Genomic DNA, 72,089 nt, shown 5'->3' with positions numbered 1-72,089 from the left:
AACCACTCTTCTTGACTCCTCTAAAACATGCCTGTTGGTATGTACTGGAGGTATAATCCCTTTTATTCAATCAGGCAAATCCAGAAAAAAGAAAACACCACCATAAGGTTATGAAGGATAAACAGCCACTGCACCTACAGTGTCAGGACTGCTGACATCTTAGGCAAACGATGTCAAAATGAAATCACGTCACACCATGACCATCCCCCTAGATGAAAAGCAAAGGAGAAAAACCAGTTCCCTGGTGGTGGCACCAAGAGAAAACCATTGTCAGAATCATCAGCAAGGATTTTAAAGGCAGGATTCAAGTGTCGTCAATGAGAAACTTCCAAATCAAAAGTATACACATCATCTTGTGAGGTAATAGAAGAAACAATAAAAAATCGAATAGGAACTCACTGAATTAAAGCAAACACTATGAGTAGGAATTAAAGACAAGTCTGGGCAGGATGAACAATGAAGTGGATTGTAGAGCAGGCAGAAGGGGCTGGGGAGATGGCTCACTGCTCAGGAACACTGGTTGCTCTTGCAGAGGACCATGGTTCAGAGGATCTGATGGACTCCTTGGTCAAAACACACACACACATACACACACACAGACACACACACCACACACACACCATAGAGATAAATTTTAAAAAAAAAATTAAAAAAAAGAAGGAGCGAGGTATGCCCCTTTAATCCCAGCACTCAGAAGCAAGCTGATCTCTCTGAGTTCAATGCCGACCTGGTTTATACAGTGAGTTTCAGGCCAGCCCTACATACATTATGAAACCCAGTGTCAAGATAAAACAGAGAAGAGTGTTATATTTATTTCTGATAATGTAGGCAACAGAGAAACTATTTCTACAGAGAAAGAACTTATTGTTGAGAGAATCAGTGGATTAGAAGGAGACCCCAATTCTTTGTGTCACTACTCCATCACAGCCTCAGCAGGAAGCAAGAATGGGTACAGCTAAAAGGAAGCAGGGCGATTATGAGTAAAGTTTTGGACACGGATCAGCCCATCAGCAACAGAAGCAGGCGGAAAACCAGCTTGGATGAGATGGCGTCACCAGCCAATGTCTCTGACTGACAGTCCCTAGTAGCTCCAGGATGTTCTTTTCCTTCAAGTACCCTGGACTTTTCAGACACTCAGAAACCACAGAACAAAGTGTGGCAAATGCCTAAGAAAGGATGTCTTGTGGGACATATTTGTTTATACAGGTTTCATGTAGCCCAGGCTGGCCTCAAACACACTATGCACCCGAGGATGATTTTGAACTCCTGGTTCTCCTCCTGGTAATGGGACTCTGGGCATGGACCACCACACCAGGCTGATGAGGTTCTGTAGGTGGAGCCCAGAGCTGTGTGAGAGTCAAGAGAGCACTCTGTCCACTGAGCTGCATCTCCATCCCCACGCGATGTGTTCTGCTAATACAACAAAACTAAAATAGACGTCTTCAATGAGAGACAACAGGAGTCTCCCAGTCCAGAAACATTAAATCACACATTCACAAGTAATACAGATGTCAAGAAATCATGAAACTATGTAACAGTAAGAAAAAAAGAAGAAGATAGGAAACATACTATCAAAATGTGTGAGATATAACTATGACGGTGCTAAGTGGAAACTTAATTTACAACACTAATTCTTAGATTAGAAACAAAGACCAGCAACCTAAATTTTTATCTACACTGGAAAATATGAACATAATTAATTCAATGAAAAAATAATTGATAAAATGAACCCCAAAACACAAAACACTAAAAATAAGAAATTAACAAAAAAAGCCAAAGAAACACAATTAAGAATTTTATTTTTACGTCTCGATTAGACCTAGATAGAAAAATATAAGATCCAATCCATTATGCGATTTAAAAAAAAAAGGAAATTGCCGTGTTTTAGACTTATGCAGAACACTGAACCTGGTACCACAGACAAAAAATTAAAAAAAAAATTATTCATCGTTTAAACCCTTTTTAATGACAGTGTTTATACTCAAATTGTCTCTCCTATAATCTGTTTAATATCAGACAAGATTTCCAGGGTTGCCATATGGAGATTTTGCAGTGTTGAAATGGAAGCACAGCATTGTATTCCCAACACAGACTCTAGTTGAGAACATCATTGTTTTTATCACGAGGAAACTAACACAAGATCCAAGCCCAGTCTCCCGAGGTGTTGTCCCATCTTAGATCCATTTCCTCAGACAGCACTTCCCATGTGTCATATTTTTCTTCAAAAATCGAAACAGACTTGTTTGCTTCACTGTTTGGTTTGCCGTGCTGCTTGGGAAATCCTGGACCATCAGACATGATGAAACTTCTCGCCCACACCCCCAAACTACAGCACTGGTATCAGTGTAGAGGAAATAGGAGAGACAGAAACCAAAAAGGAAAAAAAAAACTTGTTGTTGTTTGGAGAAGAGTCATGTAAGTAGGCCAAGCGGACCTTGGACTTTCTAGGTAGCCCAGGTTGGCCTTTTACTATGTAGCCCAGGCTGGCCATGGACTTACTCTGTAGCCCAGGCTGGCCTTGATTTACGATGTAGCCCAGGCTGTCTTTGGACTTACTATGTAGCCCAGGCTGGATTTGAACTTGTGATCTTCGCGAGTATAGAGAATATAGGTATGCACTACCACACTGAGCTTTGTATCTGTTATTATAAGTGACTCAGCTGTGTCCCATCATTTGCCAGCCTCCCTCAACATCAGCAACAGAATCCACAATCACCCACTAGGATAATCCCATCCTTTAACTCATCTGTTAAGGTAAGACTTTACAGAACAGAGAGTCAGCAGGGTCCTCCTCCTTATTAGAACACATTTGTGTGGAGGGATTTGAGTGATTGTTTGAGTGAGCCAGTCATACCTTAACCTGGTTCTGATATTATGACCAAGACGAAAAAAAAAAAAAAAAGAAGAAAACAAAAGTAAAGGAGACGGGTCCAACACCAGGACTTGAACCTTAGCAGGTGAGGAGATGGCGCAGAGGTCTCAGATAAATGATGGGTCGGCTTTGTGGCCCACATAGAATCCCAGTCCAGGGAGGTAGAGATGGGGCAGATCAGCAGGGCAAGATAGCTGTCTAGACTAGTCATATTGGTGAACTCTGGGTTTGACTGAGAAATGCTGCTTCAATGAATAAGTTAGAAGAGAAAATGGATTAGTCCCGACATTATACACTGCACATGCACGTATGTACACACACACACACACACACACACACACACACACACACACACACAGAGGAACAAAACAAAAAACCTTGGACTTAAGGCATTGCCTCCACTGTAGTAGCACATAGTAGGAGGTGGCGAGCTAAATAAGTGTTCCTTTCCACCCCCACAAAGACCAACACACTTATGAACCCTCAGCCCTGGATCTGTACAATCTGCTGAGTTCTCCCAGATGTTTAGTTTAGTCTCCTCGCTCTCTAACATATTCTGGTGTTCTGTTTCAGGAATCCTGAGCTGGGGCTCGGCTGACTTGAGTCTTACTCCCAGTCTTGCATCCAAGACAACTTTCAGCTGCCATGTACTGATCCTTGGAATTCCCTGCCAAGGTACCCTGACTTGCATTTCTCACGAGGCCACGCCATGAAGCCAGAGAAAGTACGGCTGTCTTACTCTGCCATTTATTAGCTTAGAGTATTGGGAAATTGGCTCGACCTTTAAACCTCACTTCCCTCATGTATAAATGAGCAGGCGAACAATTCCAGTTCATCAGATCTACATTAGGTGTGAGTTAGAAAAACACATCAAAATGATTAGTGCCAATGTGTTTTATGAATGATAAGCAGTATTATTTATATGATTTATAACATTGGAAATTATTGTACCTGGAACATAACGGTTTTCATTATCTTTGCTCAGATGATGCGAGGAAAGCATCTAGGATGCAGAAATGCTTCCTTTTTTGCTTTATTTACAAGAAACATTTCCTTCTACTCCAGTTATTTTCTTAAAGCTTACTTTCCACTCCATCTCCCCTTAGGTGATTAGGTTAGAACAGGGTTTGGTGAGAGGGGTTATAAAATGTTGTGTTACAGAATATATCTACAAGATCAACTGTTGAGTTCAAATGGAGGCACCCTCCATGGATAAGCCATGCTCCCCCTGAAGCTATTGATTTCTTTTCTTTTTTTATTTTCATTGATTTCTTGTGATGGCTAGTCTTGGAGGAGAGAACCTCCCTCGGGGAGCCTCCTCCATCAGATTGGCCTTGACTATGTCCAGGTGGCATTTCCTTGACTGTTCACTGTTGTTGGAGAGCCTGGTCTACTGTGGGCAGCACCGCCCTATGCGGGTGGGTCTGGACTCTGTAAAGGTAGTTGAATGTGAGCTTAGAAGCAAGTCAGTGGGCAGTCTCTGTAGTTCCTGTTTCACAATCCTGTCTTGGTTTTCCTTGATGATGGGCTGGAACAGATAAGATGAAATAAAGTTTTCCATTCAAAAGCTGGCTTTGGTGAGTGTATTTATCAGAGCAACAGAAAACCAAAAGTAAGCAAAAATCACAGCGCCAGATGTGGGAAATCTTCCTGAAAGTTGCTGACCAGCGAGATCACAAAAGCCCTCACAACTTTACAGGTTGTTGCCATTGTTTTCTGTAGCCCTGAAGAACATGATGGTAACACCCTATTGCTGAAGACACTGAATTCTCTTAGTCGTAGGTCACAGAATGGTCAATCTGAAGTTGACGTGGAAGCATCCTCTAAAATGGCTAGCCTTCATGGTTCAAGAAAGTGTTATGTAGGCTTCCAGGTGAGAAAATCATCTACAACCTTACTAGGGGGTGAACCATTCAAGCTAAAATGTCAGGCAAGATGTGCCCCTAATGTTTTAGTGCCATCACATTCATGGGTGTAACCAGTGGCTTTCCAATCGGATACAAGGCATATTCCACAGGAGGGAATACACACCAGGTTCTGTAACCTGGTCAAGAACCTATTTTTAGAGTGATATTGCCCATATGGAAGAGCCTAATGCTAAATACATTGTCAAACTTCCTTCCAAACATCCATATTTGTATCTATAGATCAGGGTTGCACTCAGCTCGCATCAGAAAAAAAGCCTCTGACTACCATGGGCAGAGACGTACAGCTGGACAAAGTGCTGGGAATCATTGGTGTTGAACTGTTCAGGTGGAAATAGGACAGCTAAGTCTTCTCCTCCACAGCTCAGAGAGCATCATGAAAGAGTGGGTAGAAAGAATATAAGAACCAGAAGATGGGGAAGTGGACAGCAAAAGGATACCTTTTAGATTGGATCTAGTCATTGAACTCTTAAATTGATGGTGGCTATGGTCATAGGCCCAAGACTGGGCCTATCAACACTTGATTACAGATGGGAGAGGCAATAAAGACCCTCCCCTCCCTTGGCAATCAACATTTATTGGAGGAGGGGTTATATCCTGCAAGCTTAGATTTTTCAAGACCTACTTTAGTAAGAGTTCTTAAACCCTTTAGCCTTCCTCTAGCCCACCACCCACCAGAGGTAGTGGAAAGGAAAGGATAATATGCCAATCAAAGGATGATGTGGACCTTCTTACAAATAGTACTCTCGGGCAATTTCGATCTTCATCATCAGGATATCAGTTCAGTTGACATGAATCAGCAGAGGTAGGTCGATCTACTTGCAAACACCATTCACGAATCACCAAGTACAGTTCAACCCAGAAGAAATTGCTGAGCTCTTCCAATTGGCGTGGGTTCGAGGAGGCAACAAGAAGCCACCGCATTGTCTCCACAAGAAGTTCTCTGGTGCTTTTCTCTCTACAAAGTCATGACAAACAACGGTCAGTGAGGAAGGAAAGGTGAACCAAGGCCACAGCATGATCCATGAAGACCAGCGTCATCAAAGTCCATTGAGCATCAGCGAAGAGTGTCAAGGCAAGCCAATGCCGTGGTGTTGCCCACTGTTGTCCAGGGTTATACTCGTACCCTTTCTAAACATCACATGCCCTTTTCACAGGCAGCGACCAGAAACACCATGTGTTTGTTCTCAGCAAAACATCCTCTCCTAAGACAGTTTCCAGAACAACATCCATGACACAGTTGAGTCTCCAAAGAAACCAAAATTTCTGCTTCATTCCCTTCTTCATTCCTATACCCATAGATAAGCTGTTCTGTTGAATTCCTCTGTCCTCATGTAATTAATTAAACTTAGGGAATACACACAGAAAAGAGACATGAAATAGGAGGGGGGACTCATTCAGAATATCGGTGCCAATTGGAGAGGGAGTGGCGTGAGAGAAGGGGTTGCCCGAGGGGATGACAGAGAAGGATTTGGGAGGAAGCAAGGGGGAACTGAAGGATGTGATGGGAGAATGAGGGAGGGGGATGAGTGAGGGGAACTGGGAAGGGAAATACAGAAAGGAAAGGTCTAAAACTCATTATATAAGTATAAGAAATTGTTAAACAAAAACATCAAAATCATCATTTTCTTTAAAAAAAGTTTAATGTTTCTCTTTATAGAGGGTCAATCGTTACAACTTAGGGCTTATTTTCTTGGATCAATTTTGTCTTTAAGGTTTTTTTAGTTCCTTGGAGCAAATTGTCAGATGTGAAGTTTTAGTTCGACTCAGTGCCGTCCAGGGTTCTGTGTAACTGAAAAATCAATTCAATAAACACTTTGTATTTATCGTCAAAATCCCAGTGAGGTCTCTCCAGTAATTTTGCTTTTATCACACTCCACCCACAGCCCTTCTCAAAATGCTGGCTGAATTAAGTACCTGCCACTGAATGGGACACAAGTTCAAACCAGTGGAAGTGGGAAAAAGCAACTAAAAGCAAACAAAGTAACAAACAGCAAAACTTCTTTCCTCTGCATCTGGGATTCCATTTTATGGTTTTGGAGAGTCTACTACACTGAACAAAATGAAAGAGTAGAGTCTGTGGTGGTGTTTAACTTAGTGAAGAAAGGCAGGCATAGCTGCAAATGGGGGGGAGGCCAGGGTAGGCTGACAGGGCAGTTCCTCTCTTGATGATGTATGTAAACACCAAAGCTTAGAATGAAGAGAACCTTCAAGTGAAAACGGCGATGCCAAAATTTATGAACACAAGAGCGTTTGTATCACCCTGACTTAACATTCACACAAATAAATCACACTGCACCTCTAGTATGCGTGTTTACACATATCAAGTGGTGCTGTGTTTGGGGGGCTGTATAAACAATGATTGTGTGTGACTGGAGAGGTGTCTTGGTAGTTGAGAACCGTTACTGCTCTTGCAGAGGACCTGAGTTCCGACCCTGGCACCAACATGGTGGCTCACAAGCATTGATTACTCTTGTTCAGTTCTGTGTCCTGCTCCTGTCTCCTGTCTTGATACATACACATGTGGTCTTGATGGAAACAGACTTGAGCCCTGTGGCCTCCCATGTCTCACTGACAGCTATACCTGCTTTCCTTCCCTGAGTTTCTTGTGGCTTCTGTATATGTATCTATTATACAGATACATAAAAGCAAGGGAAACACCCATATATGGAATTTAAAACAAGGAAACAAAGAAAGAATGAAAGAAAGAAAGAAACAAAGAAAGAGAGAAAGAAAGAAACAAAGAAAGAGACAAAGAAACAAAAAAACAAAGAAACAAACAAAGAAAGAAAGCTGAACACCCTCCAGGTCTGCAATGTGACCATCACACTCCAGTTGTTATGCTTTCCCCATCAGGATGGATGGTACCAGCTCAAACAATGTGTCAAAATAAACACTTCCTGTCTTTTTTTATTGAAATTTTATGTATTTAAATTTCAAATATTATCCCCTTTCCTGGATCCCCTCTCTCCCATTCTCTCTCCCCCTGCTTCAGTGATAATGCTTTTCTTCCCACCCACTCCCATCTCAACACCCTGGCATCCCCCACTTTGGGGAAATGAGCCTTCAGAGGACCAAGGGCTTATCCTCCTATTGATGACAGACAATGCCATCCTCTGCTATATATGTGGCTGGAGCCGTGGGACCCTACATGTGTACGCTTTGGTTGGTGGTTTAGTCTCTGGGAGCTCTCGGGCATCTGGTTGGTAGATATTGTTGCTCTTCCTATGGGGTTGCAACCCCCTTCAGCTCCTCCAGTCTATTCTTTAACTCCTCCTCCATTGGGGTCCGGGTGCTCAGTGGAATGATTAGCTGTAAGCATCCTCATCTGTATCCGTCAGGCTCTGGCGGAGCCTCTCAGGAGACGTCCATATCAGACTCCTTTCAACAAGCACTCCTGTCTTCGTTAAGTTTTTGCTTTTTATTTTGTCACAACAATAACAAGAAGAAACAATATGCGCCCTCTTCATGTCAGGGCCATGTGAGTTAGAGTCAATGCTTCACTGAGCCCTGTAGGGTTCTCTTGGCTCCATCCACAGAGCCTGGAGAGGGTGTGGACCCTCACACGGACCTGGTGTGGCCATGGACAGCATAGACGCTTGATGATCTATTCTCTTTGTGAGAAACAAAACTTCATGTCATTGATAAATACAATCAAGGAGAGTATCACATGCAGCTATCCTAGAGTCTATTTTTGCGTACTTATTCTTAGCAGCCCTCCTTGGGAGTCAGGTACACTGCGAGGCGCCGAGAACATCTCAGTTCTATGGACCACCTTCTGCATTCCGTGACATCATAGACCTCGGCCCTGGAATGCAAATTCTTAGCTCAAATATCTAGCTCTTCGTTCCAGGTGTAGCTGTGTCTTGGGTCTATGACTTCTAACACGAATCAAAACCTATAGGTTTGGGAGAAAAGTGGTCTCATGTTAACGGGAAATGTATCTGACATGCATGCCTTCGATATAGTTATCCAAGTGAAAGTTATGGAAGGAAAGGTGTGATCAGACACCCAAAAGACAGCCTAAATCCTAAATTCAAATTCTTTGAGTGTTTGTCCTAATGCAACTGTGTGTGTGTGTGTGTGTGTGTCTACACATATTTCTGTGTATGTGCATGAGCAGAACAGAAGGAGACCCTGCACATCTCCTCATTCATCTTCTTCTTCTTTAGTTTTTCAGACAAAATCTCTTATTGAACCCAAAACTCACTGTCCCTGGCTATCATAGGCATCCCACACATGTTATCCCTTTTCCTGGATCCCCTCTCTCCCATTCTCTCTCTCCCTGCTACAGTGATGAGGCTCTTCCTCCCACCCACTCCCACCTCAACACCCTGGCCTCCCCCAACTGGGGAACTGACCCAAGGGCTTCTCCTCATATTGATGCAGACAATGCCATCCTCTGCTCTATATGTGGCTGGAGCCATGGGACCCTCCATGTGTCCTGTCATCATCCCTCCAATCATGGGTTATGGGCTGTCATGCAGGTGCTGGTAATTTCACACCAGGCACTGCTTCCCACAAAACTATCTCCCCAGCTTGCATTTTATCCATGTTTCTGGCATGCTGGAGATCCTGTATTTTGTTTATTTGGCCCATAGCTAGACACTCTTCCTTGGACTATAAGTCAGTGATCTACCTTCCTAATGCTGCCACCTTTAAGACCGTTCCTATGTTGTTACGATCCTTGATGACAAAATTATTCCTGTTGCTATTTCATAGTTTTAATTTCGCTATGGTTATGAATCGTAGTAGGTAATCATTTTGGAGATTGAAGTTTGTCAAAGGGATCATGACCCACACACAGATTGTGAACCGCAGCTATCACTGATTGGTGGCAAGATATATTTGAAGGACAAACTGAGGAAGACAACTACCAGCCCTGGGTCCTAAGGCCATCGTTTTATGGACTTAGCTCACCTCTTTCCCTCCTTAAATATGGAGTCTTGGGAGGAGAGTTTGTCACTTTGAATAAAACAAACCTTAACAGAGACACAGGATGGATCGTTGTTGCTACCATTTTGTAATTTCCTACCCCCAAACCCCAGATTTTTAACATCATCAAAACCCAAGAAAATGGGCATAAAGATCTGTCTGTGTGAGGTACTGCCCACAATTTATTTCGTTCACCTGGGCCTCAACTTTAGAAGACTGCAAGCATTATCCATTTGAGAAATCCACTTCCTGCTCATGTTTTGTTAAAAAAATCAAGCTAAATAGAACAATAGAGATGGAGTGTACAGGACAGGTTGTGTGTTTAGAGCTCTTATGGAAAGCTCGTACAAAGTGAGATATGTCAACACACCTCAGCTGACTCAGAAGCAAACAGGTGAGGACCATAGGAAGCCTTGGGCATGAGTAACAGGGATGAAGGTGTCTTTCCAAGGCAGCGAGACAGAGCAGAGCATCCTTCCTTGGGCTAGTTGAAGTGAGGATGCTAGTGATTCTCCACCTAAGTCATCGCACGCTGAGCCGACTCGTGAAGTTCTGGACCCGCCATTCTCCAGTGCCTGAGGATGAAATGCAGCCGTCCCCCCCAACCCCCATAGGAACAAGCACTTGTTCCAAGGAGAGGTGCTTGGAGACTCCATTCTTTGAAGCCATCTTCTCTGAAGGGCAGGTCTCCAATTCCTTAGCAAGAAAGGCATCACGTCTTCAACCTTTTCGTCTTTCCAAATCTGTCATCTCTGTGAAGACCCATCTCGAAGGCCTTGGCCAGGGCATCTGGCTTCCTGAACTGATGTCTCCAACAGGTTTCCTCAAGTCTCAGCTTAGCAGTTTTCGATGGATTACCTGTGCCTTATCTAGAGTGGAAACAGGGAATGAATTCTGGCTTATCTGAGTCCCTGGAGGTAGTAGGTGCTTATAGTGAGCAGGTGAAGGAATTATAGACATGAAAGAGCTAATCCATTCTTCGGGTGCGAACTTCTCTAATTTTTTATACATTTTTAATCATTTAATAAAGTAAGTCAGTATCCCAGACAGGGTGAGTGTCTGGCTTGTGCACCAGCCTCTCTTTTCATCCTAACTCCTGGCTGCTCAGGCTGTGATATCGATTGGAAGTAGAGTCATTGCAGATGTAAGTGGTTATAATGAAGGCCACCCTGGAGTATGCTGTGCCCCTAACCCAATATGATCATCGACCCTATCAGAATAGAAGCGTTAGTGGGCTGAATGGCAGGCAGGATGGATGGGACCCGATGTCAGGCTGTGGTGGACTGGGAGCTGGTTTTATTGCCCAACCAGGAGTTTGGGCTTTAGCCTGAGGTTCTAGTAAGCACTGGAGAATTTTTATCAGGGATTTCCCTTCAGGGATCCCTCAGGATGATCCCCTGGGGATGTACAGAGGAGGACCTAGAGGAGGCTGCAAGAGCTGTCAGCTCAGGCAACACAGAAAGCTGTTGTCTTCGCAGGAGGCACATGCTGCAGAGTGCAGGCCAGCAGAGACAGTGACTGAGCAGTTAGTGCAATGTCCCTCTATGCATCAGAGCACACCCCACCACGCTATCCTTCTGCCATGACGGACTTACATGTTCAAACAGACCGTCAAAACCCAGCCTGAGTGAAGGGACACCATTGCACTAAGGAACGAACACTGCATAGTACAAGACACAATGGATGGTAAGATGTTTCACAAATGATGGGAAACTGAAATAATCTCAGTTAAGATGGTTTGCATTCCTCTCAGAGGACCCGGGTTCAGTTCCCAGCAACTATATCAGATGGTCCCCAACTCTAGGGAGTCTGATGCCCTCTACTGACCTCCGTGGGTCACTGCACATGGGTGTACATACATACATACATACATACATACATACATACATACATACGTACTACATATATACACATATATTACACACATACATACTATACACATACTACATACATACGAAATTTATATTATGCAAGTGGGTTACTCAGTGATCTGCTATCCTTGGTCAGTGGATTACTCATGCCCTCAGGAACCCTCAGAGGAAGTGGAACTGTCCATTTCTTCTTCTCTGACAGTTCCCTTCCGGGGTCTAGAGCCCTCTTACTGACTGAAGCCTTTATATGATCTTTGAGGTTCTGCAGCATTTCTGTAACACGAGCATCAGGTTTTTTGAATATCTGGTCTTCATAGGGTTTTGGGCATCTGAACTTGTGCCGAGTCCGTCTAAGTAGTCCCGGAGGTGGAAAGTCGCTTGGGTCTCTGCTGTTCAAGTGCTTCCCCCGTTGGGGTAGGATGTTATAATCCAGTTGGGGGACACTGAAGGCGGTCTCAGGGGGCGGAGGCTCGGAAGCCTTCAAGTGCTTCCCCCATTGGAGTCCGGTGTTATAATCCGCTTGGGGGACACTGAATGGGCTTACAGGCTGTGGAGGCTGGGAATCCTTCCACTGATTCCCCTGCTGCACTCCGGGGTTATAATCATCTTGGGGGACTCTGAATGGGTTCCCAGGCCGTGGAGGCTGTGAAATCGCTGGTGCATTGTCAGAGGGTAAAGTCCGGGATGAGGCTCTCTGTCCTCTCTAAACACTACCCCGTGAAGGGGCAGTGAAAGGACTCGGCAGTGGTGAGTCATGGTGAGCATCAGTCGAATTGTATCCTTTTAGTATTTCTCTCTCTCCCGAGAACTGTGGACAAGTCCGGAAGGCAAAGCAGGGAAATCTCGAGTGACCATTGATCTCAGGAAACAACCAAAGCTCGAGAGGGGCTGTCCTCGAGTTTGCACGAGGCAGTAGCGAGGTCTGCACGGGGCAGTCACGAGGTCTGCACGGGGCAGTCGCCAGGTCTGAATGGGGCAGTCCTGAGGTCTGCACGGCCCAGACAGGAGATGCCTCTCTTGTCAGTTCTGCTCGTAGTAGCGGGCAATCATCCAAGCTTTCTGAAAGAGGAGGAACCATGTCGACTCTCTTCCTTTGAGTCCGGAGTGCTACCTATTTTGTGCACACTGTCAGGGGTCATGACAAGTGACTCCTTAAGTAGCAACATGAATGGAAAGGGCAAAGGGTGCTTCGGAGACTGTGCTGTCAAGCGCCTCTTACACCAGCATTAGTGCAGTGATGTGTCTTGGAACCTCATAACCGAATTGGAAAGGCTGATCCAGAACTTGCTACTCACAGACTGCAGGGACTAGAAAATCACTGGTGGACTGTGTTTGGGAATAAACATGTGATTTTAATAGAGCATATAATGCATGGGATTGATATTAGAATTCCATGTGTGTTTCAGGTGTTACGGTGACGCTTCAGCCTTGATGCCTCACTCACTATTTTTTCTTGTCCTAAATTTTTTAATATTCATTCCGTGATGATATTTTTGAAATATTGAGTATGATAAACAATGGAAAGTATTTTCTCTAGTCACATATATTGAAATTCTAAATATCACTTGACATCGTATGCAGTTGCCTGGCCAGAAGTCTTGGGATGCTTTCAATACTGGTAAGTTGATTGAACACAAACTGTTTGCGTTACAAGCTTTGCTTGTAAATAATTCTTTTGGTGACCCCCAATTAGATTGTACAAATGCCTACTGCCATTTACACACATATCTACAATCACCCTTGCTTGGAGAAAGGAGTTAAGTGTTATGCCTTCTTTGAATGAAGAGGAAGATCTAGGTCTACACTCCTCAGAGAAACAAGAAATAATGAACTGTAGGAAGAAATATGCATCTAGGCAACAATAAATGTTCCAAGCTAACCTGTGCAGTAAAGAAATGTATGAAAAATACCACTTCTTTATTATTAGTATTATTAAGCATTGTATGTGTTTATATTTCAAATATTACCCCCTTTCTATAAACCCCACCTTCACATATTCCTCCTCTTTGTCTCTAAGAGGGTGACTCAGTAAGCCCCGTTCATTCTTTCCTCACCCTCTAGAATCACTCTTCTCTGAATCGCTCTTCTCTGGGACATCAAGCATCCAAAGGACCAAGTGCTTCCCCTTCCACTGATGTGAGATGAGGCCGTCCTCTGCTACATATGTAGGGTACCAGACCATGTATATTCTATGGTTGGTGGTTAGGTCCATGGGAGCCCTGAGGGGTCTGGTTAATGGATATTGTTGTTAATTACAGTCTCCTTCAGCTCCCTCAGCCCTTCCCCTACATCGTCCATTGGGATCTCTAGGCTCAGTTCAATGGTTGGCTGTGAATATCTGCATCTGTGTTAGTCAGGTGCTGGCAGAGCCTCTCAGAGGACAGCCACACCAGACTCCTGTTTGCAAGCACATCTCAGCATCAGCAACAGTGTCCGGTTTGGTGTCTGCAGATCTCCTGATGGCCTTTCCTTCAGCCTCTGCTCCATATTTACCCTGCATTTCAATAGACAGGGATAACTCTGATTTAATGAGAGATGGGTGAGTGTCGCATCCTTACCCTGTGGTCATGTCTATCTACTGCAGGGGGTGTCTTCAGGTTGAATCTCACTGTTGTTGTGTATGTTGGCCAATGTCATCAGTGTTGCGTCCAGGGAACCTGTCGCATCACTAGTATCTGGGACATTCTAGAGGTTACACAGTCCTCCACTGTTCCTTCTTTCTATACTCATTCTCCTGGTCCTCTGTGCTTCTCTCCTGTCTCTTCCCACATCTTATCCTGTTCTCCTGTTTTTCCATTTCACTCCCCTCTCCCACACAGGGTCCTTCCTCCATCTGCCTCCCGTGATAATTTTCTTCCCCCTTCTAATTGGGATTGAAGCCGTTCCTCTTTGTCCTTTCTTGTTGAGCTGCAGAGTGTATATGAGTTTATGGTGTATATTCTGAGCTCTTGGGCTAATTTCCACTTACCAGTGAGTGCATGCAATGTATGTGCGTTTATTTGTGTTTGTGTTATTTCACTCAAGATGATATTTTCTAGTTTGATCCATTTGCCTATGAATTTCATGAAGTCATTCTATTTAATGGCTGAGTCCCACACCATTGTGTAAATGAACCCAATTATATGAATCTGTGTCTCTTTTGAGGGACATCTGGGTTCTTTCCAGCTTCTGTCTGTTATAAATAAGGCTGCTATGAACATAGTGGAGCACGTGTCCTTGTTGTAGGTTGCAGCAAGATTTGGGTATATGCCATCGAATGGTACAGCCGGGTCCTCAGGAAGTAAATGCTATGTTCAGTTCTCTGAGGATCCTCCAGCCTGGTTTGCAGAGTGGTTTTAAGAGCTTACAATTTCAACAAAACAGACTGTTCCTTTCTCTCCACACCCTTGCCAGAGTCTGTTGTCACATGACTTTTTATCTTAGCCATTCTGACAGGTATGAGGTAGGATCTCAGGATGGTTTTGATTGGCTTTTCCCCAACTACTAAGGATGTTAAACATTTCTTTAGGTGCTTCTCAGCCATTCAGTATTCATCAGCTGAGAATGTTTGTGTAGAACTGTAGCCCACTATTAAATAGTGTTATTTGAATCTCTGGAGGAGAGCTTATGGAGTTTTTTGTATATATTGGATATTAGCGCTCCATCGGATATAGGATTGGTAAAGATCTTTTCCCAATCTCTTAGTTGCTGTATGGAAGCAATGACAGTGTCCTTTGCCTTACAGACACTTTGAAATTTTGTGAAGTTTCATTTTTCAATTTTTGATCTTAGAACAAAAGCCTTTGGTGTTCTATTCAAGAAATTTTCCCGAGTACCAATGTGTTCGAGGCTTTTCCCTGCTTTTTCATCAGTTAGTTTCAGTGTATCTGGTTTTATTTGGAGGTCTTTTTTAAATTTTTTTTATTTAATTGATTATTTCTTATTTACATTTCGAGTGTTATTCCCTTTCCTGGTTTCCGGGCAAATATCCCCTCCCCCTCCTCTTCTTTATGGTGATCTCTACACTTAGATTTTTATAACTTTTGCATAAATGGGTGCAGATCTAATCTAATAGATCGAATAAGCTAGTATACCTGACTATGTCGTCTACCCCCATGAGAAAACTTTGTATTGTTTTGCTTTTTTGTTGTTGTTTGGGGAGCTGTGTTTTTCATTATCCCCAATAGAAAATTAATCTAGTGATCAATTAGTGAATAGAAACAAAAATTATGTGTGTGATGAGAAACTCCCCAAAATAGAGTTTACAAAAAGGTAAATCTAAAATGTTTGTGTGTAGACATGCACACATGCTCATGTCCCATGTAGCTGACAAGCTTCAACAGCAGATCAACTTAAGTGATTTGGGAAATTAACTTAATTCAAACAGAAGAAAACTCATACGGAATACATTTTTTTCTTAGCTGCATTTAAAAGTGACCAAATGGTGAAAAAGGATGTAAAGAAATACTGTTACCCTGCATTGTTGTTTATACTAACATTTTAATTTATGTACAATCTCCATGTCGTCTTTCTCTATTGTGTTTCTCTGTGTCTGTGTTTCTGCATGAATATATAGGTACACATGTGTATGTGGCATACATGTGAGAGTGTGTGAACGTGTGTGTTATGTGTGTGTGTGTGTGTGTGTGTGTGTGTGTGTGTGTGTGTGTGTGGGTGTGTTTCTTATATGGTATTTATGAACATAGGGAACATGTTTATTTATCTATAATTTGGAAACACTGAAACCCACATTTGATTTGTGGATCAACCATGTGCTGATCTACTCACATACGTCTGACATTTCATTATATCAGGTGAATAGAGAGAGAGCCTAATAGGCTGGTGATATCTCCTTCTCTACTCTTGTCAGGAAAAAGTGGTGTATCTTTTGGCAAGAAAACCCAAACTTCAGCAAAGACATATACACTCCACAAAACAGGATACGACATCTCATTTAAAGGGAAAAGTTATCAGACTGGGAGAAAAATGAGTTTGCCACGTTCCAATATTTGAGGGACATGAGACTGAACTTCAGAAGATATAATGGGAAGGGACAGGCAGAATCCCCAAGGATCCAAAGTAAGCTAAACCCTGGATCTTCTCATTACAGGAGAGCCCAGATATTGGTGAGGATGGTGAACATAATGATAAGAACTTTGCAGTCCATACTCAGTCTCCATATAAGGCTACAATGTGAACAAGATGAGAAGGAGTCAGCACCACAGAGCTAACAGCTACTTTAGCAGTCACAGTGTGAAAAACAGAGTGTAACTATAGACAGAAGAGAAGGATGATATCTGAAAACAGACAAGGCTGTGCTGGACCTGAACAGTTTTCCATGTAAGTAACCAAGCAAGCACACAGCAGGTGCCATATGCAAAAGTGAGCAAAGAGGAATGAACTGTGTAGATACTATGTGTACAGAAATACAGGTAGTTTGGTGGAATTCTAAGATGTTGAGATGAGAGGATAGGAAGGAATTTCTATCAAGCCAGACGCCATGTCTTGTTCTTAGAATACTCACATTCGAGAAACTGAGGGAGAGAAATTAGGAATTTCAGGTTAGCCTGGACTACATATCCAGACAATACATCTTTTATTCTTGTTTTCTTTATTTAAATCAATAGTCCGATTGATAGAATATCATGAACAATATTAAGAAAACAGACATTTAATGCCTACACAGTAATACTCCTGCTAAGAAAACATGTTCTGTAAAGAGACAGTAATTATTAAGTTACAAATGCCAGCTGTCATATTGAAGGTTGTGGCATGAAGGGGTCTGGTGTTGTTTGGTTGATCCTTCTTCACTTTCATGGCTCACTGTACACATCTTAAAAAGCTTCTCTGACGACCTCGTTACTGTGCAGTCATCGAGATGTGCCTTGCCTTAATTCTATGTATTAAAACCAGTAATCATTTATTTATCAAATGATTATTTGATTTTACTTTATCTTCAAAAATAATGAGTCTTGAGGAAATGATACCTTTATTGTGTGGGTTTGAATATTCATAATAGCAATCAGAGGATAGTCGGGGCCCAACACACACACAGGGTGGTTGGCGAGACTATACCTGTGGCAACGAGAAAGCATAGAAATGAGTGGGTTGACCAGTTTTTCTGTATAACATTGATAACTAGTTAATGATAGGAATGGGTAAAAAATTGAGATACAGTCAAGGTTCTCTTTTCCTTCGTTTGAATGATTGCTTATACAGCATGTGAAACTGAACTTAAACCCAAGGTAAACCTTCTGCCTGAGCTTCATTAGTGCCAGGACTACAAGTTTCCACCTTCTATTGTAAGTATTTGGACAGTTGGCTCAATGCTTAGCACACTTTGAAAAATCCCCTGGTGTTAAGAGAGAAAGTATTAGCTATGAAATTATGTGAGAAAAAATCTTTTCTAAGCTTTGATTTTTGTGACTGCAGACAAAGACTTTGACTCTGATGTAACTGAGCCTCTAAAATACTAAAAAATTAATATCTCTCATCTGCAAGAATCCTACTAATGGCTTACTGCTCTGTGTTTCTGGAGATGAGTGTCAAGTGTGTCAATTGCTCTTTGTGGCAGGAAAAGGGCTTGTCTGTCAAATGCTTTGCAATTGCCAAGAACTGTGAGGTCCCTGGAGAATGCTTCCTCTGTTCACCCTCACTCTGCTCTCATAGCCTTTGCTATCTGCACCTGTCCATCTCTAAACACCCCCATGCACTTCTTTCTGGGGAACTTATGTATCTTGGAAATTGGTCACACTGGCTCTGTCATACCCAAGATATGGAGAGCCGTGTGAGTGAGATTTGAGGAGTCTCTCAGGAGGGATGTGCCCCACAGATGTTGTTCTTCACACTTTTTGGTATAACTGAGTGTTTCCTATTGGCAGTCATGGCCTTTGGCCACCGTATGGCCCTGCTTCACTTTGCAACCCAAATGATTCGTGGGGTATGTGCCCATTTGGCAATTGTTTCATGGGGAATAGGTTGCCTTGTAGGGTTGGGACAAAACTACTTGAGGCCCAAATCTAACCACCCACATGGAGTTGATAAATTCATTGTCATCTTCCATACCACAGTGACATCATGCTGAACCCCATCATCTATAGCTTAAGGAACCAAGAAGTCACGGCAGCACTGAGAACAACTCTGGGTCAGAAGAAAGTTCTGATAATAAATAGGTAATTAAGGATCCCAAAGCGCTCTTTCAAAAAGGTGCAAAGTCTGTGAAAGAACGAAAACAAAACCACTGTGCTCCTTCTTGCTGTCTTGAAACAAACTTTAAGAAACATAACTTTGTTTTAGAGTGTTCTCTTCATTCCCCACCATGCTTAATTGCAAACAATTGCAAAGTTTGCTTGCTACTAAATTACTTTAGTAGATCAGTCCAGTACTTAAACGTTTTCATCTGGGCAGAGTTTAAACCACATGCTAATGTCTCAGGGGCCCTGAAAATTCTCTGTGTCCATTCTTATCCAATCCAGAAATTGTTTGTAAATGATCTCAGCTCGTTATGCTACAATTCCATATCCCTCAGTACATGTAAATTCATTGCTTTGGACTGGAACTCTAAGTAGTTCTCAGGACAGTGAATTTTTAGCCTCTGCTTTCTCTACCATTTGGTCAGTTCTGGGCACCCAGGGCCTATGATTTTGGAAGAGGAGTAGTCTTTACTCCACTTTTTGATTTCTAATAGCGCTGTTTATACAAATTTCAGCCAGGTGATTCTCAACATCAATATTATAGTTTCAGATAAACACACACACACACACACACACACGCACAAACACACACACAAGAACACACACACACAAGCACACACACACATGCAAACACACACACATACACACACACACACACACACACACACACACACATACACATGCATGAATGCACACATTATACAGGAATTGAAGTGGGTTTACCAGTGACAGAATACAAATATAAAAGTCAGCTAGTGTCGGATAATTAGATTCAGGTTGTTATTCAATAAGAAAATAAAATAACATAAAATTAGAATCTTGAGTCTTTATGAGTATAATGAAACAAAATAAAATTCTGTTTAAGTGTGCTGAAAATATGGAAGACATTAAGAAAATTACCATGACACTAAAGCTACAGTAATGTTTTAGGCATGAGTCATCTAAACAGAAAGACAATAATTATATTCTCCTCGGACTCATGGTTCTGAGTCTACTTACATGCAGTAAGGACCATTCAGGTCAAAATGTTGGAAAAAAAATGACCGAGATGCTGAAAACAAATACTAAAGTTTTGAAGAGACACACAGTCTTTCCTTAGGTTTTAAGTAATTCTCCTATAACTTCTATTACTTTAAAAGAAAATACAAAAGAAAAATACATTAAAATATTTTAACTTAGAATGGAAAATAATTTAAAATAACTTCATTGCTCCGTAATTGGGTGTTGTTAAGATGACAGGCGTCCTCCTAATGCCTAATTGCGATAAGCAAAGCAAGAAACACTTTTTGGTATCTGTGTCAAGTACGTATAATCTCAACCTAAAAGAGAAAAACCACTGTGCAAATCCAAATTCAGAGACATTCTACCAAAGTAATTATTTATCTTCAAAGGTGTGATCACAGAAGATAAAAATTGTAATGAATTATCACAGAATAGAATGAAGTAAGACATGCAATAACTAAATGTCAACTGGATTCCTGGATTGGATACGGGCATAGAAAGTGTACAGTTCTAGAAACATTGTTGTTATGATTTGGTCAACCTACTATGTAACATTTTTGTAACTTTTTTTCAAATTTCTGATTTTTGAGAATTAGTCATTAGATTGATTAAAGTATATAAAATTCAGGAATTAGTTTAAGATATAAAACCATACTGTTTCCTATCAATTAAATCTGATTTTCTTGTATAGTTTGAATTCTGCTTTATTTTTTGTATTTATTTATTTTGCTAATTTATCTATGTCTCAAATGCTGTCCTCCTTCCTGTTTTCCCCCACAGAGTCCCTTACCCCAAACACCATCCCTTTCTGATTTCTTCTTTCAAAAAGACAAAACAAAAGTATTTATAAGGCATAATAGTAGCTATAATTGATAATAGCTGTTCATTTGGCCGTGCATTTGAAAGTCTACAACATTGATAGTGCAGACATCAGGAAATAGCTTCAAAAATGATCTTCAAAATTAAATATTCTCCAGTTATCAGCTATCAGCTATCAGCTTGACAAAACTGCAATAATCCAAGAACAAAATTATCCTTGAAATGTACATAGAGAAAATTGATCAGACAAGAAGGAAAACAGATAGCAACCTTCCTGGATTCAACACAGGAGGGCCTAAGTTCCTGTAGTGTATTCTGCATGAGTTTATAGAGATTATGGGCTAATACCTGGAAATGAACTCCTACAAAAACCAACAACAAACTAACCACAAACTGCAAGATTTATAAAAGCCAAACAAATATGTAGAAAGTATTATTTTCAGCTCTATATGAGAATATTAATGTTTACTAATTTGTATATTAATAAAATTTTAATTTCATTACAGCAAATTTTTATTGCATTTTTTAAATAATATATTTTATGTGACTCATGTGATCATTAACATTTAGTGGCTTTGATTGCATTATAGATCAATAAAGTGTTTATTTGACTTTGATCATCACTATGAATATTCACGAAAATCAAATTATGTCAACCAGGAACTGCTCTTCTGTTTTTTACTTTTTATTGTACATATGTAAGAGTTTCACCTCCTTGTTCACGTGTGCCCCACATATATGCCTAGTGTCCAGGAGGTTGAAGAGGGTGTGAGATTCCGTGATGCTGAAATTACAGCCACTTGTGAGCTGTCACTCGGGAGCTGGGTTCTCTGGAAGAACAGATAATGCTATTAAATACCGAATCATTTCTTCATATTCAGCAAACGCCATTTTTTGTAAATATAGTGCCTAAGCTGTCCTGTCTTCTGCATAGACCGCTGTTTTCTCAAATGTGATAATTTAATATTAAACACACACCAACCAGCTTCTTAACTTCATATATATATATATATATATATATATATATATATATATATATATATATAGAGAGAGAGAGAGAGAGAGAGAGAGAGACATACACACACACAGACACATGCATAACTGCTCTTACCTTCAAGTTTACTTACACACACACACACCTGCTTCTTACCTTCAAGTAGACTTAGTTATTTTCATAGTTATTTGTTTATTTATGCACTTTACATGCTGCATACTGCCCCCCTCCAGTTCACCCTCTCACAATCCTTTCCCCAGCCCTTTCTCCTCTGAGCAGGAGGGGACCCCACGGTTATCTCCTCACCTTGCATATCCAGTCTCTGTGATCACATTCTCTGCTACTGAGACCAGACACAGCAGCCTGGATGGATGGGGTGGGGAGGTAGAGGTCATATCCAGAAAGAGGCAGAGAGCTGGGGTAAGAGATGCCATGAATCATGGGTGTTTCCTTAGCTGAGACTCACAGCCTCAGTGATATGGACCTGAAGAAGTCATCTCCTGGAGCCAGAGAGCAACCCAAATGGAGAGATAGAGACACCAACTTTAGACCCAAAATTTATTCTGACCACAGGAAATGAAGGGGGCCATGCATAAGCAGAGAGTGAGGAATGATCAACCAATGGTTAGTGCAGATTGAGACCGACCCCATGGATGAGCACCGATCCCTGACACTGTTAATGACGCTCTGTTATGCTTGAAGACAGGAGTCCATCATGGCTTCCCTCTGAGAGACTCCACTAAGCCGCTCACTCAGACAGAAGCAGAAACCCACCATCCAAACCACGGGTGGAGCTTGGGGACTCTGATGGAAGAACAGAATGAAAGGGATTATGGCCTCTAAGGGCATAGGCACTCCACAGGCTTTGTCTTCATGCGGGTACCAAACAACTAGAATTGGGCTTTCCCAAAACATGTTGTCTATAGATGGGACATCTGTGTCTTTAAAATTCATTTATTTATTTACTCACTTTACATCCCAAAATCGGTCTCCATCTTCAAGGTACGCCAACACCCGTTGTCGGGGGAACCCATAAAAAGACAAAGCTACACATTTCCTTCCTATGTCCTGGGGGCTCAGGTTCAGTCCACGTTCACTCTATGGTTGGTGTTTCAGTCTTTGGCAAACCCCGAGTGTCCCCGTGAGTTGACTCTCTTCGTCTCCCTGTGGAGTCCCTCATATCATCTGGGCCTCGATTCTTCACCTGTTTGTTTTTTTAAAGTCTCTCTAAGCTCCAGCTAATGTTTGGTGGTGAATCTTTTCACTTGTTTCTCTCAGCTGTTGGGTGGAGTCACTCAGAGGACAGTTATGCTAGGAATCTGTCTGCAAGCACGATAGAGAATCTTTAATAGTGTCAGGGATCAGTGCTTGCCCTCAGGGTAGGTCTCCATCTGTGCTAACCATTGGTTGGACATTCCTTCCATGTCTGCTCTATCTATCTCTGTCTCTGAAGGTCTTGTAGGCTGTGTTCACTTTGGATTGAAGGTTTTGTGGGTGGGTTTTGTCCTTGTCACATCACTGGGAGTCATGCCTGGCTACAGAAGTGGACAATTAAGGATCTGTATCCCGACTGCTAGAGTCACCCCAATAGACACCCTGGGGATTCGCCTTTCCCAGGTCTCTGGCACTTCCTAGAGATGTGCACCCCACACTTGTGATTTCCATTCCCTTTTCCCTTCTTTCACTCTACCTAATTCCTCCAAATCCACTCCCTTCCCTACCTTCCCTCCCATTCAGTTTCCTCCCTCACTCCATCCTCCTCAATATCTATTCTGCTAAATGCATTTTAAAGTCAATATTTAGGAAAAAACACTGAGTAAGTATAGGAAGTATCCCATAAGTAATTGTGGTGGATGTTTAGGCAAGATATGCACATATTAAATTTTATAGAGGCCAGAATTACTACATATATTGTTAGAAGAGACACTGTCTTCATTACATTCAACATGAAGGAAAACCATTTATATATTCTTTTAAGTTATACAAGAGAATCTATTAAATGAGTTACACACATCACACAACTTTATTACTTTGAAAGCTCTCTTTATTGCAAATATTTACACAATGAAAAGTACAAAGGTTTAAACTCATGTGAGTGTACTTTGTTGTAAAGTTAAATTTATATATACAGGTTGATGACAACAGTCACCTCAGATTCACAGGTATAAATACATCAGGGAGTCATCTATTACCTTATCTGTCTTATTTCCTTTATTCCTGATGAAGACTCATCTCATTTGTAGCCCTGCGGTGAGGGATGGATCAGAAAATGCCTGAGAGTCTACAACCCAGAATCCATCGATAGAAAAGATAAAAGACAACATGTCCAAATAGTATACACAATAGAAACTTTCTTGTAGATCTTGAAACAAAATGCAAAGAACAAACCCACATCCTAGGATATTACCACATATAGGAAACGGTAGCTGTAGGAAGCATTCTCAGGGGATTTTAAACATCTGCACCTAAGACCGAAACTGCCTCCATGAAGTTGAAGTTTTATTTCTTTGGCAAGAAAGTCAGTCTGTCTCTTGACAGTCGCGTCTTCTGTCCTTCACTAGAGCGATGGCCATGCTTTATGAATGTGAACAGATAATCGCATACCGGTTTTCACGTCTTAAAAGAATTTCAAGAAGAACCGGAAAGAGAATATATAATGTTTTAGAGATGAAATACGGGAATTTAAATTAGCCAGCATACACATGTTGTATAAATTTTCTGCCTACTATTATTTAATAATTTTGACTTTTCCTGCTATGAATGAAAAGATGGTTATGTAATGTCTACCAATCCCCAAAGCCTGAAACATTGTGGAAAACTGTCTTATTTCTCCCTAACTTGGGTCTTTGGTCACCAACCTTTTCATTGCTCATCTAAATTCTGTTTCTCAAATAGATCAGAGGATTACGTGAGGGTGTCCCTCTCATGTAGAAGACCAAGGAACTTTCTGTACTTGCATGTATTTGCTCTTGGGAACATGTAAATAAAACTTTCCATTTCAAGAACCAAAACATGGCCGTCCAATGGGACCCACATGAAGCAAAATCTTCCTGCCATCAGTGAACATTAGCACACTGGTAACAGCACAGACAATAATATAATGGAATAATCCTGGAATAATTATAATAATATATAATAAAGATGTTGATGATGATGATGATGATATATAATGATGATGATGATCATAATAATAATAATAATAATAATAATAATAATAATAATAATAATAATAATAATAATGATGATGGAATAATCCCCTCAAGGGATCACGGACTAAGGAAAGTAAATGTTGAGATGTGTTTTTCAAGGTTTATTGTATCCATAAAAGCAATTTTCACAAGGACAGACTCCTCATACATGAAAATCACTCAACCTGTCATGGCTTCACAGAGAGAGTTGAGAACCAGGGTGGTCTTTTCTTAGGACAAGAGAAAGATTTGCCAACCTTCCAAAAGAAAAGCAATCCAGACACTCTGTGTGTGAGGATGGTTAGCTTATGCGTGATTAACACACATACATACACACACACACACACACACACACACACACACACAAACACACATACACACACACACGCACACACACACACGCACACACACACAGAAACACTCATACAAACACAAACACACAAACACACACATACATAGACACACAAACACACATACATGAACACAAAAACACACACAAACATACACTTAGACACACTCAAACACACAAATACAGAGTGAGACAGAGACAGAGACAGAGAGAGACATGGTGAGAGACAGAGAGCCCATGAGGAAACATATAATATCATCTTTCTAAGAACAATAAACAGAGACAACTTTCAAGAAAGAGAAGAACAAGTAGGCAACAAGAAGAACAATCTCGTCATAGCCGTCAACTTGAGGAGGAAAGAGTTTGTCTCACTCTATCTTCTAGGTTCCCGTCTGTTACTGAGCGACGTTGGGGCAGGAACTCAGGCTGGACTCTAGAGGCAGGAAAGGAAGCAGAGACAACTTAGAAATGCTGGGTACTGGATTGCTATCCATGACCTTCTCAGCTTTCTCTCCTTCTCATACAACCCAGGGCCACCTTCATAGGGGATGACACGACCTAAAGTGGGGTAGACCCTTCCACATCAACCATCAAAAAAAAAATTCCTTAACAGATGTGGCCAAAGGCCAATCTGATGGAGGCAATTATTCAGCTGAGGCTCCTTCTTCCCATGTTGAGTCAAACTGATAATAAAAGCTAACCAGGACCCTGCACATCCATTCGGATTGCCACACTGTGTGCAATAGACAAGCCATTGGAATAAACTTAGCTGTTGATCACTGGATGGATGGCTAAAAAATGTATATAAATAGATGTTATTTTCATCTATGTGTAAGAGCAAAGGGTTTTGTTATCAGAAAAACAGATGGAGTGTAAAATACAATATGTTAAGTGAAACAAGCCAGACTCAAAAGATGGCTGCGAAATTTAGATTTTAATAAGGGATATTATGTGAAAGGGGCATTTAGGAAGAGGAAGGGTAGTAGCAGGGTGTGTGTGTGTGTGTGTGTGTGTGTGTGTGTGTGTGTGTGTGTACGTGGAAATGGAGGTGAGTTGTGGGGATGAAGATGGCTAATGTACAGTATAAACCTGTACAAGGAGTCACCAGCAAGCCCACTGACTTCTACATTTAAAGAACATCGATATAAGAGAACTGAGTCTAAAAAAATGTTTTGATTAAATTGGGGGTTTATAGTTTAGAGATACCGTAAAGGTTATTCATATTTTACTTCCCACAGGTGGCTTTTGCTGTTTTGAGCTTGATACTGGTGACAGGATATGGTAATGAGCTTTGGTGTCTGTACCTCATTAATCACCCCGAATTCACATCATTCAGTGAGGCTACCGTGGGGAAGGAGGTAGTTAGAGAACTTAAGGGTACACGACGTGGGAAGAATAATGCCCACCCCCACTATAGATATCCAAATATTCACCGTCATCTCTGGTTTGAATTTGTTCGCCCAAAAGTAATTTTCTGAAGATTAATCCCTAGTGGGAATGTAGTTGTGAAGAATTGATTAGGTGAAGAGAGATGCAACCTACAAATAAAGATCCATTAATGATGCTATTGTGGAAAAAGATTATATTATGAAGGGAGTTTGGCTCCCTCTCCTGTCTTCCTAGCCCATTGGATCCCTTCTGTGGTGACAACATCCCACAAGAACTCCTTCCTCTGCAGATGGTCTCTTCATCTTGGATTTACAGGCTTCTGAATCAGAATCATACAGAATCTGCGTCATTATAGACGAGCCAAACGGTGACATTCTGTTTGTCCATACAAGCGTGAACATGTATCAGAATTTTGAGCAACCGGGTCATATGGGAAAGCGAAGCTGGCAGAGAGTAATAGGTTGTTAGGGCTGACTGAAGACAAGATGGGTTCAGGGTTAGCGTGTGTGCTCTTCGTGAAAGAAACAGGACAGAGGAAGAGTGTAGGTTGGAAAGGTGCATCTTGGGAGGCACTCGGACATCTACTGTTGGCCTTGTGGGGACAAGGAGCCATTAGGGAAGAGGAAAGATCGCTAGGGATAGCTTCAGCCACTGCTTTTGGCTAGCAGAACCCTTTTTATAATCCTCATTTTCAAGGATGTAAAAGAAAACTGCCTGGAGTCAGTTGATCCATCAGTAACCATCAAGAGTGTGTCCACTATTCCAGAGGGACCGAGGAAAAAGCCTGATCTTGGAAGATCCTTTGCCTTCCAGAGATGGAGACGTCTCCCCGGCAACACTGGGCAAACCATCTATGTCGGTAAGGGCCTCCCACTAAGTCCAGATCAGTGGTCCTTAACCCTTGGATTGAGACCCCTTTGGGAGCTCAAATGGCCCTTGCACAGGAGTCACATATCATATATCCTGTACATCAGACATTTACATTACAATTCATAATTATAACAAAATTATAGTTATGAAGTAGCAATGAAATAATTTTACACTTGGTGGAGCTGTATTAAAAGGTTAGGTTAGGAAGGTTGAGAACCACTCCTCCTGACCCCTCTAAAATATGCCTGTCGGTATATACTGGAGGTATAATCTCTTTTATTCAATCAGGCAAATCCAGAAAAACCAAAACACCTCCAAAAGTTCATGAAGGATAAACAGCCACTGCACCCACAGTGTCAGGACTGCTGACATCTTAGACAAATGAGGTCAAAATGGAAATCACGTCACACCGTGACCATCCCCCTAAATGAAAAGCAGAGGAGAAAAACCAGTTCCCTGGTGGTGGCAACAAGAGAAAACCCTTGTCAGAATTGTCAGAAACGATTTTAAAGCCAGGATTCAAGCGTCGTCAATGAGAAACTTCCAAAACAAAAGGATACACAAAATCTTGGTGAGGTAATAGAAGAAACAAGAGAAAATCGAATAAAAACTCACTGAATTAAAAAGAACACTAAGAGTAGGAATTAAAGACAAGTCTGGGCAAGATGAACAATGAAGTGGAGATTAGAGCAGCAGAAGGGGCTGGGGTGACAGCTCACTGCTTAGGAACTCTGGATGCTCTTGCAGAGGATCGGGGTTCAGAGGATCTGATGGACTCTTTGATCAAAACTCACACACACACACACTCACATACACACACAAACAAAAACACACACACTCACATACACACACGTACACACACAAACACAAACACACACACCCACTCACATAAACACACACACATACACACACAAACACATACACACACATACACATACGCACACACAAACACAAACACAGACACACACACCCACTCACATAAACACACACACAAACACACACACACACACACACACACACACACACACACACACACCCCATAGATATAAATTTAAAACAATTTAAAAAAAGAAGGAGCCAGGCATGCCCCTTTAATCCCGGACTCAGAAGCAAGCTGATCTCTGTGAGTTCAATGCCGACCTGGTTTATACAGTGAGTTTCAGGCCAGCCCTACCTACAAAATGAAACCCCATGTCAAAATAAAACAGAAAAGAGTGTTCTATTTATTTCTGATAATGTAGGCAACAGAGAAACTATTTCTACAGAGAAAAAACTTATTGTTGAGAGAATCATTGTCTGGAAGGAGACCCCAATTCTTTGTGTCAATGACTCCATCACAGCCTCAGCAGGAAGTTGAATGGGTACAGCTAAAAGGAAGCAGGACGATCATGAGTAAAGCTGTGGACACGCATCAGCCCATCAGCAACAGAAGCAGGCAGAAAACCAGCTGGGATGAGATGGCGTCACCAGCCAATGTCTCTGACTGACAGTCCCTAGTAGCACCAGGTTGTTCTTTTCCTTCAAGTACCCTGGACTTTTCAGACACTCAGAAACCACAGAACAAAGTGTGGCAAATGCCTAAGAAAGGATGTCCTGTGGGACATATTTTTTATACAGGTTTCATGTAGCCCAGGCTGGCCTCAAACACACTATGCACTCGAGGATGATTTTGAACTCCTGGTTCTCCTCTTGGTAATGGGACTCTGGGCATGGACCACCACACCAGGCTGATGAGGTACTGTAGGTGGATCCCAGAGTTGTGTGAGAGCCAAGAGAGCACTCTGTCCACTGAGCTGCATCTCCAGCCCCTCGGGATGTGTTCTGCTAATACAACAAAACTAAAATAGACGTCTTCAATGAGAGACAACAGTAGTCTCCCAGTCCAGAAACATTAAATCACACATTCACAAGTAATACAGATGTCAAGAAATAATGAAACTGTGTAACAGTAAGAAAAAAAGAAGAAGATAGGAAACATACTATCAAAATGTGTGAGACATAAATATGAAGGTGCTAAGTGGAAACTTTATTTACAACACTAATTCATAGATTAGAAACAAAGAACAGCAACCTAAATTTTTATCTACACTAGAAAGTAAGAATATAATTAATTCAATGAAAACATAATTGTTAAACTGAACCCCAAAACACTAAAAATAAGAAATTAACAAAAAAAGCCAAAGAAACACAATTAGTTTTCTTTTTTAAAGCAAAGAATGGTATTTTGTCGTCTCGATTAGACCTAGATAGAAAAATATAAGGATATAAGGTCCATTCTGTTTGGCGATTAAAAAAAAAAGAAAGAAAGAAATTGCCGTGTTTTAGAGTTTATGCAGAACACTGAACCTGGTTCCACAGACAAAAATTTAGAAAAAAAATTCCTCGTTTAAACCCTTTTTAATGACAGTGTTTATACTTAACTTGTCTCTCCTATAATCTGTTAAATATCAGACAAGATTTCCAGGGATGCCATATGTAGATATGCAGTATTGAAATGGAAGCACAGTGTTGTATTCCCAAAACAGACTCTGGTTGAGAACATCATTGTTTTTATCACGAGGAAACTAGCAAATATCCATGCCCAGTCTCCCGAGGCGTTGTCCCATCTTAGAGCCATTTCTTCAGACAGCACTTCCCATGTGTCATATTTTTCTGCAAAAATCGAAACAGACTTGTTTGCTGCCTCTTTGGTTTGCAGTGCTGCTTGGGAGATCCTGAACCATCAGAGATGACAAAAGTTTTCCTCCACCACCCCAAACTACAGCACTGGTATCAATGTAGAGGAAATAGAGAGACAGAAACCAAAAAGGAAAAAAAACCTGTTGTTGTTTGTAGAAGAGTCATGTAAGTAGGCCAAGCTGACCTTGGACTTTCTATGTAGCCCAGGTTGGCCTTGGACTTACTATGTAGCTCAGGCTGGCCATGGACTTACTCTGTAGCCCAGGCTGGCCTTGATTTACGATGTAGCCCAGGCTGTCTTTGGACTTACTATGTAGCCCAAGCTGGATTTGAACTTGTGATCTTTGTGAGTATTGAGAATATGGTATACACTACCACACTCAGCTTTGTATCTGTTATTATGAGTGACTCAGCTGTGGCCCCTCATTTGCCAGCCTCCCTCAACATCAACAACAGCATCGACAATCACCCACTAGGATAATCCCATCCTTTAACTCATCTGTTAAGGTCAGACTTTACAGGACACAGAGTCAGCAGGGTCCGCCTCCTTATTAGAACACATTTGTGTGGAAGGATTTGAGTGATTGTTTGAGTGATCCAGTCATACCTTAACCTGGTTCTGATATTATGACCAAGATGGGAAAAAAAAGAATAAGAAAACAAAAGTAAAGAAGATGGGTCCAACACCGGGACTTGAACCTTAGCAATTGAGGAGATGGCGCAGAGGTCTCAGGTAAATGATGGGTAGGCTTTGTGGCCCACATAGAATCCCAGTTCAGGGAGGTAGAGATAGGGCAGATCCCCAGGGCAAGATAGCTGTCAAGACTAGTCATATAGGTGAACTCTGGGTTTGACTGAGAAATGCTGCTTCAAAGAATAAGGTAGAAGAGAAATGGATTAGTCCCTACATTATACACTGCACATGCACGTATGTACACACACACACACACACACACACACACACAGGAACACAACAAAAACCTTGGACTTAAGGCATTGCCTCTACTGTAGTAGCACATAGTAGGAGGTGGGGATCTAAATAAGTGTTCCTTTCCACCCCCACAAAGACCAACATACTTATGAACCCTCAGCCCTGGATCTGTACAATCTGCTGAGGACTCCCAGATGTTTAGTTTAGTCTCCTCGTTCTCTAACATATTCTGGTGTTCTGTTTCAGGAATCCTGAGCTGGCGCTCGGCTGACTTGAGCCTCACTCCCAGTCTTGCATCCAAGACAACTTTCAGCTGCCATGCACTGATCCTTGGAATTCCCTGCCAAGGTACCCTGACTTGAATTTCTCACGAGGCCGTGCCATGAAGCCAGAGAAAGTGCGGCTGTCTTACTCTGCCATTTATTAGCTTAGAGTATAGGGAAATTTGCTCGACGTTTAAACCTCACTTCCCTCATGTATAAATGAGCAGGCGAACAATTCCAGTTCATCAGATCTACATTAGGAGTGAGTTAGAGAAACACATCAAAGCGATTAGTGCCAATGTGTTTTATGAATTATAAGCAGTATTATTTATATGATTTGTAACATTGGAAATTATTGTACCTGGAACATAACGGTTTTCATTATCTTTGCACAGATGATGCGAGGAAAGCATCTAGGATGCAGAAATGCTTCCTTTTTTGCTTTATTTCCAAGAAGCATTTCCTTCTGCTCCAATTATTTTTTTAAAGCTTGCTTTCCACTCCATCTCCCCTTAGGTGATTAGGTTAGAACAGGGTTTGGTGAGAGGGGTTATAAAACATGTTACAGAATATATCTACAAGATCAACTGTTGAGTTCAAATGGAGGCAGTCTCCATGGATAAGCCAGGCTCCCCCTGAAGCTATTGATTGCTTTTCTTTTTTATTTTCTTTGATTTCTTGTGATGGCTAGTCTTGGAGGAAAGAACCTCCCTTGAGGAGCCTCCTCCATCAGATTGGCCTTGACTATGTCCAGGTGGCATTTCCTTGACTGATGTTAGAGGGCTTGGACTACTGTAGGCAGAACCGCCCTATGCGGGTGGGTCTGTACTCTGTAAAGGAAGTTGAATGTGAGCTTAGAAGCAAGCCAGTGAGCAGACTCTGTAGTTCCAGTTTTACAACCCTCTCTTGGTTTTCCTTGATGATGGGCTGGAACAGATAAGATGAAATAAAATTTCCCTTCCCAAGTTGGCTCTGGTGAGTGTATTTATCAGAGCAAAAGAAAACCAAAGTTAAGCAAAAATCACAGTGCCAGATGTGGGGTGTCTTCCTGAACGTTGCTGACCAGGGAGTTCCCAAAAGCCCTCACAACTTTACAGGTTGTTGACATTGTTCTTCATAGCCCTCCAGAACTTGATGGTAAGACCCTATTGCTGAGGATACTGAATCCTTTTGGTCACAGGTCACAGAAGGGTAAATCTGAAGTTGAGGTGGAAGCATCCTCTATAATGGCTAGCCTTCATGGTTCAAGACAGTGCTATGTAGGTTTCCAGGGGAGAAAATCACCTATAACCTTACTCGGGGGTGAACCATTCAAGCTAAAATGTCAGGTAAGATGTGCCCCTAATGTCTTGGTGGCATCGCAGTCATGGGAGTAACCTGTGGCTTTCCAATTGGATACAAGGCATATTCCCCACGAGAGAATACACACCAGGTTCTGTAAACTGGACAAGAACCTATGGTTAGAGTGGTATAGGCCCTATGAAAGAACCTAATGCTAAATACATTGTCGAACTTCCTTCCAAACATCCATATTTGTATCTATAGATCAGCGTTGCACTCAGCTCTCATCAGACAAGAAGCCTCTGACTACCATGGGCAGAGACGTACAGATGGACAAAGTGCTGGGAATCATTGGTGTGGGACTGTTCAGGTGGAAATAGGATGGCTAAGTCTTCTCCACAGCTCAGAGAACATCATGAAAGAGTGGGTGGAAGGAATATATGAACCAGAAGATGGGGAAGTGGACAGCAAAAGGAAATCTTTTAGATTGGACCTACTCATTGAACTCTTAAACTGATGGCGGCTATGGTCAGGGGGACAAGACTGGGCCCCTCAACACTTCATTACAGATGGGAGAGGCCATAAAGACCTTCCCCTCTCTTGGCAATCAACATTTATTGGAGGAGGGTTCTATCCTGCAGGCGTAGATCTTTCAAGACCTACTTTAGTAAGAGTTTTTAAACCCTTTAACCTTCCTCTAGCCCACCACCCACCAGAGGCAGTGGAAAGGAAACGATAATAGGGCAAACAAAGGACGGTGTGGACCTGCTTAGTAATAGTTCTCTGGGGTGATTTCATTCTTCATCATCAGGATATCAGTTCAGTTGACATGAATCAGCAGAGGTAGGTGGATCTACTTGCAAACACCATTCACGAATCACCAAGGACAGTTCAACCCAGAAGAAATTGCTGAGCTCTTCCAATTTGCCTGGGTTCGAGGAGGAAGCAAGAAGCCACCGCAATGTCACCACAAGAAGTTCTCTGGGGCTTTTCTCTCTACAATGTCATGATAAACAGTGGTCAGTGAGGAAGGAAAGGTGAACCAATGCCACAGCATGGTCAATTAAGACCAGAGTCATCAAAGTCCATTGAGCATCAGCGAAGAGTGGCAAGGCAAGCCAATGCCGTGGGTTTGCCCACTGTTGTCCAGGGTTATACTCGTACACTTTCTAAACATCACACGCCCTTTTCCCAGGCAGCTACCAGAAACACCATGTGTTTGTTCTCAGCAAAACATCCTCCCCTAAGACAGTTTCCAGAACATCATCCATGACACAGTTGAATCTCCAAAGAAACCAGAAATTTCTGCTTCACTCCCTTCTTCATTCCTGTACCCATAGATAGGTTGTTCTGTTGAATTCCTCTGTACTCATGTAATTAATTAAACTTATGGAATACACGCAAAACGGAGACATGAAATATGAGGGGGGACTTATTCAGAATATCGGTGCCAATTGGAGAGGGAATGGCGTGAGAGAAGGGGTTGACCGAGGGGATGACGGAGGAGGATGAGGGAGGAAGCAATGGAGAACTGAAGGAGGAGATGGGAGAATGAGGGAGGGGGATGAGGGAGGGGAATTGGGAAGGGAAATACAGAAAGGAAATGACTAAAACTCATTATGTAAGTATATGAAATTGTTATACAAAAACATCAAAATCGTTTTTTTAAAAAAAAGTTTAATGTTTCTCTTTACAGAGGGTCAATCATTACAACTTAGGGATAATTTTGTTGGATCAATTTTGTCTTTAGGCTTTTTTTTTCCTTCGAGCAAATTGTTAGATGTGAAGTTTTAGTTCGACTCAGTGCCGTCCAGGGTTCTGTGTAACTGAAAAATCAAGTCAATAAACACTTTGTATTTATCGTCAAAATCCCAGTGAGTTCTTTCCAGTAATTTTCCTTTTATCACACTCCACCCACACCCCTTCTCAAAACGCTGTCTGAATTAAGTACCTACCACTGAATGCAAAACAAGTTCAAACCAGTGGAAGTGGGAAAGAGCAACTAAAAGCAAACAAAGTAACAAACAGCAAAACATCTTCCCTCTGCATCTGGGATTCCATTTTATGGTTTTGGAGAGTCTACTACACTGAACAAAATGAAAGAGTAGAGTCTGAGGAGGTTTTTAACTTAGTGAAGAAAGGCAGGCATAGCTGCAAATGGGGGGGGAGGCGGGGGTAGGCTGACAGGGAGGTTCCTCTCTTGATGATGTATGTAAACCCCAAAGCTGAGAATGAAGAGAACCTCCAAGTGAAAACGGCGATGCCAAAATTTATGAACACAAGAGCGTTCGTATCACACTGACTGAACATTCACACAAATAAATCACAACGCACGTCTAGTATGCGTGTTTACACACATCAAGTGCTGCTGTGTTTGGGGGGCTGTATAAACAATGATTGTGTGTGACTGGAGAGGTGTCTTGGTAGTTGAGAACCGTTACTGCTCTTGCAGAGGACCTGAGTTCAGACCCTGGCACCAACATGGTGGCTCACAAGCATTGATTACTCTTGTTCAGTTCTGTGTCCTGCTCCTGTCTCCTGTATTGATGAATACACATGTGGTCTTGAGGGAAACCGACTTGAGCCCTGTGGCCTCCCATGTCTTATTGACAGCTATAACTGCTTTTCTTCCCTAAGTTTCTTGTGGCTTCTGTATATGTATCTTTTATACAGATTCATAAAAGCAAGGGAAACTCCCATGTATGGAATTTAAAACAATGAAACAAAGAAAGAGAGAAAGATAGAAAGAAAGAAACAAAGAGACAAAGAAAAAAAGAAAGAAAGAAAGCTGAACACGAACACCCTCCAGGACTGCAATGTGACCATCACACTCGAGTTGCTCTGCTTTCCCCATCCTGATGGATGGTTCCAGCTGAAACAATGGGTCAAAATAAACACTTCCTGTCTCTTTTTTTTATTGGAATTTTATGTATTTAAATTTCAAATGTTATTCCCTTTCCTGGCCATCATTTTATGGACCTAGCTCAAGTCTTACCTCCTTAAATATGGAGTCATGGGAGGAGCGTTTGTCACTTTGAATAAAACAAACCTTAACAGAGACACACGATGGATCAATGGATCGTTGTTGCTACCATGTTGTAATTTCCTTCCCCCAAACACCACATTTTAAACATCATCGAAAGCCAAGAAAATAGGCATAAAGATCAGTCTGTGTGATGTACTGCCCACAATTCATTTCGTTCACCTGGGCCTCAACTTTAGAAGACGGCAAGCATCAGCCATTTGAGACATCCACTTCCTGCTCATGTTTTGTTGAAGAAAAAAAAAATCACGCTAAATAGAACAATAGGGATGGAGTGTACAGTACGGGTTGGGGGGTTAGAGCTCTTAAGGAAAGCTCGCACACAGTGAGGTATGTCAACACACCTCAGCTGACTCAGAAGCAAACAGGTGAGGACCACAGGAAGCCTTGGGCATGAACAACAGGGATGAAGGTGTCTTTCCAAGGAAGGGAGACAGAGCAGAGCATCCTTCTTTGGGCTAGTTGAAGTGAGGAAGCTAGTGATTCTCCACCTAAGTCATCGCACGCTGAGCCGACTCGTGAAGTTCTGGACCCGTCACTCTCCAGTGCCTGAGGTTGAAATGCAGCTGCCCCCCCCAACCCCCATAGGAACAAGCTCTTGTTCCAAGGAGAGGTGCTTGAAGGCTTCATTCTTTGAAGCCATCTTCTCCGAAGGGCAGGTCTCCAATTCCTTAGCAAGAAAGGCGTCACGTCGTCAACCTTGTCGTCTTTCCAAATCTGCCATCTCTGTGAAGCCCCATCTCGAAGGTCTTGGCCAGGGCATCTGGCTTCCTGAACTGATGTCTCCAACAGGTTTCCTAAAGTCTCAGCTTAGCAGTTTTCGACGGATTACCTGTGCCTTATCTAGAGTGGAAACAGGGAATGAATTCTGGCTTATCTGAGTCCCTGGAGGTAGTAGGTGCTTATAGAGAGCAGGTGAAGGAATCATAGACATGAAAGTGCTAATCCATTCTTCAGGTCGAACCTCTCTAATTTTTTATACATTTTTTAATCATTTAATAAAGTAAGTCAGTATCCCAGACAGGGTGAGTGTCTGGCTTATGCACCAGCCTCTCTTTTCATCCTAACTCCTGGCTGCTCAGGCTGTGATATCGATTGGAAGTAGAGTCATTGCAGATGTAAGTGTTATAATGAAGGCCACCCTGGAGTGTGCTGGGCCCCTAATCCAATATGATCATCGACCCTATCAGAATAGAAGCGTTAGTGGGCTGAATGGCAGGCAGGATGGATGGGACCCGATGTCAGGCTGTGGTGGACTGGGAGCTGGTTTTATTGCCCAACCAGGAGTTTGGGCTTTAGCCTGAGGTTCTAGTAAGCACTGGAGAATTTTTATCAGGGATTTCCCTTCAGGGATCCCTCAGGATGATCCCCTGGGGATGTACAGAGGAGGACCTAGAGGAGGCTGCAAGAGCTGTCAGCTCAGGCAACACAGAAAGCTGTTGTCTTCGCAGGAGGCACATGCTGCAGAGTGCAGGCCAGCAGAGACAGTGACTGAGCAGTTAGTGCAATGTCCCTCTTTGCATCAGAGCACACCCCCCCACGCTATCCTTCTGCCATGACGGACTTACATGTTCAAACAGACCGTCAAAACCCAGCCTGAGTGAAGGGACACCATTGCACTAAGGAACGAACACTGCATAGTACAAGACACAATGGATGGTAAGATGTTTCACAAATGATGGGAAACTGAAATAATCTCAGTTAAGATGGTTTGCATTCCTCTCAGAGGACCCGGGTTCAGTTCCCAGCAACTATATCAGATGGTGCCCAACTCTAGGGAGTCTGATGCCCTCTTCTGACCTCCGTGGGTCACTGTACATGGGTGTACATACATACATACATACATACATACAAACATACAAACATACAAACATACATATATACACATATATTACACACATACATACTATATACATACTACATACATACGACATATATATTATGCAAGTGGGTTACTCAGTGATCTGCTATCCTTAGTCAGTGGATTACTCAAGCCCTCAGGAACCCTCACAGGAAGTGGAACTGTCCATTTCTGCTTCTCTGTCAGTTCCCTTCTGGGGTCAAGGGCCCTCTTACTGACTGAAGCCTTTATATGATCTTTGAGTTTCTGCAGCATTTCTGTAACACCAGCATCAGGTTTTTGAATCTCTGGTCTTCATAGGGTTTTGAGCGTCTGAACTTGTGCCGAGTCCGTCTAAGTAGTCCCGGAGGTGGAAAGTCGCTCGGGTCTCTGCTGTTCAAGTGCTTCCCCCGTTAGAGTCCGGTGTTATAATCCGCTTGGGGGACACTGAATGGGCTTCCAGGCTGTGGAGGCTGGGAATCCTTCCACTGATTCCCATGCTGCACTCCGGGGGTATAATCATGTTAGGGGACTTTGAAGGGGTTCCCAGGCCATATAGGCTGGGAAATCGCTGGTGCATTGTCAGAGGGTAAAGTCCGGGATGAGGCTCTCTGTCCTGTCTAAACACTACCACTTGAAGGGGCAGTGAAAGTACTCGGCAGTGGTGAGTCATTGTGAGCATCAGTCGAGCTGTATCCTTTGAGTATTTCTCTCTCCTGAGAACTGTGGACAAGTCCGGAAGGCAAAGCAGGGAAATCTCGAGTGACCATTGATCTCAGGAAACAACCAAAGCTCGAGAGGGGCTGTCCTCGAGTTTGCACGAGGCAGTAGCGAGGTCTGAATGGGGCAGTCGTGAGGTCTGCACGGGGCATTCGCGAGGTCTGTACGGGGCAGTCGCCAGGTCTGCATGGGACAGTCGCCAGGTCTGCACGGGGCAGTTGCGAGGTCTGAATGGGGCATTCTCGAGGTCTGCACGGGGCAGTCGTGAGGTCTGCACGGCCCAGCCAGGAGCTGCCTCACTTGTCAGTTGTGCTTGTAGTAGCGGGGCGATCATCCAAGCTTTCTGAAAGAGGAGGAACCATGTCGATTCTCTTCCTTTGAGTCTGCAGTGCTACCTGTTTTGTGCACACTGTCAGGGGTCATGACAAGTGACTCCTGAAGTAGCAAAATTAATGGAAAGGGCAAAGGGTGCTTCGAGTTTGTGCGGTCAAGTGCCTCTTACACCTGCATTGGTGCAGTGATGTGTCTTGGAACCTCATAACCGAATGGGAAAGGCTGATCCACACCCTTGCTCCTCAGAAACTGCAGGGACTAGAAAATCACTGGTGGACTGTGTTAGGGAATAAACATGTGATAGGATTTGAATAGAGCATAGAATGCATGGGATTGATATTAGAATTCCATGTGAGTTCCAGGTGTTACTGTGACGCTTCTGCCTTGATGTCTCACTCACTATTTCTTCTTGTCCTAAAGCTTTTAATATTCATTCCGTGATGATATTTTTGAAATATTGAGTATGATAAACAATAGAAAGTATTTTCTCTAGTCACATATATTGAAATTCTAAATGTCTCTTGACATCGTATGCAGTTGCCTGCCCAGAAGTCCTGGGAGGCTTTCAATACTGGTAAGTTGACTGAACACAAACTGTTTACGTTACAAGCTTTGCTTGTAAATAATTCTTTTTGTTACCCCCAATTAGATTGTACAAATACTTCCAGCCGTTTACAGACATATCTACAATCACCTTTGCTTGGAGAAAGGAGTTAAGTGTTATGCCTTCTTTGAATGAAGAGGAAGATCTACGAGTACACTCCTCATAGAAAGAAGATATCAGGTACTGTAGGACGAAATATGAATCTAGGCAACAATAAATGTTCCAAGCTAACCTGTACAGTAAAGTAGTGTATGGAAGATACCACTCCTTTATTAGTAGTATTAATAACCATTGTATTTGTTTATATTTCAAATATTACCACCTTTCTATAAACCCCACCTACACATATTCCTCCTTTTTGTCTCTAGGTGGGTGACTCAGCAAGCCCCATTCATTCTTTCCTCACCCTCTAGAATCACTCTTCTCTGGGACATCAAGCATCCAAAGGACCAAGTCCTTCCCCTTCCACTGATGTGAGATGAGGCCGTCCTCTGCTACATATGTAGGGTACCAGACCATGTATAATCTAAGGTTGGTGGTTAGGTCCATGGGAACCCTGAAGAGTCTGGTTAATGGATATTTTTGTTAATTACAGTCTCCTTCCGCTCGATAATCCCTTCCCCTACATTTTCCATTTGGATCTGTAGCCTCATTTCAATGGTTTGCTGTGATTATCTGAATCTGTATCAGTCAGGTGCTGGGAGAGCCTCTCAGAGGACAGCCATACCAGACTCCTGTTTGCAAGCACATCTCAGCATCAGCAACAGTGTCCATTTTGATGTCTGCAGATCTCTGTATGTCCTTTCCTTCAGCCTCTGCTCCATTTTTACCCCTGCATTTCAACTAGACACGGATAACTCTGATTTAACAAGAGATTGGTGAGTGGTCCCATCCTTACATAGTGGTCATGTCTATCTACTGCAGGTGGTGACTTCAGGTTCAATTTCACTGTTGGTGTTGATGTTAGATATTGTCATCACTGTTGGGTCCAGAGAACCTGTTGGATCCTTGGTATCTGGGACATTCTAGAGGTTACCCCCATCCTCCAATGTACCTTTTCTATACTCATTCTCCTGGTCCTCTGTGCTTCTCTCCTGTCTCTTCCCACATCTTATCCTGTTCTCCTGTTTTTCTATTTAACTCCCCTCTCCCACACATGGTCCTTCCTCCATCTGCCTCCCATGATAATTTACTTCCCCCTCCTAATTGGGATTGAAGCCATTCCTCTTTGTCCTTTCTTGTTAAGCTTCAGAGTGTATATGAGTTTATTGTGGATATTCTGAGCTCTTGGGCTAATTTCCACTTACAAGTGACTGCATTCTATGTGTGTTTATTTGTGTTTGTGTTACTTCAGTCAGGATGATATTTTCTAGTTTCATCCATTTGCCTATGGTCTCCTTATGGTCTCTTGTAATTCTTTAAGGGATTTTTGTGTTTCCTATATAGGGGCTTCTATCTCTTTACATCTGTTGTCCTGTATTTCTTCGATGAAATTATATATGTCCTTTTTAAAATCCTTTAACATAATCATGTTAAGTGATTTGAAGTACAAACATTTCTTTTTCTTTTCTGTTGTGTTGAGGGTATCCTAGCCTTGTGTTGGTTTGAGAATTGGGTTCTGATGATGTCATGTAACCTTGGTTTTTATTGCTTCAGATATTATACTTCCCTCTCACTATCTTGTATCTCTAGGGTGTTTTTACTGTCTCTGATAATGGATTGATCCTCCTGTAACCTATGTGTCTGGACTCCTGGGACACTAGCTCTCTCCTGAAGGATCTTGTGTACCAAGAGCTGTGGGTCAGTTTCAGTGACAAATTATAATTTTGATGATTTTAATTTTAATAAAGATGAGGTACAGGTTCAGCTTTGTAAACACAGCTTTGGGTCCTCTTGGTTTTTAATCTTTCACTGAAAGAGCTCACAAATGAAATTTGACTCTGTGGCCAGTAAGCCCCTAGGAATGATCATCTCTTTCTATTTTCAGAGATGGGACCACAAATGATTGGCACCTGGCATTTTTACATGGGTGCTATCAGTTAAAATTAGGTCTCTTTTTCTTTCATGTCAAATGTATTCCTAGCTGAGATAATTGTTCAGTCAACAAAGCATTGCTGTTGAATATGAAATAGACTACCGTTGACAAATGAAAATATTTAGGCAATGTCATCTAGATCATTAAATTGTAATATATTGAAGAACTCACAAAAATACTTCATGATGGTTTAACCAATGCATGGAATGCATATTCATTAAAACGATGAAGAGTATAAAGTTTATTTTTACAACTTACTGAATCATGTAATAAATAATAAGTCTCCATTAATGTATCAGGCTCCATAATAGTGGTATATATTAGGAATGAATAAAAAGTATTATGAGCTTTCACTTATAAAAATTGCATTATGATATAAGAAAAAAGAAATATGAATGCATAAATCAGTGTGTTGGAATTGATTGTATACAAATAATTGAAGAAACTATCCTAGCAATAAGGTCATGGAGATTGTCCTAAGGAAGTGACAGCTAAGTTAAATTAGATGAAAAATAATTGGACTACATTTCGGGCAATATTACTATAAATATAAGGTCAATAAAAGGAAAAGAGCTTGACCTAATGTAAAAGTATATGTGAAAGTAGTTTGTATAGATTAAGTGATAGAAGAGAGGAACAAATAAAGCTGAAGCTTCCATATCACATATGGGCTTACAGAAACAATATGAGAGATGTAAATTTTAATTTATGGAAAATGTCTAAGAAATCATTGAATAGTTTTAAATATGTTTGTTTAACTCTCTATGTACATACTAAGGGATTCTGGTTACTTATGTGTTATGAAATGATACACAGAATGATTTGCAGGATGTTTTTGAAATCAATCTGGAAGTAGTGTCAGTGATACAGAAAAAGATTCATATCAGACAGCAATGTTGGAAATTTATGTCTTTGGTAGTAGACTGATTATGGGGAGGGACAGAAGAAAGAAAGACAATGCCTTGTTTTGAGCAAACGAAAATATGTTGGAGTTATTTACTGTGATGTGGAATATTTCATGATAAGTATATTTAGGAGAATTTTAAATGAATATATTTTAGATCGATTTACTTGAAGTTGCTTGAGAGAACCTCTAACTCACTTGAAATTCCTATTTACTGTTCAACGTTTGGTGATATAAGCCATTACTCAGACCATGAATTAATAGCTGTTATATAAAAAATTACTTTAATAGATGTATTTTTTCATATTATATTTGGTAGTCTTATTTCATTAAGAGCAAACCTATGCTTACATTATATGCTTGTTTAGTACATACGGACAAATAATTTGCCGATTTACCCACTCCAAACATTTTGGATTGCAATTAGCATTTAATCCAACTTTATGGGAGCTGACACAGCAGTTTGATTAGAATATAATAGCTCATGAATGTGAGTTTCACAGAAAGAAGTGATTTGCTCATATTTTGTAAAGTTACAAACTCTAGAAGAGTAAAAATATTTAATAAATATCTAGCTCTTCTAAGTTTTCTCTTTAGTATTTTAGCATGTTATGATATTCATGCAAAAATTCCTTACCCAGATGATTTTAACTATAATATCCAGTACTATTAAACATATGCACAGCATTTTACAACTACGAATGTTATATGCTTTCCGAAAATTTTCATCAAATGAGCCAGAAAATCTTCCTGATTTCAACACCACATGGCCATTGGGAGCAGAATAAACCACAAATAAGGAAATGGAGAAAGTGATTGACACACACAAAATTCTTGGTTTTAAAATTAATAATCATGCTAGTTATGGCATAGAGCTTTGAAAATAGAGTCAATGACAGGATGAAAAACACTGACGAAGAGTATTTATATTGAATTTTTACTAAATAAAGGAAAACAGTGGATCTGAAGGTAAGCTACATTTAACAAAATGACGCTGTTCTTCTGCCACTATTTATTCAATGCTTTGTTTTTTGTTCCTATATATGTTCCAGAACATCTCAATGATTCTGGTTAGTCTTAAATTAATGAACATGCAGTTCAACTGATTTAATGTTCCACATTATCTTAATGTTCTTCTGCATCTATGGTTATAAAAATTATAGAGAATTATTTTGACTAGAATAAAATTTTATTGTTTCTTTATTATATGAGAAAAGCAATTATTTACAGAGAATGGATACCTGATATTTTCTAAATAATCTCAATAGAGTTTTAAACCATATATATTAGATCAATCATTCATACCTTCTCCAAATGAAACTCCTTAAATGTTACTACACATATAGTATGTAAAGAGAGTGATATATAGAAATAAAAACATCACCTATGCAGCCACAATCATCTATTATCCCCATAATGAAAGTCAATACTAGGAAGAGAAGATGGTACAGACACACTGCAGGAAAGATCAGCATCTTTCAAAATGAAGATTGAGCTGGAAAGTGATTTGAACTAAGTATAGTTAAGAATAATGTAAATAAGTTTAATGTTATGAGAACTAGTTTACCTGTTATGGTTGCCTTATCCTTTCTTAACTTGGGCAGTCACAATTTCTGCTCTGTGGAATGAGACAGTCTCCACCTTCTCAGCCCTCAAATATTTCAATTTGTCACATGGTCCTCAGGACATGCATATACCTGGAGATGAATTTTTCTTCTTGGAAATTCGAAATGTTCATATTTGGTGAATTGGGAGAGAGGGTTAAAAGCAAATGGGAAGTTAGTGACATACCATAACTCTTCTGTATTATTATCAAAATGGGTTTTTTTGGGGGATGGGATACTTGAGGTGAAAGAAAGGAAAGGTGCTGCTTTATTTGAAATATGTCCTTACCTCATTCTGTGCCCCTGTAAAGGGCCCAGCCTTATCTGTCAGGACTGACCATGTTCCTGTCACTACTCCACTGCCTTTCTCATGCAGTTCTTAATTCTGGATCCTGCTTGTCACTCTAGGTTTCATCTTGACAAGATTCATCTCATTTCCCTGTGATCCTGCTCTGAAACATATGAAAGATATTTTTCTTTTGTTTCATTTTCAAACATTTAAATGATTATATTAATTTTTGTTTAACCTGTTTTATGAAAGCCTTAGAGGAGAATTATTCATGGATGTCTGTTTTGATTGAACGAGAAAATAATGAAAAAAAAACTCTTTTTAATTTTACAAGACATTTTCATTTCTGAGTATTTCTCTTACATAAACCCACCATGCTAGTTTATCTTCCTGTCTTGTCCTGAGTTCTTTCTTCCCATTGCTACTTGAATACTGCCTCTTAGGACTTACTGCAGAACTGTAAATGCTGGCATATACAAGGAAGGACTTGATTCTTCTACACTTTTCTAACCCTTTTTTAGATGTATCTTCCTACTCTCTTGAGCTATTTGAATTAATTTGGATCACTGAACTCAATAGTATAGTACTATAGTGCTTGGGCCTTGAAAATATCTGTTATTATTGCCTTGTCATAGTTTTACAGCTCAGGGTTGGACCTAGTTACATTTTGGAACTTTAGTCCAAGATGTTTGTGAACTTGGAAAAAACCTAGAAAGCAACTATCAATACTTTCAAATGGTATTTTAATACATGAGGGCTATAAAAACCTTTAATAAATCATGGAAAAGCAGTCGGAGATTCCTTTTTCTGTAAAGTACTTGAAAAACATGAAAGGAAGAAAGACCATGTCCCACTCACTTTTGTCTTCACATAGGGTGCTGAAATGTGACTTTAGTTTTGGTGCCTTTTCTGGTTAGAATGTAAAGTTGTTTGTGGTAGTTTGTGTTAATAGTTTGCTCTATTAATATACACTTTTGTTATTGTTTTTGTTTTTTGTCTTCATCATTCCCATTAGGGCCATTGTTCCCCACTTTTTATAGATAAAAGGTGGATTCAGTCCAGCTATTATTGTCCTGGGGAAAAACCCACAATTTTGGCAACAAATGTTCAGAATTATATATTTGACCACGGTTTGAAATTCTTCCTTGCCATCACATTCTTGTAGAAACATAATTGTTTACTTCTGCTTCAATTAATTGTACTGACCACCCTATAATCCCATTATGCATCTGTGTGTAGGGGGAAAGGGATTCTTTAAATTTTCTGTGGTATGTGGTTTTATTCTTCCATAAATTATTTCAAACCACCACATGAGCACAGCACACTACCTGGAATTATTGCATGCTGAGTCATTGGGGAAGGCTAGTGTGAAATTCATTACTGTTCTTTGTTTCAGAGATTCTTATTTTTAATAAGTAATCCATCCTATTGGAATAGCTAAATAACTCTTTTATTCTCCTTCCTATATGGGTGCTGCTGTGAATAAATTGCATTTTCCATTGATAAACAATAACAAATACCCATAAAGGCACAAACATACATAAAAGGGGAAAAGTATTCACAATGAAAAAATGCATTTAAAATGGAGAAAAAATATAAGCAAAATGAGATCAAAAGTTATAGTCAGAAATTATGAAATTAAAAATTTCCTTATAAAATTACAAAATTTTAAGGTTAGATAATACAAATATATATTCAAACAAAGTGGAAAATATTAAATGCAGTGTATGCACAAAGAGTTAACTCAAAATGTAGTATATAAACCACGATTGGAATGGAAAAATCACTCTCTCTACTATAGAGGCAAAAATGGACGAACTACCAGTAGGTTTAACACAGTCTTTACTGAATAGTGACAAAATATCAAGAAAGATGATTGTTTAAAAATACCACATAAATAAATCATCGATAATTTAAACAAATCCAAAAAATAATAAAATATAGAAGAGCAGCCCTAGTCTATGGTGATCTGATAGGATGCATAGGATTATTTCAATATTCTGGTATCAATTGAGGCCTGTTATGTGAATTAGTATATGGTCAAATTGGGAGAAGTTACAATGAGGTGCATAGGAAAAGGTATATTCTTCTGATTTAGGATGAAATGTTACCTAAATATCTGTTAAATCCATTTGGATTTTTTAAGTTATTAAGATAACTTCTGTTATTTTAACCATATCTGTTTAGTTTCAGTTTCCATAAATTGTCTGTTGATGAGAGTGCAGAATTGAAGTCTCCAACAATTTATTGTGTGTGGTGCAATACTTTCTTTGAGCTATAGTTATGTTTCTTTTGTGAATTTAGGTGTCCTTGCATTTAAACATAGTTGTTCAGAATTGAACGTTCATCTTAGTATTATTTTTCTTTGACAATTATGATTCCATTCCCTATCATTTTTGATAACTTTTTGTTGAAGTCAATGTTGTTCAATTTTAGAAAGGGGCTACTGCTTGTTTCTTGGGAACATTTGTTTGGAATTTTTCTCCATCCTTTTACCCTGAGATACTCTGTCTTTGTCTCTAAGGTGTATTTACAGTATGCAGCAAAATCTTGGATCCTCTTTATGTTTTCAGTCTCTTAGTTTATGTCTTTTTATTTGGGGAATTGTGTCCATTGATGATAAGAGATATTAAATGAAATGGACTGTTGATTCCTGTTATTTTTGTTGTTAGAAATGTAATTACAGAAACGCCATCTGGAACCCTGGTGCACGGAGGCCCCCGGAAAAAGCGGCGCAGATCTTCCTGGTTGCTCCCACTGCTGAGAGCTCATAGGCAGCACCCCACCAGCAAACTTGAGCCTCGGGACCACAGGTAAAACCAACTTTTCTGCTGCAATAGACCTGCCTGGGGAACTCAGGACACACAGAGGCCAAGTTCCTCTATGACCAGGCACTTACAGTGTTTACCGGGAATCCCAAACCCGCGGATCCTGGCCCGCAACAGTTCTCTGCTCCCAAACCCCTTGGGAGAGAGACCTCACTACCTGGTAAGGTGGGCACTCCTGTGGCTGCCGAGCGGAAGAGACCACCAACTCTGCCCACCATTTCCCACATCCCTGGCCAAAGAGGAAACTGTATACGTCCTCTGGGTTCCCGTGGGGAAGGGCCCAGGAGCAGCAGGACCCCTGCGCCTGAGACATGACCAGAACCTGAAGGCACAGACCAGATAAACAGTTTTCTGCACCCAAATCCCGTGGGAGGGAGAGCTAAACTTACAGAGAGGCAGACACGCCTGGGAAACAAAAAGAAACTGCACTTTGCACACATCTCTGACGCCAGAGGAGAGCACCAAACGCCATCTGGAACCCTGGTGAATGGAGGCTCCTGGAAATGGCAGCGCAGATCTTCCTGGTTGCTGCCACCGCTGAGAGCTCGTAGGCAGCACCCCACGAGGAAACTGGAGCCTCGGGACCACAGGTAAGACCAAATTTTCTGCTGCATGTGACCTGCCTGGTGAACACCAGACACAGTCCACAGGAACAGGTGAAAGCCTGTAGATAGAAAAAACTAAACGCCCGAAAGCAGAACACTCTGTCCCCATAACTGGCTGAAAGAAAACAGGAAAACAGGTTTACAGCACTCCTGACACACAGGCTTATAGAACAGTCTAGCCACTGTCAGGAATAGCATAACAAAGTAACACTAGAAATAATCTGACGGCGAGAGGCAAGTGCAGGAACCCAAGCAACAGAAACCAAGACTACATGGCATCATTGGAGCCCAATTCTCCCACCAAAGCAAACACGGTATATCCAAACACACCAGAAAAGCAAGATCTAGTTTCAAAATCATATTTGATCAGGATGCTAGAGGACTTCAAGAAAGACGTGAAAAAATTCCTTAGAGAACAAGTAGAAGCCTACAGAGAGGAATCACAAAACTCTCTGAAAGTATTACAGGAAATCATAAATAAATAAATAGAAGCCCATAGAGAGGAGTCACAAAAATCCCTAAAAGAATTCCAGGAAAACACAATCAAACAGTTGAAGGAATTAAAAATGGAAATAGAAGCAATCAAGAAAGAACACATGGAAACAACACTGGATATAGAAAAACAAAAGAAGAGACAAGGAGCAATAGATACGAGCTTCACCAACAGTAAACAAGAAATGGAAGAGAGAATCTCAGGAGCAGAAGTTTCCATAGAAATCATTGACTCAACTGTCAATGATAATGTAAAATAGAAAAAGCTACTGGTCCAAAACATACAGGAAATCCAGGACTCAATGAGATGATCAAACTTAAGGATAATAGGTATAGAAGAGAGTGAAGACTCCCAGCTCAAAGACCAGTAAATATCTTCAACAAAATCATAGAAGTAAACTCCCCTAACCTAAAAAAAGAGATACCCATAGGCATACAAGAAGCCTACAGAACTCCAAATAGATTGGACCAGAAAAGAAACACCTCCCGTCACATAATAGTCAAAACACCAAACGCACAAAATAAAGAAAGAATATTAAAAGCAGTAAGGGAAAAAGGTCAAGTAACGTATAAAGGCAGACCTATCAGAATAACACCAGACTTTTCGCCAGAAACTATGAAGGCCAGAAGATCCTGGACTGATGTCATACAGACCCTAAGAAAACACAAATGCCACCCCAGGTTACTGTTTCCTGCAAATCTCTCAATTAACATAGATGGAGAAACCAAGATAATCCATGACAAAACCAAATTTACACAATATCTTTCAACAAATCCAGCACTACAAAGGTAATAAATGGTAAAGCTGAAAATAAGGAGGCAAGCTATACCCTAGAAGCAACAAGAAACTAATCGTCTTGGCAACAAAACAAAGAGAAGAAAAGCACACAAACATAACTTCACATCCAAATATGAATATAATAGGAAGCAATAATCACTATTCTTTAAATTCTCTCAATATCAATGGCCTCAACTCCCCAATAAAAAGACATTGATTAACAAACTGGATACGCAACGAGGACCCTGCATTCTGCTGCCTACAGGAAACACACCTCAGAGACAAAGACAGACACTACCTCAGAGTGAAAAGCTGGAAAACAACTTTCCAAGCAAATGTTCAGAAGTAGCAAGCAGGAGCAGCCATTCTAATATCAAATAAAATCAATTTTCAACTAAAATTCATCAAAAATATAAGCAAGGACACTTCATATTCATCAAAGGAAAAATCCACCAAGATGAACTCTCAATCCTACATATCTATGCCTCAAATACAAGGGCACCTACATACGTAAAAGAAACCTTACTAAAGCTCAAAACACACATTTCACCTCACACAATAATAGTAGGAGACTTCAACACCTCACTCTCATCAATGGACAGATCATGGAAATAGAAATTAAACAGAGACATAGACAGACTAAGAGAAGTCATGAGCCAAATGGACTTAACTGATATTTATAGAACATTCTACCCTAAAGCAGAAGGATATACCTTCTTCTCAGCTCCTCATGGTACTTTCTAAAAAATTGACCACATAATTGGTCAAAAAACGGGCCTCAACAGGTACAAAAAGATAGAAATAATCCCATGCGTTCTATCCGACCACCACGGCCTAAAATTGCTCTTCAATAACAATAAGGGAAGAATGCCCACATATACGTGGAAATTGAACAATGCTCTACTCAATGATAACCTGGTCAAGGAAGAAATAGAGAAAAAATTAAAGACTCTTTAGAATTCAATGAAAATGAAGGTACAACATACCCAAACTTATCGGACACAATGAAAGCTGTGCTAAGAGGAAATCTCATAGCTCTGAGTGCCTGCAGAAAGTAACAGGAAAGAGCATATGTCAGCAGCTTGACAGCACACCTAAAATCTCTAGAACAAAAAGAAGCAAATACATGCAGGAGGAATAGAAGGCAGGAAATAATCAATCTCAGAGGTGAAATCATCCAAGTAGAAACAAAAAGGAACATAGAAAGAATCAACAGAACCAAAAGATGGTTCTTTGAGAAAATCAACAGGATTGATAAACCCTTAGCCAGACTAATGAGAGGACACAGAGAGTGTATCCAAATTAACAAAATAGAAATGAAAAGGGAGACATAACTACAGATTCAGAGGAAATTGAAAAAATCATCAGATCTTACTATAAAAGCCTATATTCAGCAAAACTTGAATATCTGCAGGAAATGGACCATTTCATAGACAGATACCAGGTACCGTAGTTAAATCAGGAACAGATAAACCAGTTAAACAACCCCATAACTCCTAAGGATATAGAGCAGTCATTAAAGGTCTCCCAAACAAAAAGAGCCCAGGTCCAGATGTGTTTAGTGCAGAATTCTATCAGACCTTCATAGAAGACCTCGTACCAATATTATCCAAACTCTTCCACAAAATTGAAACAGATGGAGCACTACCAAATTCCTTCTATGAATCCACAATTACTCTTATACCTCAACCACACAAAGAACCAACAAAGAAAGAGAACTTCAGACCAATTTCCCTTATGAATATCGACGCAAAAATACTCAATAAACTTCTGGAAACTAAATCCAAGAGCACAATAAAACAATCATCCACCATGATCAAGTAGGCTTCATCTCAGGCATGCAGGGATAGTTTGATATATGGACAACCATCAACGAGATCCATTATATAAACAAACTGAAAGAACAAAACCACATGATCATTTCATTAGATGCTGAGAAAGCATTTGACAAAATTCAACACCCCTTCATGATAAAAGTCCTGGAAAGAATAGGAATTCACGGCCCATACCTAAATAGTAAAAGCCATATACAGCAAACCAGTTGCTAACATTAAACTAAATGGAGAGAAACTTGACCAATCCCACTAAAATGAGGGACTAGACAAGGCTGCCCACTCTCTCCCTACTTATTCAATATAGATTTTGAAGTTCTAGCCAGAGCAATCAGACAACAGGAGGAGGTCAAGGGGATACAGATTGGAAAAGAAGAAGTCAAAATATCACTATTTGCAGATGATATGATTGTATATTTAAATGATCCCAAAAGTTCCACCAGAGAACTACTAAAGCTGATAAACAACTTCAGCAAAGTGGCTGGGTATAAAATTAACTCAAATAAATCAGTAGCCTTCCTCTACACAAAAGAAACACAAGCTGGGAAAGAGATTAGGGAAACGACACCCTTCATAATAGACCCAAATAATATAAAGTACCTCGGTGTGACAATAACCAAGCAAGTAAAAGATTTGTACAATAAGAACTTCAAGACTCTGAAGAAACAAATTGAAGAAGTCCTATGAAGATGGAAAGATCTCCATGATCATAGATTGGCAGGAATAATATAGTAAAAATGGCCATTTTACCAAAAGCAATCTACAGATTCAATGCAATCCCCATCAAAATATCAATCCAATTCTTCAAAGAGTTAGACAGAACAATTTGAAAATTCATCTGGAATAACAAAAAACCCAGGATAGCTAAAGCTATCCTCAACAACAAAAGGACTTCAGGGGGAATCACTATCCCTGAACTCAAGCAGTATTACAGAGCAATAGTGATAAAAACTGCATGGTATTGGTACAGAGACAGACAGATAGACCAATGGAACAGAATTGAAGACCCAGAAATGAACCCACACACCTATGGGTACTTGATTTTTGACAAAGGAGCCAAAACCATCACATGGAAAAAAGACAGCATTTTCAGCAAATGGTGCTGGTTCAACTGGAGGTCAACATGTAGAAGAATGAAGATCGATACATCCTTATCACCCTGTACAAAGCTTAAGTCCAAGTGGATCAAGGACCTCCACATCAAACCAGATACACTCAAACCAATAGAAGAAAAACTAGGGAAGCATCTGGAACACATGGGCACTGGAAAAAATTTCCTGAACAAACACCAATGGCTTATGTTCTAAGATCAAGAGTCAACAAATGGGATCTCATAAAACTGCAAAGCTTCTGTAAGGCAAAGGAGACTGTGGTCAGGACAAACGGCAACCAACAGATTGGGAAAAGATCTTTACCAGTCCTACAACAGATAGAGGCCTTATATCCAAAATATACAAAGAACTCAAGAAGGTAGACCGCAGGGAAACAAATAACCCTATTAAAAATTGGGGTTCAGAGCTAAACAAAGAATTCACAGCTGAGGAATGCTGAATGGCTGAGAAACATCTAAAGAAATGTTCAGCATCTTTAGTCATGAGGTAAATGCAAATCAAAATAACCCTGAGATTTCACCTCACAGCAGTGAGAATGGCTAAGATCAAAAACTCAGGTGACAGCAGATGCTGGCGAGGATGTGGAGAAAGAGGAACACTCCTCCATCGTTGGTGGGATTGAGATTGGTACAACCATTCTGGAAATCAGTCTGGAGGTTCCTCAGAAAATTTGACATTGAATTGCCTGAGGATCCAGCTATACCTCTCTTGGGTATATACCCAAAAGATGCCCCAAAATATATAAAAAAGACACGTGCTCCACTATGTTCATGGCAGCCTTTTTTATAATAGCCAGAAGCTGGAAAGAAGCCAAATGTCCTTCAACAGAGGAATGGATACAGAAAATGTGGTACATCTACACAATGGAATATTACTCAGCTATCAAAAACAATGACTTTATGAAATTTGTAGGAAAATGGTCGGAACTTGAAAACATCATCCTGAGTGAGGTAACCAAATCACAGAAAAACACACATGGTATGCCCTCATTGATAAGTGGCTATTAGCCCAAATGCTTGAATTACCCTAGATGCCTAAAACAATTGAAACTCAAGATGGATGATCAAAATGTGAATTCTTCACTCCTTCTTTAAAAGGGGAACAAGAATACCCTTGGCAGGGATTAGAGAGGCAAAGATTAAAACAGACACAGAAGGAATACACATTCAGAGCCTGCCCCCATGTGGCCCATGCATATACACCCATCCAATTAGACAAGATGGATGAAGCAAAGAAGTGCAGGCCTAAAGGATCTGGATGTAGATCTCTCCTGAGAGACACAGCCAGAATACAGCAAATACAGAGGCGAATGCCAGCAGCAAACCACTGAATTGAGAATTGGACCCCCGTTGAAGGAATTGGAGAAAGAAGTGGAAGAGCTTGAAGGGGCTCGAGCCCCATATGTACAACAATGCCAAGCAACCAGAGCTTCCAGGGACTAAGCCACTACCTAAAGATTATACATGGACTGACCCTGGACTCTGACCTCATAGGTAGCAATGAATATCCTAGTAAGAGCACCAGTGGAAGGGAAGCCCTGGGTCCTGCTAAGACTGAACCCCCCAGTGAAATAGATTTTTGGGGGGAGGGCGACAAGGTGGGGAGAATGGGGAGGGGAACACCCATAAAGAAGGGGAGGGGGAGGGTGATGTTTGCCCGGAAACCGGGAAAGGGAATAACACTCGAAATGTATATAAGAAATATCCAAGAGAAAAAAAAACTTAAAAAAAACTAAAGAAATGTAATTACAATTGTGTGGCTATCATCTTTTGGGTTTGTTGAAAGAATAATTCCCTACTTTTTGCTAAGGTGTAGTTTCCCTCCTTCTGTTGGAAGTTTCCATCTACTGTCATTTATAGGGTAGGATTTGTGGAAAGATATTTAGTACATTTGGCTTTGTAATGGAATGCCTTCTTTCCTCAATGCATGGTAATTGAAAATTTCACCAGATATCCTAACCTGCAGATCAAGAAATGAATGCACACACCCATGGTCACTTTGTCTTTGAAAAAGGTGCTAAAAATTATGGTTCAACTGGATGTCAGCACACAGAAAAATCAATTATGTAAATAAACTCCCGGGAGGGGGGGTAAATGATCATCTTTTTAGATGTAGATAAAAAATTTAAAAAGTAAGTATTTCTTCATGTTAGAAGTCTTGGAAAATATTAGGAATCAAATCCCATACTTAAATACAGTAAAAGCAATATTACAAAAAAAAAAGTTGCCAATATCAAACTTCCTGGTGAGAAACCTGAAGCAATACCACAAAAATCAAGAACTAGAAAAGTTTGACTAATCTCTACTTACCCCGTCAATATAGTACTGGAAGTCTTATCCACATAAATCAGACAAAAACTCGAGGGAAAACGGAAAAATTTAGAAAGCAAGAATTTAAAATATCATGATTTTAGATGATGTGATTGTATATTTTAGTGACCCCAAAAATTCCACCAGGGTACTCCTTCAGCTGATAAACAACTTCAGCAAAGTCGCTGGATGTAAACTTAAATCAAACAAATCAGAGCATTCTAATTCAAGGATAAACAGTTTGAGGAGAAATTAAGGAAATGACAGCCTTCAAAATAGTCACAATTAATAAAAAAAAATATTTCAGGTTGACTCTAAACAAGCAAGTGAAAGTTCTGTATGACAGGAACTTCAAGTCTCTGAAGAAAAATATTGTAGAAGATCTCTGAAGATAGAATAATTTCCCATGTTCATGAATGTGCAGGGTTAATATTGTAAAAATTGTCATCTTGCCAAAAGCAATCAACAGATTCAAGGCAATCACCATCAAAATTCCAACTCAATTCTTCACAGAGTTAGAAAGAACAATTTGAAAATTCAGTTGGAATAACAAGAACCACATGATAGAGAAAACGTTCATCAACAATAAAAGAACTTCTGGGGCAATCACTATCGATGACTTCAAGCTGTATCACAGAACAATAATAATACAAATTGAATGGGAATGGTAAAGAGACAGTCAGAAAGATCAATGGAATATAATTGAAGGACCAGAAATGAAGGCACACACCTATGGCCACTTGATATTTGACAATGAACCGAAAGCATCCAATAGAACAATAACATTTTCCACAAACGGTTCTCATTAAACTGGAGGTTAGCATGTAGAAGAATGGAAATCAATCAATTCTTATCGCCCTGTACAAAGCTCAAGTCGAAGTGGATCAAGTATGTCCACAAGAAACATATAATCTTAAACTAATAGAAGAAAAAGTGGGGAAATTTACTGAACAGAACACCAATGGCTTTGCTCCAAGATCGAGAATTGACAAATGGGACTTCATAAAGCTTTTGTAACTCATAGGACACTGGAATTTGGAAAAAGGTAAAATCAATAGGGTAAGAAAAGATCTTTACCAATCTTCTGTCTGATAGAGGGCTAAAATCAATCTATACAAAGACTCAAGGAGTTAGACTCCAGAATATCAAATAGTCCTTTCAAAAATGGTGAATAGCACTAAACAAAGAATTCTCTACTGAGGAATATCAACATCCTTAGCCATCAGGTACATGAAAATCAACAAATTCTGAGATTACACAGCAGACCACTCAGAATGGCTAAGATAAGAAATTCACAACAGATTCTGGCAATTAGGTGGAGAAAGAGGAACTCTCCTCCATTGTTGGTCAGATTGCAAGCTGGTATAACCATCTGGAAATCAGTCTGGAATTTTCTCACGAAGTTGTATATAGTACTACCTGAGGATACCACAATACCATTTCTTTGATATATACGCAAAAGATGCTCCAACATATAAGAAGGACACATGATGCTACAGGTTGAGAGCAACCTTTCTTTTTTATAATAGCCAGAAGCTGAAAATAAACCAGATGTCCCTCAACATAGTAATGGATAAATGAAATATAGTACATTTACACACCTGTGTTCTTCTAACCTATCAAAAACAATGTTTTCATTAAATTCTTAGGATAGAGTAGAAATTATCATTTTGTGTAAGGTAACCCAGTCACAAAAGACCACAAATTGTATATATTTATTGGAAGTTTGTATCAGCCTAAAAGTATGGAAAACATAAGAAAGAATTCACAGGCCATTTGAAGCCAGCAGGAAGAAGAACAACATGCAGATGTGGCATTCCTTCTTAGAAGGGATAAAAAATATTCATGGGAGGAAATTCAAGGATAAAGAGTCAAGCAGGGACTGAAGAAAGTGTCAACCAGAGACTGCCCCATGTGGGGATCTGTCCCATATGCAGTCACACAAACCAGTCACTATTGCTGATGCCACCAAGTCCTTGTTGACAGGTGTCAGATATGGATGTCTCCTGAGAGACTCTGACAGAACCCTACTGACACTGGTGAGGATGATTGTAGCTAAACATTGGATTGAACAAGTGGGATTCAATGAAGTTATTAGAGAGTGTACTTAATGAGCTGTAGGGGTTTGCAAAACCCCAGGAAGAACAACAGTATCAACCAACCAGACCCACCAGAAATTCGAGAGATTAACCCACCCACTAGTGAGTACAGATTGAGGGACCCATGACTCCAGCCATATACGTGGCAGAGGATTGCTTGTTCAAACATCATTGGAAGGAAAAGCCCTTAATCTTGTGAAGGCTTGTATCCCCGATGTAGGGTAATGCCACAGCATTGAGGTTGAAGTAGATTGGTGGGAATTGGAACATCCTCACAGAAGACGGTCAGGGATGTTATGGAAGAAAAAGGAAAGGAAATAACATTTGAAATGTAAATACATAAAATATTCAGGAAAAATTATTAAATAAAAAAGTTATCTTGTCTCATTAAATTAATAATAAAGTAATTATCATTTGCCATTTCTGATATTGACAAAAATATTAGAGTTTGGTACTAATTTCCTTTGGTCTCTTTTGCTGTCTATATAATATTTCCCTTTAGGTTATGACTTATTTAAATAAAAATGTATTTTACAATTTAAATGAATATAGAATGAAAAATTATTGACAGAATTGGTGACTTCCCTTTATTAAAAGTTGAACAACTACATGAAGAAACTTTAATGGTTAATATCAAAATAAGTTTATGGAGTTTGTATATCAAATATTTTTTGTTAATAGCCACAGTCAGGAAATCCTTCTTATATTTATGCATTATGGTATTTGATTTTGGTAAAAAACTCAATGATCTTAGATTTTATAATAATGTACATAAGTAATTTATTCTTAAAATTTGGTTACAGAAGGAAGTTATCAACGAATACATATATACAATGTAGCACACTTTTCTAATATAAATAGAGCATATTAAATATATACATATATATTTTATGGTCCAAAGATGAACAATCATGTTTAAAAGGAAGATATAACATTGAGTGTACCTACATTTGAAGTTGAGATGATTCATGATTCCATGTATTTCTTTCTAGACACCTAAGAAGATAAAATTAGTGTTGGAAAAAGCTAAAACTGCAAATAGAAGGCTTAATTTAGTATACATATCTAAACAGTGCTTTGAAAAAATATACGTAATATATTTTCATATATATATAAAGTATATATATATATATATATAAAGTATATACTAAAATTCTCAGTGCCCATAAATTATCATTATCACTAAAGCATTTTCCTGGTCATATTAGAGTTGAATTATCAAACACACACACACACACACACACACACACACACACACACACACACACACACACACACAGAGTTACCTATAATTTAAACATATTAGCAAATAATATTCTCAGATAAAATTAATGAAAACGGATGAATTAAATATACAAAATAATGTTCTCCCAAAAGTATACTTTCTAGCATATAAAATATTGCCTTATGACAGGTGGTAAATCTACGCAAAGGAATACTACTCAGCTATCAAAAACAATGACTTTATGTATTTCATAGGGAAATGGAGGGAACAGGAAAATATCATCCTGAGTGAGGTAACACAACCACAGAAAAACACACATGTTATGCTCTCATTGATAAGTGGCTATTAGCCCAAATGCTTGAATTACCCTAGATGCCTAAAACAAATGAAACGCAAGATGGATGATCAAAATGTGAATGCTTCACTCCTTCTTTAAAAGGGGAACAAGAATACCCTTGGCAGGGAATTGGGAGGCAAAGATTAAAACAGAGACTGAAGGAACACCCATTCAGAGCCTGCCCCACATGTGGCCCATACATGTACAGCGACCCAATTAGACAAGATGGATGAAGCAAAGAAATGCAGACTGACAGGAAGCGGATGTAGATCTCTCCTGAGAGACACAGCCAGAATACAGGAAATACAGAGGCGAATGCCAGCAGCAAACCACTGAACTGAGAACAGGACCCTCATTCAAGGAATCAGAGAAAGAACTGGAAGAGCTTGAAGGGGCTCGAGACCCCTTATGAATAACAATGCCAAGCAACCAGAGATTCCAGGGACTAAGCCACTACCTAAAGACTATACATGGACTGACCCTGGACTCTGACCTCATAGGTAGCAATGAATAGCCTAGTAAGAGCACCAGTGGAAGGGTAAGCCCTCGTTCCTATTAACACTGAACCCCCAGTGAACGTGATTGTTGGGGAGGGCGGTAATGGGGGGGAATATGTGGAGGTGAACACCCCCCAAAAAAAGAAAAAAAAGAAATACATTTAAATGTAAATTCTATACTTCAAATTAAACAGATAATCTTCTAGATTTCTTAAAAAAAATAATTAACATTAAATTTACTTACCAAAAAAAAAAAGAGTAAAAAGAAATATGGGCAACTGCATTCTAAACACAGGTATGCAATTGTATCTAAAACGAATGTACTTTTTGGATGCAGGGAAATAAAACTCTTTTCTTATACAAACTGATAGCCTCTATTATTGGTGTGGGACAGTTAATGCTTAGCGTTATTTCGGTTTTTGTTTGTTTGTTTGTTTGTTTGTTTTTTGTTTTTTTGGTTTTTTGGTTTTTTTTTTTTTTTTTTTTTTTTTTTTTTTTTTTTTTTTTTTGGTGCTGGGACTGAACCCAGGGCCTTGGACTAGCTAGACAAGCGCTCTACCACTGATCCAAATCCCAAAACCCTATGCTTAGCCTTATCAATGTGGAGTGTTTATGGGTCTTTTTTAGTTTGTTGTTGCCACATACTTTTTTCCTCTGCCGATGAATTACTACAGGGTTATTTACCATTTCTGTCCTCTTGAGAATATCCCTTATTTTCAGAATGCGGTTTCCCATTTTTAGACTAAGATTGCTGAAGAGACATGGCTTCCTGGTGATTATGCTGTGTAAAGTTTCTCCTCCTGTATTGATGTGAATGATACATTTGCTCAGTAATAAATTCTAGGCGTGTATCTGTATTCTTTGAAAACGTGTTGAAAGGTGATCCAAGCCTATTTATATTTTTGAATATCCATTGAAAATTCAGGTGTTAGTCTCATGTGATCAGCTTTACGTGTGACTTATTCTTTTTTCTTCACAGTTTTTGTATTTTTTTTCTCTGTTCAGTTAGGCTTTGATGATGATGATTTCGCAGACAACTTCTTCCTAGAAATTCTCATTTAAAGGGCACACAAGTTTAAACAGTCGGACCTCAGTTGCTGGCACCATTTTGCGACGGGATTGAGGAACATCTTGGACACGGGGACAAGCTGGCAGCCGTAGAGCCACAGAGGCAGACTGCGAGGTTCATGGCCTGCCTGTCCCTGACTCCAGCCTGCTTCTCTATATCGTGGGAGCTCGGTGGACAGTGGCAGCCTCCTTTTTCTTCTGTCAGGTACTTTGTTACGACAGTAAGGGAAATGATTAGTGCAATTAAGAGCAGTTCAACTAACTAGAAGCAGTCTTGAGAGTCAAGGATACCGTTCTGGCTTTGTGCTGGGTGAGGAGTTGGTGAAGATCCTGTTGTCTCCTTCCAGAATTATGAGTTGACATCTTTACATGCAAATGTCTGTGTGTGTCATTGATTGGCAGGCAGGTCCTTACCCATTGTAGCCGAGTAAGCTGATCCCATATGGACTGGAGTTGGCTCCCGCTCCATTGCTGTTGACTTCTCAGCCCATGAGAAGAATGGGAAGCAGAGGATGTCACTATGTGACAAAAGAGGCAGGGATGGACCATGTGTCCATAAGCCAAAGGATGGTTGCATCCTGCAGAAACAAGGGGAGGGGCAGGGAGCGCTCTCTCTCTCTCTCTCTCTCTCTCTCTCTCTCTCTCTCTCTCTCTCTCTCTGTGTGTGTGTGTGTGTGTGTGTGTGTGTGTGTGTGTGTGTGCAATTGCATGCGCATGCACAACCCTACTGACACTTAGGTTCTAGACACTCACCTCCAAGAATGCTGAGAGAATGAGCATCTGTTGTGATATCCCCCACATATGGGCATGTGTTGTAGCCACTTTAGGGCATCACACTGAATCCCTTGCTGCTCTCAATGTGGCCCAAGCCCAGTGTGGATGAAATGGCCACACAGACAGGGAGATGCTTGCCCTGAGATAACCCCTGTAGATCCTGTCATAGCTCTCAGCTCTCTGGGTTGATTGGTTGTATATCCCAGGGCCCATTTGTTGTCAGGACCCTGTTCCTAAGCAAGTGCTATTCTTGATAGGATGATCAGCCAACTCTTAGTGGGATGTCCGCTGCTGGAGCCACTGCTGGAGCTTCTCCTGTGACAGTGGCACTGAGTGTGTGGGACTATTCCTCTCTTAGTGCTAGACACCAGGTAAATCCGCTCATCCCCAGGACTGCTCAGTGTGCATCTCCTTCCTCCCCTTCTGTTTATCACCATCTGAGAATTCAGGATGGGTCTTTATGTGCCGAGCTGTGAGAGCTGTTCTCTGCCAGGGGAGCCTCTCTTCTCTCCACTTCCCCAATCTTCATGTCTCATTCATGTCAGCACAGAAGAGACACGGCTGATGGTGTAGGACGTCCTTCTTAACTCCCCTGGGAGCTTGTCAGAGCTTCTTAGAGGGGCAGGACTTGTGGATTTCTGCCTACAAAGGCACGTCCACTCTGTGGAGGAGGGAGTCTGCAACAGCCTGAGGGGTAGAACTGATCACAGCCTGCTGCGGGCTCCCTTGTGTTTCCTGTGCATCTTCATTACACAGTTTTGTTTGCTCAACTCAGTTTTTGGTAGCATCACTCTGGGCCCCTTTACTTGTGGTTTGAAATTTTGAGCTAATGCTAAAGTAACCTCCGGAAAGGGGTGGAGCTGGGAGATGTAGTTTCTTCTTGTAGAGGGCGGCAATAACATTCGCCACCACAAGATGGCACTGGCTTCCACTGCGCCCCACGTGGAGGGCCGAGATAGTTTCGGCATTACAAGATTGCACTGGCTCCGCCGTACCACCCGACTTCCTTTAAGGAAGTTATCTGTGTGTGCATGTGTAAGAGTGCCTTCCTGCCAGGTCTTTGCCCATTCCAGGGCTTTCCTAATGAGATCATGGGTAAGCAACCAATCAGGTGTGGATGCACCAAGCTAGGTTGTATATAAGCTGCGCCATGCTGGCGTCCCAGGCACCCTCTCTATTATTAATAAAGAATAAGCATTTTGGCTCCAGAAGGATTCGTGTGTTCCCGTGAATTCTTGCTGGCGAGAGGTCGCGAGGGACACGTTCTGTTCAACTAAATCACAACTTTGTAAGCGGCGGGAGAGGTTGTTGCAAGTTTAGCTATTTTCCCCTCTGGGTTTCTTGTATCTTCTTCTTTGAGGCCAGGGAGTTGGGCAGGGATCCTGGCTGTTTCACACTGCACACCTTAGGTCTTAGGATGTGCTGCTGGGGAAACAACAGCCATTCTCTACAGCACTCCCTCCCTTAGCACGGGACCTTGGGAGACATTTGGTATCCAAAGGACAGCACTAGCAAGAACGTTCTTTTATCTGGATTTAGTTACATTGACTGAATGAATGTTGTTTCGGGACCTCTGGTTTATTTATTCATGGGTTGTGTTGGGAATCCTTTGGAATTGAAGCATTCCCTTCTGGAGGGAAGAAAGAAGCTCAGAAATTTCAGGAAGCTTAAGAAACCTTTAAGACTTAGGATTCTCGAAGGTTATGACGATCAGGTCCTGTTCCAAAGAGCAATCAGATGAGAACAATTGCCCTGGGAGTCGGGGGCAGCCATGATGAAGGGGGCTTCTTGGGTGGAGCTGCCTGCTAGTTGGGCTGGAAGCTACAGGATGTAACTATTTTGAGTGTCACCCATGCTGGAGTGGGTTGTCCACTGATAGAGTTGTCTGAGCCACTCGTCTGCTCCTGAATAGCCATGATAAGGTAGACCTGGCTGGAATCGTTTGTAGTTGGAGGCCTACATGAGGTAAACACACATTGTTCAGGTCTACCCACGACAGGTCACATGACTTAAGCTGCTAGACATTCATGTATGTTAAAAAGTGGCAGAAGTCACCCTATGTTAACATAACCAGAACTAGGTAGCTAAGGGATCAAAGCTAATGCAGGGTATTGGGCATAGGTTCTAGAGGACCCAGGGGAGAAGGATGTTCCTCATCCTCGCCCCTCATCCATGCACCTCTGTGCTGGTCCAGATACCACCAGGCAGGACGCCATCCTTCAATCAACATCTACACTGGTTTACCGCCCAGATCCAAAACTTCAGGAACCTACAGCACTACAATGACCTCACTGGCTGCAGTGAGGACACAGCCAGTACAGAAGTTGCTTAAAGTTAAAGGAGAACTATCACTCGTGTAGGGAGAGGACATTTTCACTCTCCAGGAGCCTTGCGTGAGGGCTCGGGCCTCCTGGGATCCACAGTTCTTGCTTCAGAGCTCAGCAAAGCTCAGGTCAAATGTAGTCATTGGTCGGAGCTGCCTTCCTTGCTAACTGAGGTGCCGTTCTTTTATTTTCTTCCACAACGAAATTAACGCTTAATTACGGTGGCATGTTTTTCATCTTTTGATACACAGTGCTGACCCACGAAGGCACAGGGAAAACATTAACATCTGTTTCCACCTCTCTGCGGGAATAGGATGCTTGTTTTGTGCTGGGAAGTTGTGAGTTCCCCTGTGATACAGGTTATGTTCTGAAAGGGAAGGAGGGGGCTCCAATCTGCTCTGTAGTAGTTGCATTCAGATACAATGCTGTCTATTTACCTTATTTGTCTGTCTGCCTGGCTGTCTATCTTATCTATCTAATCTATCATTGTCTATCATCTATCATCTATTTATCCATCCATCCATCTACTTTCTATCTATCTATCTATCTATCTATCTATCTATCTATCTATCTATCTGTCAATTATCTATCATTTGTCTTTCTGTCTATCTATAATTTGTCTATTTACTATCTATCTACCATTTATTTATCTGATGTCTATCATCTATTTATCTAAGGTGTGTGCATGGGTGTGTGTAGATGCATATGTGCAGATGTGTGTATATGTCTCCACATTCAGGTAGAGTCAGAGAACAACCTCAGGCCTCATCCTCAGGCATGGTCTGTGTTTTCGAGACGGGGTCTCTAATTGGCCAGGAGCTTACCAGTCATGCCAGCTGTGGTGGTCAGCAGATCCTGGGGATCCTGTCCTTGTTTCCCCAACTGACATTAGAAGCTTTCTCCACTCACATTTTGATGTGGGTTCTGGATATCAAACACAGGTCTTCATGCTTATGAGGTGTCCTGGTGAGTTTTCACTGACATCTTGACATAACTTTGAAGAGACTTGACATAGAGTCACCAGGGAAGAGAGAACCTCAACTGAAGTGCTACCTCCATCAGATTGGCTTGTGGCCTAATGGGTGAGAGACTGTCTTGACTGACAGTTGATGAAGTTGGGCCCACCCACTGTGGGTGTCATCATTCCTAGGCCAGGGTGTCTGCCTTCATGAGAACGTGAACTAAGCATGTGTAGTGAGTAAGGCTGTGAGCAGTATTCCTTTGTAATTCTCTCCTCGAGTTCCTGTCTGACTGCCCACAAAAGCTGGTAAGCCAAGGTGCAAGCCAAAGAAATGTTTTCCTTCTACAAGTTGTTTTTGGCTAGAGTGTTTTATCACAGCTATAGAGAGGAAGCCTAATATGTGAGGCAGACACTTAACTGACCTAGTGACCTGCTTATTTGCAGTCATGCATTTTAAAAGGAAAAGCTTTAGGAATGGGCACCAAATGGCTGACTCTTTCTAGAGTGAATACAGAAATCAGATACCACAGCACAAGGAGATATATATATATATATATATATATATATATATATATATATATATATATATATGTTGTGTATATATATATGTGTTTGTGTGTATGTATTATATATAGTATATTGTATATATACAGTATAAAGATATCACATGTGTGAAACTAAGTGCACAAACACTAATATGTATATGTGTATTTTTAAAATTATCAGTGCGTTCCATGTATGTATGCTTATGTGTGCATACATGCATGTGTGCACATGTTCTTGGTGTGCATATGCATGCAGATATATGTGTCATGCATGTCTGTGTGCATGTAAGTGTATGTCTGTTTTGATTCAACCTTGTCTTGTCCTCCACGCCATGACCAGCCTCCTTCTCAGTGTCACTTTAGATGGAAATGGGTGTCTTCTCCTTCCAGTAGGAAATGATGGACTGAAAGTGAATATTATCATAGATTGGAGACCCCAGCAGAGTTCATACACACATGGTGGGAGTGGCTCTGTACTCAGTTAGAAGCAGGTACTCAGGTCTCTGACCTCTTGACTGTGAGCCAGAGAAGGACACCTTTCCTCTCTTCTCTCCTGCCCTGGTTTCCATGAAGTGTCCTCGTGCTGCTCCTCAGAGTTGCTGGTAGGAAGCTCCCTGCCTGTTGCCACAAGAGACAGACCTGCACCTGGAGAAGCCCAAGTGGCCACAGCGGGTATCTGCTGGTCCCGAAATCCAGGTTAACTCCAGCACTCCTGCTGATCATGTAACAGAGCTGTGCTGTCAGTTGTGGGGGAATAATTGATCGTTCCCACCTGCCTTGTAAACCTTGGGCCATTATCTTTCTACTCCAGGCTTCAGATAATGGCCATACAGCGAGTTTTGCTACTACCTTGACCTGGGAGAGAGCAAAAAAAAATTTTATTAGATATTATTAAAAGGGTTTTAATCCATGAACACATAACGAGCTGAAATGAGCTGAAAGTGCCTGTGACTGAACGGAGGATGTGTGAGGCTCTTTATCTAATAGCCACCATTTGCCATAATAAATATTTCAAATCAAAGCCGATGAGTCAAGTTCTTTTCTTTAAATCTGCTTCTGCCAATAGCCCTACACACCCGTAACACATTTTATTGCCATCTCTTCTACTGAGAGCAGAGGCAAAGGCTTTCTCTTCTCCCCAATGTCCCCACAGACTCAGTACTGATTCCTTTGGGCTCTCTGTGGAAGGGTACTTTTAAGCCTAAACCCCCAAGCACTGTTTGGTGGTGGGGGGGGTGTCGGGTTCAATGTCCCCTTTTGTGTCCAGCTTGCGCTCAGTTCTCACATCACGTTCTCTTATCCGCGTGCTCGGCCACCCCGAATCATTTCGGTCAATGTTGTACTCGCTTTCTTTTCCCAGGTGGGGCTTCTGTTCTCTTCTTGTTTCTTGGGCTTCATGGAAAGGGTCTCACCCCCAAGTCCCCTGAAATAATTGACAAGGTAAAGCACATCATTTGGTGACCAGCAGGGGTTTTCAGAGCTAACAGGCACAGCGGAAGAAATATGGGAAGATTTATTAAGTCATGAAGTAGTCCCGGGACTAATAATATATGAAAATAAAAGAAAGAAACCCAGCTTAAATAACAATGCACACGTGCACACACAGACACACAGTCCTTCTACACAAGCATGCACACGCACTCAGGAGTTCACAGTTCACAGACAGCTGTCATCTTCTTCTGTGTTCTGACTGTGTTCACAGCTGGCTGAACTTACTGTGGTAAAGACCGCCACCTATTTGATTATTTACCCTGCCTTTCCTCCTGGGCATCCAGCTCAGTGATACTGCCTTGCTTCCGTGGACTGAGTGACAATGGAAGGGTCAGTGTATATGACTGGATTACTGGCAGCCTCCTCTCCAGGCCCTCGTGTCCTTTCTCCCCTCCTTTCTTGGCTAGCTCTTTGGGTTCTTAGGCTCAAAGTAGGGCAGAGCTATGGGGAAGGGGAAACCTGGGTCCCAGGAGACAATGTGAAGCCATGTTAAGAAGGTAATTGCAGCCAGAGAGGAGGTCTGGACCCTGGGTTGGCAGCTGATATCTCAAAGGCTCTTGTCTGAGTCATTTATCGACTTCCTCTTCACAGATAACTATACTCGGAGAAGCAACCCTCTCTATACCACTCCCGCTGGAAAGGAGCTTCCTTTATTGAATTTCCACATTCCTTTTTCATTTTTGTAATGTATGCATCACGTGTACTCACGGTCGTGTGCACATGTTTGTGGAGGCTGAAAGACTGGTGTCAGTGTCGGGAACACTACCCACATCATCTGAAACAAGGTCTCCCATTGTCCTGGATCTCACCAGTTAGGTAGGATAGGCTGGCCCCCCAAGCCCCAGGATCCACCTGTCTCTACACATCAGCACCATATTAAAAATAAACAGTGTGCACACACACTTCCGGCATTTCTTTCAAAGTAAGAGCTCTGACTTATGGACTACAAAGTTAAAATAATCAAGGGGCTGGAGAGATGGCTCAGTGGTTAAGAGCACTGACTGTTCTTCCTGGACGTCCTGAGTTCAAATCCCAGCAACCACATGGTGGTTCACAAACATCTGTAATGCGATACGAAGCCCTCTTCTGGTGTGTCTGAAGATGGCTACAGTGTATTCATAAATAAAGGAAGTAACTAAAAAAATTGAATGCAGTGTTTTTGTGGCTTTCATACGGCTGCCTCCTTCTCTTCTCTTTCTTCTTCTTTTCCTTTTCCTCTGTGTCTTCTAAGGCATATATATATATATATATATATATATATATATATATATATATATATGTGTGTGTGTGTGTGTGTGTGTGTGTGTGTGTGTGTGTGTGTGTGTGTGTGTGTAGGGCTGTTTAATTTGCATGCATGTATATATACCTGGGCATGCCTGGAGCTCAGGGAAGCCAGCAGAAGGTCTTCCCTGAAACCGGAGTTACAGATGTGTGGGGGCTGCCATGTGGGTGCAAGACATCAAACCTGAGTCCCCTGCAAGAGCAGCCAGTGCTTTTAGCTTCTGAGCCGTCTCTCCAGCCCACAGTGGGGTCTGATCCTTAACGGCAGAAGGGATCGTGTTCAGTCTTTCTGATCTGGTAGGAGGTGGATGCCAGAGTGATCATGAGAACTCCTGAATGAGAAAGGAAGGATGGGGTAGAAGGCTCGTTTCCTATATCCTGCAAGGAAAAGGCGTCTAGGTTTATAGTTACTGGAGAAACAGGAAAAGCCTCATGCATACATCAGTCACCTATTAGAGTAAATGTCGACTGGATTGTCCTCTTCTCTGCTTAACAACACTAAAGTAAATGGCTCATAAAGTAGAATTATGTCCCCACACCCCTTAAACAGAAAGAACTTAGATGTGCAAATGTTTTGACAAATAAAGGGTAGGTCATGAGAGACACGTGATGCCTGTTTTGACTGAAGGTTGACATGGCTTCTGTAAGCATTTGAGTTGGGAACTGCAGTGGATGTTTGGGTTTGTTACTTCTGTCCTCTGTCTGGTGGCTTGCACTGCTTGAGTGCCATCAGTCTTATGAAGATCAGAGTGTGTTGTGGTTAAGGTGGGATAACTGGAGCTTAAAATTTCGTTAATGACTAGAAATTGGAGAAGGGGGGAAGATGGCCACTATCTTTTTAATGAGATCTGGAATTTTCCTTGAGTTCTGTTACAGCAAGATGCTGAGTTTTGTGCAGCAGGCTCAATGCTTCGCTGTAGGTAATACTGTAGCCCTCTCTCTCAGTTAGAAAACAAAAAAACGAAAAAAACACCACATGAGCAGCAGACAAGCTCCAAGACTGGGTCTTTTTATACAGCTCCGAACCCACCTGCCTAGGGAATGGTTCCGCCCACAATGGGCTTGGCCCTCCTAATCAGTGAACAATCAAAGCAGTTCATCATAGACATGTCCACAGACTCACAAACCTCTGGGCAGTGCCGCTGAGGCAGGGGCATTATTGAGATACTTGTGTTTCTTTCGTCTTGTGGCTCTCTTCTTTCTTTCTTGACTTAGAACCTTCTGTTTGGTTACTAGGTGGGGGAAGAGAGCCCACACAGGAAATGTACTACAGAGTCCAGCTTCACCTCTGCCTCTGGTCCTCTTGTTGGCCCTGTGGGAAGCGTTAAGTTCCTCCTCTCTTTCTGTTCCCACTGCTAAACGTTATAACCGCTGGGTCATTAGCACTCTTTCTTGTCCGTGGAATAAGGACAGTAGTGACTGTGTTGTCTCCTCGGTAATGCTGACTCTCCGTCCTTCTCTTGAGCCTGCCCAGGTCACTGTGGCTCACAGTGATAGAAGACACAGAAGCTGCAAGCTCAGGCTCCTGGGAATCTGTGAGGACTCAGTCCTCCCTGCTGCCCCATGGAGTCTGTTCTAGTTTCCTTTCTGTGGCTGTGATAAAATGCTTGGATGGAAATTAGTGTAGGGGAGGAAAATGTTTTGACTTCAACTTTCAGGTCATGGAGGGGAGTCAGAGTAGGAACCGCAACAAGGTCTTGAGGATGATGCCACCAAGGGACTCTGCTTGATGGCTTACTCCAGCTCAACTCGCTTTCTTATACATCTCAGAACGACCTGCCTAGGGAATGGTGCTGCCCACGGTGGGCTTGGCCCTCCTAAGTCAGTCAACATTCAAGGCAATTCCTCATAGGCCTGCCCACAGACCAACACAATAACACAATAAGACATTTGTTAAGCCCTCCCCTCATGTGCATGTGTCTGTATGTCTGTCTTTCTCTCTCTTCAAGTGATGCTGAGTTGATCAGAGGTTATAGTTAACCAGTTCATGCTAGCTGCAGCATGCGTCTTGCTTTCTTGATTCTGTAGACTCATAAACGGTGCAGAGATGTGCCCCACGGGGAATCATACCCGGGTCTCACCAGGAACTGATTTAGAAGAGATTTTTGGTTCAGAAGTGAGTCTGCACTCTGAAGTACGTGGCTATGAAAATGACAAGCGTTTTGGATTCCAGAGGGTAGAATTGGATTGAGTTGTGTTCTCTTTAAAAAGATACGCTGACATCTGTGATGTCAATGGCATGGTGGGTTCCATGGGGAGGAAGAGGAGACAAATTACTCTTTAGAAAGAACTTTATGAGGAAAGGGTCAGCACCACAGACAGCCATCACAGCCATGATCAGGCCCTGAAGGAGCTGTGAGAAACCTCTGGCCCTGATGGGGAACTTCCTTAGGAGAGATGGTCGCCAAAGGGAGCTGTTTTGTCCTCACTCTTTCGGCTTCAGTGGCTCAGCATGGGCAGCAACAGCATTTGTTCTGGGAAAAGCGAGGTCTGATAGAGTCCGTGAAGTGGCGCTGCTGGATCTTACACCCTCTGGAAGACCAGGCTTGCAGCTGGTCCTAGTTGGGCTCTGCTCCCTGCTGGGGACAGAGTCTACTGGGTGAGGCCAGAGACGTGGGATCTAATCCCCCATCAATTGTTTTAGACGTGTTTTCTTTTCCTCATGCATCGCTTTAGAACAGGCCTGTTTATCAAGGACCACTGGTCTGTGTAATTCATCAGCTAAGGAAAATGCTCAAATGGCTTTCTTTCAGACTAGCAGGATTTTAAAAGGCTGTTATTTAATTACAGGCTACTCGTGAGAGGGACAGATAAGCCTAATAGAGCATTTTATTTAGTGGGGGAATGACACCGGAGCACAGCAGACATGTCTGTGTGTGTGTGTGTGTGTGTGTGTGTGTGTCTGTGTGTGTCTGTGTCTGTGTGTGCATGTATGTGTGTGTCTGTGTGTGTGTCTGTGTGTGTGTGTCTGTGTGTCTCTGTGTGTGTGTGTCTGTGTGTGTGTCTGTGTCTGTGTGTGTGTCTGTGTATGTGTGTGTGTCTGTGTGTGTGTCTGTGTATGTGTGTGTGTGTGTGTCTGTGTGTGTTTGTGTGTGGTGACAGCAGTAACACTCTCAATTTCTCCCTGTCTACAGGTTTGATGCTAACTTGGAACTTTTAATGTGACTTCAAACTCTCCCCTACACCTTTGCCTCCTTCTTTTTCCCGCATCCTTCTCTCCTTTTCTCCATCCTCCAGGGAGAGACACCAGCTTTCAGTTCACAGGGTAAGAAAGCCCAAGCCTTGAAGATGCAGCCAGTCTTCTCTGTACCTCACAGGCTGCCATCAGAACATGTCCACCTCTGAATTAGTTCTCCTGATAAAAGACACACTCTGTTCTGGGTGTAAGCACAGAGGCATGTGGGGGTGGAACCGTTTCTGTGAGAGAATATCCCATCGGACACTGAGACACACACAGCAGAACGCAGGGCATGAAGGTTGCGATAGACCATATCCTGATGGGGACTGGGAAGATAGCTCAGTGGGCAAGAGACTTTGCTCTCCAAGCCCGAATAGTTCAAATTCTCTCTGCACCTTTTTTAAATCTCCAGGCATGGCTAATCATGTCTGCAACATTGTAGGGTGGAGGCAGTTGGATTTCCAACAGGATCCTGGGCAGACACACTTGTCAAAATGGTGGGCTGTGGTTCACTGAGAGACGGACAGCAGTGAGGAAGAAAATGCACATTCTATTCATTTCTGCATGTATGTACACACGTATGTGCCCTCACACTTGGGAACAGGCCCTTAACTCATACAAACACATGAATCCCCCAACCACACCCCTGTGGAACACTGAGTTCAGCCGCTCTATAACCTATGTGACTGAGTATTCTAGCAACACAAAATTTTACATTCTCCTTGTCTTGTAAACCCCATTTTCTGTTCAGTTTACCAACACAAGAAGCTAATCTTATGATTTCCCAGGCTTGGGATGGTGTGTCATAGCTTTTGGTCTTTCTGGAACAGCATCTGTCTATCAACAGAGGGACTTCAACAGAGGGGCTTTCCAACTTACCCTCAGTGACATGGACTCATTTGAGGGTTTTAACCGGTGACTGGTGTGCTCATTTTTTCTTTTGAGAAGTAGATTGGACAGAATGTACAACATCACTCGGTTACGGGATGAACAACACATCAGAGCCTGGGAACAGTGAACTGATTGTCACGCGGTTTTGTGTATGTGGAGTATGTTAAGACAGTGGATCTGAGAGAGAGAGAGAGAGAGAGAGAGAGAGAGAGCGCTTGATCTTAAAATATCTGTTCAATGTATAATGTGATCAGAATACTACACCTTATACTTCAAATACAGTCTCCATTTGTCAAGCATACTGGATAAATCTCAAAAAGAAAGATAAAGGGGAGTTAGGACAGAACGTTCTGGAAGGGACTAGGAAGAGAGTCTAACAGTTAAGCACTCACTCCCCAGAAACTTACTTAGATGCCCCGTAGATGAGGAGATCATCCAGTAATTCAAAATTGGAAGGCAGAGGAAGTATGCATAGAGCAAGCTGTCTGGAAAGATGACCCATACCAAAAGTAGCTTTGCCTGTGAGTGAGAGTTGCTGCCTCTCTGAATAAGGGAGACAAGACAGTAAGGATATTTTCTGAATGTACCTTGGTCTTCCACATGTGTGTGCATGCACATGTGTTAACTGGGTGACTAATTATCTCTCTCTCTCTCTCTCTCTCTCTCTCTCTCTCTCTGTCACACACACACAGAGTCTCTCTTACACACACACACACACACACACACACACACACACAAACGCACACAGGCACACTGAACAAAAAAGTTAAGTTCTGGAAGAGGGATGCCTAGACTGGATGGATACAATCAGAAATAACAAATTATGTTGGAAGTCGCTGTGAAGGAAGAGGGAGACCAGAGGAAGAGATGTGAGTGTGGCTGTCTGCTTGTGCCAAAGTGTAAGGCCATAGAAACCCAGTGCCACCTCCTCCAGGATCTCAAAGTCACAGCTCTAGCTGAGGTATAGTTAGTCAGTGATGTCTGCTCTGTGTGTGTGTGTGTGTGTGTGTGTGTGTGTGTGTATGTGTGTGTGTGAGTGTGTGTGTGTGTGTGTGTGTTCACTTTTGGGGGTGAATGTGACCACAAGACCATGCTCATCAGTTCGCAATCCTGAAAGTGCTTTGTGCCCATCTTAAGTCATCACAGCTCTCAGTGCCTGAGGTTAACTGACTTCCAGAAAGCATCTTGGTAGGGCTGACTAATGTTTCATTACATCACAAAGACATATTCTATTGTAGATAAAATAAACACATATACTTTAGAATAGAAAGAGACTTGAAAAATGAAAGTGGAAAAATATCACTACCGACTTTGAATTAAAAAACACATTTATTTTAGAATTCTCCCGGATATTTGCAATTTCCCATATAACCTACACATGATTTCTATATATTAGCATCATACATAATCACATGAAAATGATTAGAAGAAATTAACCTTTGGAAAAAAAAGTACTTTTTTCCTTCCCAGCTCCCGCTCCCACAATGACAACTCTGAAACTAATTATTTATTAACAAATTCATAAGCCACAAACTTTGGCTTATTCCCGG

This window comes from Rattus norvegicus, chromosome 3, assembly GCF_036323735.1.
Source record: "Rattus norvegicus strain BN/NHsdMcwi chromosome 3, GRCr8, whole genome shotgun sequence".
In the NCBI taxonomy this organism is placed as follows: domain Eukaryota; kingdom Metazoa; phylum Chordata; class Mammalia; order Rodentia; family Muridae; genus Rattus; species Rattus norvegicus.
The sequence above is the reverse complement of the archived record's forward strand: the minus strand, read 5'-3'. Positions refer to the sequence as shown.